Genomic DNA, 72,089 nt, shown 5'->3' with positions numbered 1-72,089 from the left:
ATAGTTATGAAAACAGTTAGTGCAGCATTGTGAGAGCTTTTTGGAATACATAAAAGTCTGAGCTCAAAGCTCAGTGAATCAAAAGTAACTTGCTGGAGAAAAATGGGCCATTCCAATGTCATTGAGGTCAGGAATATCCACTGGTCACTGCCTTAAAGAGGAATGATCCAAGCTGGCACAAGAAACGACAAATAGTTAAAAAAATGAGACTGGGAGAAAGCAAAGAAAAGGTGGGGCTTATTCCAGAGGTCTAAAAAAAATTATAGTTGCTATTCCATCTTCAAAAATATTTTAAATAGGGTCTTTTATTTTCTATGCTGATTTTAAGAATTTTGATTTGAATAATAGCTTGTGAATGGAACATTCTCAGTATTTCAGTCATGTTCAGGAACTTGAAGTAGTTCTAAAATGCTTCCTTCACATTCTGTTACGATGTATACGATGTAAAATCAATCATGCATTAAAAAAAAAAAAAAAAAAAAAGGAAGAGAAGATAAAGTCATACATTTTCTTTAACAATAAGTAAAATTAATCCAATTTCTGTGAGATTTAGTTTATTACAGAAGTGCAAAAGGCACCATTTTGTAAAGATGTCAGCCTGCACTATTGGTTTTCACTCTAGACTTACACGTACATTAAGCTAATGGTATTTATAATTTGACTGAAGGCACAAGCATTTTTTAAAGCATTACTTCTTGCAGCAATTTTATTCTTGTTAATTCCAAGCTGTATTGTACAATGCTTGTTCCTGGGAGCAGGCTACTAAAAGCATACATATTCCATAACTCCTACACTGCATGCTATAAAAAGCTGCAGAACAGCATCCATGTGATGCTATCCATCGGAATACTACAAATGCTTGCTGAAATCTTGCATTCCATTTTTATTTTAAAATGTCCAGCAGGCAAGATTTTTACATCATATTTTCTACATTTTTGGTATAAATTCTGTTGACTTTGCGTTAACAACAATAAAAAAAATGCACCTCTTGTACATGAGAAAGGAAACAGAAAGAGACGGTTGCATAATGAGACCATATTTCTTCTGATTAAGTCTGCCTCATCTGAGACGGGTGACTCCATCTGTTGCGTGATTAGGGATCTATGCGTGATAAATGCCTGTGGTTATACATGGAAGGATGGGCATTTCAAGCTATTAATTAAAACAACTAGTGCTTTGAACAGGTAACTGTTTCAAGTGAACAGTACACTTCCATAAGTTAAAATGCACATTATTATGAAAAGACATGGAAATTATTTAAACACTTTAGCTGTCAGGATGACCATAGATAAAGTTTAGAAATAGTTAAAGTAGAACTCAGAAAAATCTATCAGATGAACAAGATACATATTGCTGAAGCAATCTAATTAGTAAGTAAATGTTTGCAAAGTTACTAAGTTCTGTAAGAGGTACTATTTTAGTCCTTTAAGTCCATTTACAAGCAAAAACAATTACTTAAAAGGTTGGCCACCTTCCATGTTTCAGGTAAATCTGTGCTTTGTTGCAGCTGTGTGGCACACCCAGCCAGCTTATTTGAAGGTTCTCAAATAGTATAGGTTTTCTAATCACCTACAACTTTATTTTTAAAAGCTTGGTAGAAAATAAGTACATGCAAACAAGAAGTTTAAGCAATTCCTATGCCATGGATTGTATAAACCCAGCTGAATCAAAATGATCTTCTATGACAGCATTATGTGGTTTTTCATTATAAGCTGACAGCCAGGATTGTGTATGATGATTGTTTCGGCTGTTTGTTAAGTTTACCCAATACTCTTCTGTTTGGGGATTTTTGATGTCCCTGACTTGTCAGCTATTATGTGCACATATCTGAATGCCATTTATGAGTAGATGAATAGTTCAAAATATGAATTGTATTTTTACACAGATAATATTTAATTTATTCCTGTTCAGACATAGTAATTTCCTAGAACAAATTCCTCCACCTAACTCCTGTCACTACCATCCTACAGACTCAGATAATAGAATCAAGAGGGTCAGTGGAGACCTCCTTCAACAGTCAGCTCATGATTTAAAAGCAGTGTGATTCACACCACTTTGTCACCCTAATAAATTCATCAAGGGACCAAAAAGATGCTTATTAGTTCAATAGCTTTTCAGGCTAGAAAAATAAATAAATAAATAAATAAATAAATAGGGAAATAAACAATAAAACTTTAAAAACTTCAAGCTTTGGCATAAAAGAAATATTGTCTTAATTCTGGAAAACATTTCAGGGAGAGTTTGTGGAGAATATAAAGGCAGCCTACATTTGGAAAGCTCAGTAAGCAACACACAGATGGTCAGAAATTAGTTTTAATCCAACACTCTTGACCTGTGTACATGAGATGAATGGTCTCCTTCTACAGAGTTCCTTTCTAAAGTCAAGCTCAGATCTTTATCTTCTCTTGGGGCACAAAATAGATATCTTAATGACTATTGGGCCAGATAGACAGAAAGCACAACAGGGAGTTGTGGTCACAGCCACCTACAGTGAAGGTCTGATGTTCCTGGGGTTGTACCAGGCTTGATCCAGGATATCAGCAGAGTCAGTGCCTTCGGAGGACGTTGGTGAACATAGAGCATGGCGAGTGTCAGCCCTCAGATGCAAGATGAACAAACGGACACTTCAAAGTTCAGCCAGGAATAGCAAAATAAAAGCATATGCCCAGAGTTGTGCATGACCCCATCCATCAGGGCCAGGCTGGTTGAGGTCCTGGGAAGGCCTGCTCACATCAGGGAGTTTCGAAGTTTCCAACCTAAGCTATTTTGTTATTTCTTCTGTCAATGCAGTGGGTGCAGAATAGGTATGTTTTGGGATGTCACTTTAAATGAGAGTTAATATGAAGTTACCAGAGTGAACATGGAGTGTCTGCAAGTGTGTATGTTGGGGAGCGTTTAAATAGGACACACTTTACCATGTGATGCGTTTGTACCAGGGGAAAAGGTGAAATTTTCATAGACAAGCTGTTGTTCTTGTTTTCTAATTTTTTTAGTCTTGGCTATGCAACTGAAACGCTTTTTTAATTCAGCTTTTGATGGATTAGCAGGTGGTTTGTTAACCTACTTGTATATGCTTAGGTCAGCACTAGCAAGCAACTTTTAAGAATATTGATTTAATATACCTATTCTTTAGAGTGCACTTATATTACTTCTGATCTTTAAAAATAAAGTATTTCTGTATGTATCAATTACAGGAAAAGCAGAGGCTCTATGTTTCTATTTGGACATCACATGACCACATGAAAGATATGATAATGTTCTCTACTCGCAGAATTAACTAGAAATGGTTCTGAGTCACACAGCTCTGGCACCTGCACAAATGTTCCCCAAATTAGGAAATATTCATACTCTGAGTTTTTGTTCAGCTTGTTACAGAGCTGAAAGCTGGCTGTGAATCTCAACTGTGAATCCAAAATTTTACCAAGTTCCAGGAATACTCAGCTTCAAGATGTAGGGGTTCTGTTCAGGTTCACGTCTATAATTATTAAGCATCTAATCTGCTTATCTAAGGAAATAAAGCCTACGTGAACACACTACTTGTCAGTCCATACCTGTTCTGAATGAATTGGCCAATTGAAACGAACCTAGAAAGAGAAATAGACATGTCAGAAATAAGCATGTGTGAATGTACCAGGGTTATGAATGTGTAGCACATTTCTTACACTATTTGGGAATTTAGATGAAATAGGTACCCAAAAAGCACCAAGAGTTCTGGATGTCTAGTCACAAACATTAAGCAATCTGGAAAATTCAGATGCCTGGAGAACTTCTCTACTAAAACTTTACAGGATTAGTGATATGAGCACATCCAGAGTGAGGTAGGGGTGCAGTAAGAGCTAAAAGTAGCTATGTTTTTAATTCAGATTGCTGTCAGGTGTTGTACAGACAGACTTTCTTCAGTCACAGAATTATCATTATTGCACTTGAGAGTGCAACAGCTTGTTCCAGGGAAATAAAAAAAATGGATAAATGGAGACATGGGAAGGGGAGAAGTTCTATCAGTAGTAACACAGGAGGAGCTATAGGAAGGGAAGAGTGAATAAGGGGTGTTGGTGGACAAAGATTCACTTGTCAAAGTAACAGAAGATTATTGTTTAGAACAATTGTCAGTGTGGGAACATTTTATCATAGTAGTGAATTTACTAAAGCTCCATCTTCCCTTCCAAAGTTCATAGCACAAATGGCTAATCTATTGTCTGTAAACTGGTTTCCATCTGCCGAAACAACTAATTCGGTCTTTAAGCAGTCATCCAGTTATTGGAATGGACAGGTTAAGGACTGGCCTAGTAGACTATGTAGCCATTCCCTTTCTCAGGAGTCCCTTATCTTTACACCTGTTCTGTGCCTGGATATGTTCTCATGAAAGAACAAATTAGCTTGACATGTATCTGTTGTCACCTGTTAGGTAATTCAGACTCTGGGAAAATACACAGGTAGAAATTGTTTACCTGGCAAGAATTACCTCTTCATATACTCAAGACCTTTGCATCAAGCTGATCAATTTTCAGAGGGACTTCTGAATCAATCTTTTCAAATTTATCTGATTTTGGATGCAGCACCAGTACCAATATTATATTCTGTAATTGCCTTCTCTGGAGCACTCAGTAATATCAGTGTTACAGCAGATCAGTAAAGCAGATATTTAAACAATTGTCTGTGAGGTGCCTGTGCTACAGGAAACGATCAGCAACACAAGTCTTTTCCAAAACATATCAAAACCACTCTCATTCATGAGTTAAGCAAATCTTTGGCCCAACCTTTTGAAAGCCCAGCAAAACATGAACATTGTTTTCTTGTCACTTTCGAAGGAGGCATAGGAGTGGCATAAAAAGCTGTTACCTCACACAGATGTGTTTCTATTTGGGTGTACTTGCTGACTGACAGAAAAGCCTTGAGGCAGGCAAACATTATGAGCTGACTAATGTGTTTGAGATGCAGAAGTTAGGTTTCAATTGCCAAAACACAGGTACGTTGTGCCATTTTTGACATCTGAGGACATCCAAGACAGCTGCATGGTGCTAGAAGATATGATACAGGGTATGGGGAAAATTCACACCCTTCACAAGCAGCATATTAAGATAACAGTAGCACTTAGAGCAATTAAGCTTCACTCTGATTTTACCTTTGCTACTATAATAACATTTCTATCAGACATCTGCACTGCATATAGGTAGCCATGTACAGTTAAATGCATGTAGACAAACACAAGAGCCTGAATTTGGTACTGAATCTTAGTTGTGTAGACCTACTGTAGATATTTATGATGTAGCAATCCAGTGGTCCTTCATTTTAATTTAAACATCTGCCTACTGGAATCTTGTCTGGGTTCCTGATTGCTTTTCTTATAGTCACAAGACTCCTTTGCCTTTTGTCATACTTGCAGCCCCATATAAGTATTTTGCATACTGTAGCGCATTTCCCGTCATACTGAACTTCAGTGTTCATCTGACTGGAAAGTCTTCCTAAAGCTAGATAGGAAGAATCCCAACTACAATGTCATATTTGAAATTCATTATTACATAGCATGAATGTACATTTTTTCTCTGAGGTGGATGATACCTATGTATCTTTGTGTTGAAGACCCTTTATCTTCTGGGGCAGCTACAGCTCTTTTTTTTTTTTTTTTTTTTTTTTTAGTGCTAGCTTGTTAAATATAAACTGCAACAATTAACAGAGAGCTCAGTTTTGCAATGATGATCTCTTAACCACCAGTATTTCTATCACACTACCTAACCTTACAGTGTACTGAGCATTGCCAAGAGAAGTCTTCTGATTACGGTAGCATGAGAAGCCACAATCAAGTTCTACAGACCCATGAAGTGGGATTCCACACAACTTTTTAGATGGTGAATACTGCCAACAGTTAACTTGCAAATACAAACCTGCAGTAATTTCTGCATCTTATTTTTCTAAGTGGCCAATGATGGGTAGTTTTGAGTACAACAGTGGCACTTGACTAGTAGAAGCCATAGAAGTCTGGGCCATAGAGTCTTACTGAATGTACTTTTGAAACTGAAAGAGTCTAATTATACTTTCCAAGTAGTTAGTGTTTTATGAGGATTTATCAAGATTAATTATTGTGAATGTAAACAATTTGTCTTTGAATAATGTGAATGTAAAGTGACTTTTTGAAATTCACACACTCTAATAAATAGAGGGGGTTCAATGCCAGTTTTTGTTTGTATATTTGGAGCATTCATCAGTCACATTACTGACATGTAGTCAGTCCTCTGAAACACAACACAGCAAGTTCAGTTAAATTCAGATTGACAGCGTGAAAAGAAAGTTGGCAGAACACAGGGTCCCGTTGCTAAGCAATACTTGGCAATACAACACATGCACATTATGGTGCTTTTGATGACACCATGAGGAGAAGAGATGTTTTTAATATACTGAAAATCCATCATTGCAGAGAAGATGAGGAGGAACAGTAGCAAATAGGGTGAAGGGGTGGGAGAAATGTCCATAGGGAATCACATTTTGCTATTAGTTTCAACAGTATGAAAACATTAAATTTACAAAAAAAAAAAAAAAAAAACCAAAAAAAACCCAAAAACCTTGGAATTAACTGAAGAATCACTGTAAAATATTTCAGATGCTATGCTGAACCTACCTTTAAGATTCTGTGAAAAAAGATATCCATATCTCTCAAAATGCTTTCAGTTTGCTACTATGTCACCTCAAGTCAGTGTGAAAATTACAGATAATTAGAATTGAAAGTGGATTTCACCATTGCCATCGTGTGCCCCTAGGTGTTCAAAGCCCCCTGTGTGTCCCATTCTTCAGCTGGGTCCCAAACTCTGGGTTTTCTCATCTCCCTCCAGATTTCAAGCAGATATTGCCCTTTGGGACCTGAAGGGAAGCTGCCCGCAGAGGTTGTCCTTTGTCTGAGAAGGCAAAAAAGAACCTCCTCTCTGAAGAAGAGTCCCCACTGCAATATGAGTCTTTTTAAATGACTTCTACCTGTCATGTCCTTCATCCTCCTCTTATGCTTGATCTTTGGTCAGGTATCTTCCAGGTATTTCCAAGTCCATCTGTGTTAACATATTTCTTGATAACAGCACTGAATATCTTTATAGCATCTTGAGGCTTTGCTTTCTTTCCCTCTCTTCTCTATCCTGCTATTCCAGTTAGGTGTTTTTGTTCAGTCTCCCTCTCTTTTATTTATTTATTTTTCTTTTAAGTATCATTACCACTCTGAGTCTACTAATTATTTCATGTTTCATAACAGGCAATCAAATTTACTTTTTAGCTCTGCAGCTGTCAGAATTTTCTGTGACAAGTATCTATATAGTCAAATATAAAAGAAATGGAGAGAAATCTCAACTTTCATTTAATCAGTGACAAAGTTACATTGACTTTATGTCTACTGAAACCAGGAGTCCTTTCTAGTTCTGAAGTCTTGTACTACTTCTGGCTATATCCTGGCAGAAATTTCTACTTTGTTGTCTTCAGCCTTTCTTTGCTTTTGTTTACACTGGGAACAAATACAGGCACACGGACAAGAAAGGATCAGCAGTTTGCATAGTAGGGGTCTGCTCTACTGTTAAACAGTGACAACAAAGGCCAGGTTTTCACAGGTATTACTTGCATTATAGAATTAAAAAGTGGGCAGGACGATATTCATGAGAATACAATCTGCTACTCATAAAATCTATGTCTCCAAATGGTAGGTTGCATGTCTATTGTGAAACTGTTGCTTGAAATATAGTCAGATTAGTGTTTCAAAACCAGCTACTGCTCTGTGTTCTAATGGCTTTAAGAGGAGTCATTTTAAGTTCACCCCAGGTTTGCTCTTGTAGGTGCTGAAATTCTGGCACCAAGCAAACAGGTAGCGAAGACTGTAACTTAAATTTAAAAAGAAAACTCAGGGCTCAATAATGTTTTAACTCACATTTATTTCCATGAAAAAAACATAGATGTTCAGGCTGTGAGCTGGTGGGGTGCACTGTTAATTTTGTTTGCAGATTGAGAGTTGTTCTCTCATAGAGTTGATGTTATTTGCATAGATGAATGCACACACTCACACACACACAAAATTCACTCCCTTTTAACTCATGCCTCTTGCTTGCTTGCCGCAGGGTAATCAAGAGAATTTAAAGGCCTTCTATTGAATTTTTAGAGAACTAAAAAATGCCAAATAGGATGAACAGATAAATATTCTTCCCAGGGAACACATATATTTTAAAATGTAGCATTTAGCTAAATAATTCGAAGAGCAACAAAGCCTGATGTCCTTCTTTTAATACCAGATGTCTTATTATAAAGAGTAATGGTAGGGATTTTTCAAACCAAGCTAAGCAAGCACTTTATTTCTTACCTGGGTTTATATTTTAACTCATCATATAAATAAACTATTTTTGCCTGCTTTTTTTTTTTTTTTTTTTTTTTTTTTTTTTTGGTGGGGAAACATACCTCAGAATTATAACTTCTATTCAAATTCATCTTCAAATAAGTCAACAAGGAAATTTTCCTATTATTTTGACAGCAGAATAAAGTATGCAGGAAAATTAACCTGATTTTCCTGCACTTTTTATGCCTATTTATCTTGCCATAAAATAGAGGACAGATGTTTGACTTGTATGTTTTAGAATTAATTTTCTTGTTATTACTATCTTTCAAGCGCATCTCATGAGAATAATGGAAAACTTCTGTGTTTATACATTGTACAATAAGATCTCATTTAGTTTATCCAACAAGTTATGATTAAACGACAGTAAGTTCCAACCTGAATTGTCAAATGCTGTTGTAAGGTTCAAATTTTATTTCTTTTCAATGTGCTAAAAGGGGCCTTGATGGCCCTGCTGCCTTGAGATGTGCTGGCAATGCTGCAGCACGTATACTATGATGATGAGGTAGTGGCTGCTGGGCAATAGGAGAAGCCAATAGGGAAAATAATAAGAAATATTTAAAAGGAATTAAGGAGTTAACTTCAGGATGATGACAAGACCAGTTGCCCAGCCCAGCTTCTACACCAGTGCACACAGCTTGGGAAACAAACTGGAGGAGCTGGAAGCTACTGTGCTCCTGTAAAACCACAATATAGTTGCTGTCACCAAAACCTGGTGGGATGATTATCTTGACTGGAGTGAGGCTATTGATGGCTACAAGCTGTTCAGAAGGGACAGGCAAGGAAGGAGGGATGGGGGTATTACTATCTACACCAGGAAAGGAATAGAATGTGAACAGCTGTCCCTAAGATGAGTCAGGAGCAAGTTGAAAGCCTACTGGGTGACAGTTTGAGACTGAAGCAGCAAAGGGAGCATCTGTGGTTGGTGTCAGCTGCAGGCCACCCAATCAAGAGGAGCTTGTCAATGAGGCCTTCTACTTCCAGATACAGGAGGCATCGTGATCACAAGAGCTTATCCTGCTGGAGGACTTCAACCACCCAGACTAAAACGGAAAAATAGCATAGAGAGCTATAGACAGGACAAGAGATTACTGGAATACATTAAGGATGACTTCCTGAGTCAAGAAATTGAAGGCCCCACGGGGGGTATGCAATCCTGGACTTGTTATTCACCAGTGTAAATGAACTCGGTGACATCAGGATTGGAGGATGCCCGGGCTGTAGTGACCATGCTATGGTTCAGTTTGGAGTAAAAATAGTGCACTAAATTTTAGGAAAGATAACTTCCTGCTCTTCAGGGAATTAGTCAACAAAGCTGGAAACTGTCCACATGGCTAAGGGGGCATAGTAGAGCTGGCATCTGCGTGTGCCTGTTAACAATATAGGGTATCCCTAGGGATACATTAGAAGTTACCTGAGTTGAACAAACCTGAACTATCTTGTTGAGGAAAGTATCATGAGCCTCTTTAAATGCAGTTCGGAGTGATAAAGCATCACAGTCAGGGAGCTGAATGATGTTCTCTTTGCAGGACACAGATATGCTCCATTTCATGAAGAAGTTGTTCTGAAATTATGATTATTTTTCATCTACATGACCTCTGTCCTCTACTCAGGAAGGAAGGAAGGAAGGAAGGAAGGAAGGAAGGAAGGAAGGAAGGAAGGAAGGAAGGAAGGAAGGAAGGAAGGAAGGAAGGAAGGAAATGATCTTCACTGCTACCTAGTCTGAACTTTCTCATCCCTGGAAAAAGCTGGTTTTCACTAGTCATTTTATATCCTTCTCTACTGCTGCAAATTGCATCTGAATTGCCAGTTTAGAAAACAAAACCCACGAACAAACAGCACAACTGGAACAATAAATAGATACTGAGCAAGCTACAGGGTTGCCTGAAAAAACAAAACCAAAAAAAAAAAAAAAAGACACATTATAGCTATATGAAATGAAACTATTATCAAAATAGGACACTGACATTTGACAAAAGGAGCAGAAAGAAAACCAAAATCAATAAATTCAGGCCTAATTCCACTTAGAGTCAGCAAAACCCTTAACAAATCAACAAACTAAATAGGAAAAAAAAAAATCACAAAAAACAAGTGAAATAGGTCAGAAACATGGTAACCCATTCCACATTTCTATATCAAACCATAATTTTGTGCTAAAAGAGGACATTACTAAGCCATGGAGAACAAAAGCAAAGATACACTGAAATAGAAGGAACAGCCAGTCTCATACCCCAGTTGGAGTTTTTCGTCTTTACACATTACTTATGAAATTCCAAATCAGTTTTAGGTAGAATCTGATTTTTAGAACAAGGTAAAGTCATAAAGCTTCAGGGCTCTCTAAGACTGCCATCTTAGGAAATCCTTCTTATCATATATTGAGTAAGGAGGATACATGTTCTCCAGTCAGTCGATTCTGTTGGTTAATGAGTTTGACCTGAGGCATATAAACAGTGAACCAGAACATTGTCTGAAGAAACCAGTGAGTCTTTCAGGCTTACTGCAACAGAAATTAATCTTAATAAAATACAGGCAAAACAACCTCCTGCCCCTGCTCTTTGAAATTTTAGGTAGGATTACCAAAAGGTTATGTAAATGCCATAGCTTTTGTAAGGTTTCCTTCACCTCTAAAGTAAAAGTGAAAAAAAACAACTGTTCTATACTCTTATTGTAAAAAGGAGCCCCATTTGTCCTTTGTCATAATCTGTTCCTAATCGATGCAAAGATATAGTCAGTTTCTACATATTTTTTCACTTCTTGGATGAAAAGGTTTATATTATAATCAAGGCACCTTTTCTATCAGAATATTATACTTAATTGTGAATCTAAAGAGGAGTGAATTTTGCTAACACATTAAGTTTCCAGGAGTACAAGCAATGTCTGTTGACACTGCTCAAAAAAAATGGAGTTTCCTGTTTTAAAATGCAGACACTTCCACCTCACTTTTTCTCTGTAAGAAAAGGTGACAGGAATCATGTTCCCTGAGTGTTTCTGGTGGTGAGGAATGTGAACTTTCCAGAACACTTTAGGAGAATGGCCAGGATCACTAGTGAGAAAACATCTAAACATCTCTCCAGATCGATAACACACAAGTAGACCTAAGTCCATTTGAGGGGTAAAAGGTAAGATAGATAGTAATGAGTCTCAGTAAATAGATTTTTGTCAAATATGTGCAATGCCTTAGTTAAATTAGCAGCTAAAAAACCTACCTCATGCAAACTGTAACACCTAGAACACCTTGGCACCTTTTTGGATATTTATAGCCACTTTCCTTGCTGTCACCTAGATTTGAATCAATCCAATCAATTTGTCAATTGAAACACCTGAGTACAAGCTTTATACCTCTAAGAATATTAAACCACAGAGTAATTCAAGATGTGAAACTTTTGCAGCTCTCTATTACAACAGGAGAACACACCAGGGTCTCCTATTCCACTAATGATATTGACTTTTGTCCATTATTCTCTTGCTTCCTTGCACTGAACTAGTAGGAAGTTGTGATCAAATCAAAACTGAACAGTCTGATCTACTGGTTGGAAACCCTGCTGAGAGCAGGGGTTCTGAAACCAGATGATCTTTGAGGTTCTTTCCAACCCAAGCCATTCTATGATTCTTTGAAGATGAGTGAGACTGACAAATAACTATACTGAAGTTCAATAGTAAGTATATTTTACATGTTCTGTGATTAAGAACCTAAATTTATCAATATGGCCAGATTTTCCATCTGATAATTTTAGTGTCTTGTACTTTTACCATTATTTTGGGGGGCAAGGAGAGGTCAAACGTCTATGTGTTATAATAATAACAATACAGTGAAACATCTGAGTAACACTTGTTTCATCATCAAACAGGGTAAATGCATGAGAGGCACCAGGTAAGGCCAGGTGAAAAATCAAACCCCATTGTAATTGGGTTTTATGGGAGATGAAGTGGAAAGCCACATAGAAGCAGTAACTGGGTCAGCCTGTAGCAGCTTGCCTCCTGAAAACATTAGGTGATGGACAAAACATCTGACCAGACCTTCTTTCCTTGATTCCTGCTGGCAGCTCAAAAATACTTCAAGATGGTGGTTCTTGAGTTTTCTCAATGCTTTCCTGTGCGCCTCAGGGCAGACAGGGTTAATGGGAATGTTGCAGCCAAAGAAGCCCTCAAGAGAAGATCTTTGCCACACATGGCATAGCACCCTCAGCTATAGCATGGTTTAATCCCAGAGCTCAAGGCACATTTTTAGTTTTTCATCATTTGCGCAAAATGTCATGTTCATTTCTTTGTGCAAGTACCTCGTAATAGTTGTGTTTGCTTACAGAAGGGCTTGGCACTATTTTGCCTAGAGGTAATCCAAGTCATAAGCTAGCATAAACAAGGGAGGGAGTGGAAGGCACAGACTGCCTGAGTACTTACACACTGTGAACACATCATGAATAAACTGGTTTGAATGCTAACCTGACATACATTTACTAAACAACAAAGACCTGATTGCAAAAAGTTAAAAACAACCCACCCATGAGTTCATGTTAACACAAAAAGCTGCACTGCAAATCTTGACTTCTTATGCTCTGGAACTGACCTGTGTGAAGGGATAATGGACACATACACTCCTTTACTCTCTCTAGGCTTGAGGTTCCAGGGACACAGAACTACATCATTTTTGGTCAGCTTGGAATGAATTTCAAAGGTGGTGTTTCCTCAGACTACTGGCACAGACCAAGAATTTGGAGAGCAGAATGAAGAAAAGTTTCTTTAGTACATTTCTCCAGTATTGTAACAAAATCCCTCGCCGCCAGCAGGAAGGGATTAAAATTCTGTGTTAGTGCGGGTGGAATGGAATTTGGAAGGAATAAACAAAAATAATCCTGGGCATGTTTCCAAGGGAGTTCATAAGAAGAATGCCACAGGAATATTGTCTGTCAAAAGACAAGAGTCTAAAAACAAATTGATTCAGATTTTGGTGCCAAGAAGATTTGAATACAGAGAAGAGTCTTCATATCCTTGAGTGAAGCTATGAACACAGTTTGTAAGTAGTGAACGAGATATTCAAAGAGCCTATCTGATAGTGAGAGAAGTGAGAATATATCTACAGATAGCAGAACACAGTATATTTCAGGCTACATAAAAATAAAAACTATTAAACTACCTTATCCATGACATTCTGCAGCCTCAAAAGACAAAACCTTTGCTGTGTGGAAGCTGACCCCACTAGGTAAATGTACTACAAAAAGTAAAACCAAAAAATGAGATAGATAGCATGACATCAATCCCAGGGGAGCTGACATGGTAAAGCTGACCAAAAGCTGGAGGAAATAATTATGAATTAAGATTTCAAGGTTTAAAATGCTTAATTGGTTGTAAGTGTTCAAGCAACTCAGTGCTAGGACAATTTTTGGTCTTCTAGAGAGAGTAATTTCAGTTAGATATGAATAAATAGTTTAATTGATAAATAAACCCAAACAACCAACATTCCCAAATAAAAACAACAAAATTGTCAATATTTAAACCAATAATAGCTGAATATAAATAAATATATAAATAAATAAGTAAATAAATGTGTGCTTTATTTTACTGGAAGTTCAACAACTACGCCAATAAATTTTACAGACAGCCAGATGTGGGAACAATTAACAGATAAGAGCTTTCTCTGAGAATTCACAAAACTGTGGATTGGGGTGTGATTCAGCTGAGTTGGATAAGGCCCCAACTCTCTGCAAGGATAATGTGAGAATTTTCTTCAAGGCCTCAGCAGTATTAAATGCTCAGAAGATCCTCCAGCAAAATGAGTGCTACTGAAAATAATAGCAAAATAACACTGAAGACAAGGAAGATCAGCTCTCCATAAAATCGTTCTTTAGTGGATATAAGATACTAAGGACACCTGATGTGGTCTACAGCCCTAGATGTCACACTCTGTCTGAAAAAAAACATAATAAAAATATGGAAAAGCAGCTCTGTTCACTGCTGAATTATTGCATATGATGTTCTTTTGTGGAGGTGTTCTTGCATGTCTAAGTAAAACAGTGATGCATCTTAAAGTTAAAACAGGCTTTAAAAGACACACTTGTTTCAGTGTTACAAAATGGAGAATTCTAGAGAATTATATAAGTGGAGAGATGGTCCATCGTGTCAGTCAAAGAGTTGGATTTGTCATCTTTCTATATGATATAATTATTATATTATAATTTTTAATCTTGTTAACATCCTCATTCCCTAGGTAGGTATATCAGATGGCTTTATAGTATGATAATGGAATTATTTTAGGGATGAAAATCAGGAATTATTGTGAGCCAGTTCAATACTGCAGCAGTGGACTATACAGAAACACTGTACTAAATTGTTCGATATACATGAAATTCAAAAGACAAAGAGTAAAAGAGTCATCGGTTGTCCAGTTCTAGACAATGGAAATGATGAGAGTTGTAGCTAAAACGGTGCAGTCACAAGTGACCCTTTTGTCACCTAAAAGTAACACTGCAGGAAAAAATAATGAACTCCAGTGGTTTAAATGCCAATTCTTAGAAGGCAACAAAGTGATAAAATGCAGAATACAAGCAATCATACCACATCAGAGAAGCAGAAAGCACAGATTACTTTTTAAACAAAACCTTGGGACAATGTCAAGATATTAGCCATTAGTCCAAAACTTAATGCAGGGGTAGGAGATCCTGTGATGGCAGCACAGTGCTTCCATCAGCGTGTCCTTTTATTTTAGCATTAGAGTATAAATGTTCATAGATTAAAATCCAAAAATCTTCTTATGGCTCTTCAGTTTTCATACCTCCTGCTGAAATGCTGATATATTTAGGATACACGTTTCATGACAAAAGACTAGAATTGCAGAGTGCTGCTGTATCATCTACAGCATAAAAAAGAAAAGATGAAGAATAGCGTGTGTTAGATCTCCAAGCATGTTTACGATCATTCACCATACACTGCCTGGTTAAAATCATAACAATTCTTTGTGGCAGTAGTATAGTCTCTTTTCACAGGATATCTTGAGGATTAAAGCAGAAGTTACATGCAGATTGTTCTTTCCACTTGCCCCCAAACCATCTCAGCATAGGCTGCTTCTTGGCAGTGTACGGAGCCTGGGGAAGATTTCTTCTCTTTCTCAGTATTCACAACCACCCCCACTTGCAGCACCCACGTTTCTGCTTTGCCACCGGTGCTACGTGGGCAGGCAATTAGTATGTGGCTTGCAATCCCCATCTATGGAGTGGGTTTTTAAGCTTTGTGTGTCTCATCTACTTCATTCTGGAGTCCACCTCAAACCTCCCACCAGACAAAAAATCAAACAGCTTTAGTTAATTCTTTCCACACATACCTCCTTCAGGCAGACTAATGATCTGGGGCTGCTTATTTCTTGATAGTGGGAGGGTGCAGCTCCTCCAACACAGGAACCATTTGATGATATTCAGAGTAGTGCCTTTCAGAGCCCAAACTTTTCTGTACTCCATCGGCAACTCCCTGTGAATTCCTTCCTCTCCATTGCTGGTAACCAAACATATCAACGTAAAATCTAAAAAACAAACAGACCCAAGCCTTCATTTTTCTCCAGGTCTGTTTGTGTTAGATCTCCTTCCCTTTCAGTGAGAAGAGCATTTTGTTTTACAAAGGGTCTTAGGGTCAAAAATTTTAGGGTATAAGCAGATAAGATATATTACAAGTGCCTCTCTGAGATTATAGGTGCTTTGTATATCAAGTCTGATCAAAAGATGTTTTGAAATGTCTGGGACATTGCATTCTCTACACAGTGATTGTAAGTGGAAACTTTGAGCAACTTGCAATAATAATAGTCTGCTGAGCACCATTATATACCAGTATGTTTTCAAAAGCAAACTCTTACACGTGTATTTTTATCATTATTCCTTTTTTTTTTTTTTTTTTTTTTTTTTTTTTTTTTTCAGGAACTTACAATTTCTGATATGACAATATGAAACCAATGCAAACATTATTTTATGAGGAGTTGTTTCCAAGGGCAACCATAAACACTTTTAGCCACTCTGGGATTACTCCTGGTGTAAAACTGGAATGCTACCAAAAACAGTACATCTATATGGGCAAAGGCCACTTCTTTGCAGGTGTCTACTACAGGCACCTGACCACCATATATGTTATCCTCATAACCTTCGAGCATCTGTTTTGCACATGAACCCACACATATGGTTGTATCAGTGCTCAGATGAAATCCTGAAATGTTGTGGGAAGGATCACTGCATCAAAATAAGCAAGGAATTGTGGAGGAGTAGTTAAAATCAGCCCAGCACAGAGGACACCCACATTGAGAATGGAGGACGAAAGTGACTGAGTGGGACGTAACAGTGCAGGGCAGTGGGCACAACCCTGACACAGAAACATCTCCTTACTGCTTGTAAATACACACAAAAGCATATGTAAAACAAATGTAGGCAGAAAGCTTCACAAATAAAATAATAGTTGTAATATTCTAAGATGTAAAACATTTTTAGATACAGTTTGTGATGATCCACAGAAAACCATATTGGACTTACTCCTGATTAAATCCTTGGTCATCATTTTATGGAAAGAAACTTCTTTCCAGCAATACATTTATTAGCAGTGCATACAGGTCTGAACAAGATCTGTTGGTTTTATTGCTAGCTATTTAAATATATATTCACCAGTATATTCTGTCCATAAGGCTCCTGAAAATTATTCAGGAATTTAAAAATATAGATAGTATGAAATACGGTGAATTACTACTGTGCAGTAGCTTTTTAAACTAAATATTGTTGTCTTATGATCTACAAGGCAGATAATTACGTAAAACAGATGATGACTGTTCTGTTAATGGCAGGTAAGATTAACTCACTCATAGGCTTTGCATGTCTGGGCACTGATGTGTTTGTGGGCTGCTTAACTGGGAAGATTCCTTCTCCACACAACAGATATAGATGTCAAAGGATCAGAGCGTGAAAATCCTGCCCACACCCAAGAACAATTTTTCACCTAAAATCACCACTGCTACGGTCCTATTCTGAGTAGTCTAAGTGATTATTTAGTAATAGGATTACTAGGGTGAACAATTGTTCAGTGATTACAGTAAAGAATTCACTACTGGCCTTGGGAGATTGATTGACCCACTCCTCCCCCAGCTAAACAAAAGCTGAAGTCTTCTTTAGGAGGCAAATTTGAATACAATCATTTATTTAATTTGTTCCACTACACAAGCAGTACTCTTTGGGAATTAAGATGTCTATCCTCATTAAAAAGAAAATATTTGCTTATTTTAACAGGTTCTTTTGCACCTAAAGAAATCTATTTGGATGACTGCTTTATTGAAGATTCAGAAGAGATGAGTAGTGGGTTGGTGTGAGTAGAATTCAAACACAATAAAAAGTGCTATTGTCAATATCAGATAGCTGCTGTGAAACTGAGAGTTTTGCTGCATGGTGCACTCATGGTTTTGCAGAAGTAGAACCTGTCACTTATGGCCAAATCACAGGTTGGAATTATTCAAATGAAGCGTTATTTATTGCTACTTCAAATGTTGTCTGCAGTTTTAACTTGATATACATACATCCATAAATACAGTTTTTTACTTCCTGGACTCAACTTTTAGAAAGAGTTGCTGAGTACTCTTCTGCTGCTACTGGCTTTCAACTCTGCAAGAGATTAGTTTGAGTCTGGGCCAATAATTGTAAGGATGAGCATGTGGCCAAACTCCAAGGCTCTTACGTAGCTGTTTATAGACTTTCCTTCTCAAACAAAAATACAGGCAAGCCTCATAGTGCCATCTTGTCCTGTATGGGTCAATGAAAATGCTCTCCTTTATCCAATAGTTCACATAAAGCTCTAGGTGATAAAACACATCATCACAGCACAAAGAGAAGACCTAGACAAGGACAGACAAAGTACTTGAAGTCACTGTCAGAGTCAGAACAAGACTCAGAGCCCCAGGCTGCAGCATACCCTGGAAAGACAGCTGAAAAGAAGCACATACATGAGCCCAACCCAGGGGGAAATGTTTTTGCAAATCTGTTGCAGTCTTACTGTGTGGTGGTCCCCTTGGACAGTGTAGATCACCTTCTGGTGGCGTTCTGGGCATACTGTCTAAAGTTGGTACTATTCTACTCTAAAAGTGATCATTCCTAAAAGACTGAGCGCAGGACTAGAAACAAAGAATGCCTAAATTCTTATGTTGTTTTGGCCACCTCTGGGATCTAGCAAATGCCAAATCACATCTTAATTTTACCACCAAAGAGTATGGGAAAGGATAATCAAAATTATTAATAAAAGTTCTTAATGGGTCCTTTGTAGGCTTCTAGTAGTTGTAAAGCATACAGTTTGTATTTTTACAAGCAAGCAGCTAAATCCCTATGACTTGAGACTCCAAAGCAAAAGCTGCTTCCTGTTTCCAGAGGTAAGAGAGTTTCCACCTTCTCTTCTGACCAACAGGAGATACAGTTGCTGACACCGTATCTCCTGGGTTTTTTTTGTTGTTTTTTTTTTGTGGTTTTTTTTTTTGTTGTTTTTTGTTTTTTGTTTTGTTTTTTTTTTTGCTGGTATTTGAAAACAGTTCAATTCCAATAATAATAGACTATACTCAGGACTGAGTGAGGACAAAATGTTCTTTACCAGTCATCTCAGGACAAGCCCATATCATTTCTATGCCTGTATTCTTCCTGGCATATGAACAGGAAACTTAGGTTGATTACAGAGATCATCATATCCCTATAGTATATTTTACCCTAATCATAAACTAAGTTAAAATATTAGGCATTCATCAGCTTGAAGAAGAGTAATGGTGGAGGTAAAGTTATGAAAGAGTCATTTGTATTTCTCTAATAATCTTACAGGTAAATAAAGTTTCTTTAAGAGAAAAAAGAAAAAAAGAAAGAGGTGAGAGTGAAGCTTTGCATTCCTGGAGTTGTTCCCAGGACACTCTACCAAAGCGCATGCTGCTATTAGTTAAATTCAATAGACATATAGATCATGTCCATATGCTCATTTCATGGAACAGAAAAAAGGTGCCTTTCCACCTCCTCTCCCCTCACCACCACACCAAAAAAATTGAGAAGGAAGCTATTAAAATTATAGCCTTCAAATGCACACACAAAAAAAGATCTATGCAAGTAGCAAACTGAAGTGCATATTTTAACCAAAGAAAAAATAAATCTGTACATAATATTTAGATACAGCTATCTACTTAACATGATTTGTTTGTGGTGGTGGTGGTGGTGGTTAGTTTAGATTTGGATATAGCATGGAGTCTTATGTGGTAGACTTCCACCAATTAGTAATTTCTGCTGAACTTCAAGCAAATAAAGCTTGACAGCCAGCTGCATGGCTGTAGAGTTAGGAATTATTGTTATTGTTATTATTTTATACCAAAAAGTTAGATGCATCCTGATTCAGTTTTGCACGGCAGTTGTGCTAAAGTTAGAAATGAAATACAATGTCAGCTTTCATTGTGCTCCTCTTAGCTTCTCAAAAATCACATGAATTCTATTGCCTTCAGTGTGCACAACCTCATCTGTAGTTGGTGTTAATTTGATAGTCAGCTTGTTTGTTGGAAAGTAAAGAAATCCATACTGTCACAGTCATTGTATGGCCTTTTAAATGGCTGCAGCTTTATGATGCACATTTTAGCCCAAGTGGTGTTTTAGCCACAAAGCCTTAACAACTGTAATCATTTTAAAATCAAATGCAGCAACAGAATGTCAGAGTGTTCTAACAAAAATATAGGTGAATGATGGCAAGGAAACTCACAAAGGGAGTATGAGATTAAACCCAGCTGTAACAGCTTAACTGCAGAAGGTAACAAATGTATTCCATCATAACATTTAGTGTGAAGATTGTATAGAATTTATGGGCTTTTTAAAGTGCTTTGAAGATCACGGTTAACTTAACAGTGGAGTGATACATTTACCCTAGGGCATCCATTACATAACCACTGTGTTTGTCTAGCCTGGGATGTGAAAAGTAGCAGAAGAAAAAAGCTAATTAATAAAAAAGCTCAAAGAAAATAAAAGCACTCTGTGGTATTAACCAATCAACTTACTTTTGATTTTTTCATGACAGGTAACAGCTTTCCAGACAGAACAATCCTCAGCTGGGATTTAACTGGGACTGGGTGGAAGTAGCCGGTCAACATACTTAAATCTCTTGGCCCCTTCATTATTTCTGTGAGAACAAGCCAACTTCACATCTTGCAGTTGCAATAGTTTTAGCACTTACCATGACAAGAGAAGTCTGCTTTATGACGACTAGGTTTCTACTGATTTCCTCTGCAACCTGTTATGACTCTGGCTTCAATTATTTTATGCCCTTCTTGATCCTCACCTGTATTTCACAGAGAAGCTGAGGTGCTGAGGGACTGTGTTGACAATTGTGATTCATTCACAACCTAAACTGCCACAATTTTATTTTTCCCTCACATTCCTTGTATATTTTAGACCATGGGTGTCCAACATTTTGGCTTGCTTGGGTCACACTGAGTGAAGAGAAATTGTCTTGAGGCACATATAAAACACATAATGTAGTTAGTATATATAAATAACATGCTTCTAGACATTCAAAGGGAGCTAAAGGATGATTCATGTACCATGCATACAAATACAGTCCTCAGTCATCATATGGAAATTCTCATGCTCAGTTTACACATGACCTGTTGTAGAGTAAGAAGAAAGAAAAGTAAAACATCTTTCCATCTTCTTGTATCTTCATTGGTATCAGCTCTGAACTGGGCTCTCCAAGCCTGTCTGCTGTCTCATTTTAATACCTGATTCAGCTTCTATTGAAGCCAATGGAGGCAATCATACTGAGTTTGATGGAATGTAGATCAAGCTCACACACTACCATAAATCAAAAGTGTAAGGCTTATTTATTGCTGTTGTGAGCACCGTGGCAAAAGGCTGTGTCAGCAGACCTGCTAAAACCTAACACATTACATGGCTTATAAATTTACCATCGTGCTTGACTGGAGGCTAAAACTTGGCAACAAAGCACACATCTTTGTTGTGCATATTTCCATCTTTCTATGTCTATGAATCTGAACTAGGAGTTTTTATTAGATTTTAACCCAGCAGATCTTTACTACTTTCTATTCTTCAGAAGTCTAAAGAGAAATGAGATGATTGCAAGAAAAATTGTCTGCTTAAAGGATCCATTTTGGATCTTCAATAAAAGCTTGTGAGACCAGTTGTCATGAAGTTATGGAAAAAAAAATAATAAATCCTCCCGTGTTCTCAGCACTGCTCACATGTTTGTGTATGTGAATTGGTTCACCACACTTTACATTCAGGTCTAGTGTGTTTTCCACCAAAATGTGATTACGACCTGGCAAGCTGTGCCTAAGATGCTTCAACTGTGGAAAAGACTATAATTATCCATGAGCACACACTCTGATCAGACATTCAGAAACACAAATAGCAATCTGGCGGTGAATTGTTTTAATACTCAATATCATTTTTAGAGAAGGCGCTTTACGCCTTTCTCTCCTAACATTTCAGTATATCTCAGACTGAGATGAAATGTTGACAATATTTAGTTATTTTTCTGTTTGAGAACCTCTGTGTAAGATGTCATCATTTTTGTTTTGTTTCTTCAACAGAGACTTGTGTCTCTTACAGTAAATTATTAGGCAACAGGTGGAGAAAGGTAAAACAAGCCTTCAACACAGGCTTATATAAAATAAGCTTGGTTTTATGTATTTTTTCCATTGAATATTTTATGCATTTACCACTTCACAACGAACTCAGCTGCCTTTCAGGCAGATGCCACCTGATTAGGAGGTTCCATGTCCTTGAAGCAACAAAGGGAAATGCTGCTCACAAGGGAGGCGCAAGGCCCCATCAGATTTCTTATATGTGCTACGTGTCTCCTTATGAATGTGGCATGTTCTCCTCTTTTCGGCAAACCAGGCATGGAGCCTGCCAAATGGCAGGAGAAAAAGAGCAATTGCTTTTCCTAGTGCTCTCCCTCCCCACACCATTTTTTTCTGATGAGGCACTCCACAGGGGAAACAGTCTTTCCTCTCTCCAAGACAAAGACTGTTCTCATTATCCTATTTTATTCTGACCATGTAATAGGATGAAGAAGGGGCTGTTTAGTTCTTCCCTCTTTGCATGCCCAGGGTACTGGCCCTCAACCTATTTCTGCTTAAAGTTATTTTCACTTAAATTGAAATGTAGTTGATCATCCATCTAAACACAAGCCAGACTTGCTGAAGGCCATAAGAGGTCAGTTTTTTCCTGGCAGCTAAAACTAAAACAATAGTAAAAGCTCAGCTAGCACTGAATCTCTTCTCTGGTCACTATAAATACTATGGGAAAGAACACTTGCACCAGCAAAAACAAATGCTAAAAAATGCAGCCTGCTGCATAACAGTAATATCTGCTTTCAGTTTTCACCACTCACTCACCGGAAAACACAGGCATACAAGGTAGATAGAAGAGGTGTCCTTTACCATTGCAAAACATGCAGTGTATTTCAGAGGATGTCAGTTTCCCTCTGAATGTCCCTAAGAATGCTTTTCATGGCAACACATTCTCTGTCTTATCCATTTCCAAAGGTCTTTGTTCCCTTTCCTTCCCCCTTTATTTTCTTTTCTTGCCCTTTACCTTGAATGAAATTCAGTTCATTTCTTTTGCTTATTCTTTTTCCTGAAGATAGTTGGATGCACTTGTTTCCTTTTGACATTTAGAATCAAATGGTGAATGCTGACATTATTATTACCAAAAATAATGGAGTGAGGAGCTCTCCACTTGCACTCTACCTTTTGTGTTTCTGTCTCTTCTCGTGCTATTCAATTAAAATTTACCATTATGAATATGAATGCCATTATTCCTTTATAAAACGTTGATTGTTGTATCTATTTTTCATCTGTATTGACCTTGTCCGTTCTATGTGACAGTGATTTCATTCATATACAATTCCACTGATATACAAAAGTGGCCCATGAAATTAGGTCCTAGAAAAAATGAAAAAGTGCTGTGACCTAGATGTTTACATAAAGCAGTTCAGTATGAAGGTTTTCTTGAGATTTTGTTTGCTTGCTTTTAATTACTATGACATAATGATCACAGACAAAATTATCACAAAATTATCACTCCCTCCTGAAAATCTGGGGGAAAAAAAACTTGCTAAAAACATGGTATTTGAAGCAGTGGCTCAGACTTCCTCACTGTTCACAATTTCTTCTGATCTTTAGACTGCAAAAATCTACTTGCCACCTTTAAGCCTGCACTATGTGCACTCAGTCTTCATATCAACAGAAAACTCACCTATAAGAATGGAGAGTCTTTTTTTCCTCAGTCATTTCTATTTTACAACTTCTGCAGTTTCTCCAATGATTTGTTTTTCTTTTCTCTCCTACATCTCTGACTTGCTATGAACAATGTAAAGAGGCAACAGAATAAAAATTGTAACAAGCCAGAATTTTGCTTGCTACTTTTTAATAGCTTGAAGTCCAGAATAACCAAGGAAGATCCTTCTGGGACTTTGAATTTATATATTCATTCACAAATTTACAGTGAAAGATTTTCTCAGCTGTTCTCATTATCACTGAACTGTGCAGATGTAAGTCCACCTACTAATCTATAACCTAGATTTGCCAGCTAGTCAAAGCATGAACCAAACTTACTGCAATTTTAACAAGCCTGAAAAGAGGGCAAGGTTTTCTCCAAGCTGTTTTTATTTTGAGATTGAACTGCTTTACTGTATGTAGAAGGCTTTAAATAGTAATCTAATATCAACTCATCTTTCAAAATGGATGAGAAAATAATTTTAGTTAGTGGAGATTGCAATTAACATAGTAATCTACATAATATAATCCAAGCTCATTTTATGTTTGCATAGGCAAGAGCAGAAGCTGAGTCTGGAAGAGAATAAAATATGGCCTTTCTGCACTTGTGACTCTCATGACTCATCAGTCATCTGCTATTGGTTATTTTAAATGTTATCTTTACAGATTCCCAGGGAAAATTTAGAAAGAAGGATAAAAAGAAAGAATGAAAACAAAATTCAAAACTATAAATGCCTAGAGAGATGTTTAGTCCTTTTTGATTGGGTGTTCTCCATTTCACAAGTCATCCAGCAGCTTTTCATGCAAGAAACGACACAAATGCCACTATTCCACTCTGGGATGGATAGGATAGTGTGCTGAACTTCTTCCATTCACCAAATGACATAGTTACATGTCATTAAAATATTTTTAAACTGAATATGTGTTTGCATTCATAATGGAGCAGAGAATTAACGCACTAATCTGTAATGCAGATATTAGTCCTTCCTGGAATCTCAAGAAGGCTCTGCTAGATGGGTGGAAGAACTGTACTTATGTGTAGTTACAAGTCAGGAAATATCAAAGAAATGCTTCTGGTACAACTATAACTGAGTGAGAAGACATCCAGAGCCTACTACAGATGCCAGGTATGTCATTTTCAAAATCTTCTTGATCAATGTTTTGTAACATTCAAAGAAAACTATTCAGTAAATGCCTTCAATATGAAAAATCTGAGCTCAAAATGCTCCACAGCCTTTTACTGTCTGGATCTGCTTGATGTTATCTATTTATTTGTCTGTTTGTTTGTTTGTTTAGGATAGCCTAGATTTCTCTTTTACTTGTTCAATATGCAAGCTCTTTTTCAAAATATAAACAAAAGTGAAATGATCTTCAAAGAGACAACAGGCCTGAAAGATACAGATTTCAAAAGACAGAACTACTGAACTAATATACATGGTTTATAATGGGAGATTCGAAATCAAGTATTTATGTAAACCTATATACAATGCAAGCATAGATGTTTATTTAACATTATGGAATGTAGGCAGGTAGCAGGCGGCTCCACAGTAAACATTAAATACATGAACTAATGGTGTGCCAATAGAAATTGTATACAATTGGGTATTAGGAGTACACTGACAGCTAGCATTGTTCACCCACCAGGTGTAGCGGGTTTAAGAAGTTCTGTGTTCATATGTACCCTTTAGTTAATATGAAAGCTTTATGAACTTTAAAAGCCTATTTAACACTTTTAATTTAGTGTGTAAATGTGATACAACTGCATATCACTCATCCATTTTTACCATGACTGTGTCTATACCGAGAAATTAAACAGCCCCAGTGAATTTGGCTAGGCAATGAAATTCAATCCTATGTACTGTTTCCTTGAACAGCCCTTGGCACTGTGTTTGTGTGAGCCAAGTAATACTTCTCCAAAAAGATTTTGGGAACAACTGATTGTTAATGTCAGCCTGGAACAATTACCAGGAGGCAGTCTGGTTGTTGTTAGGTGTGCTGAATATACTAGTAGAAAAGTAAGCCATGGGGATGCTCTGCTGTGCAGTGTTAGGAACTCAGAGCTGACTATTCAGAAAACATTCCTTCCTTAAATGTAAAAGCAAAAATAGTCACTGATGCTGACAGAAATAAAATTCAGCTATTGGTGACATTTGCATATCCAAAAATAATCATTAAGAACAATTGAAGCTATCCATTCAACACATTACAGTAGAAAGGAATTTGTTTTCTTTAGGCTACAGAGTGAAGGATAACTCAAAAAATACCACTGTTAAAAAAGCACACAAATACTAAAGTAATTCTGATAGCTAAAATCTCTATGTTTTAATCTATTATTGTAAATTTAAATCAAGAGTTTATTTGCAGAGAACAAGGTTACTCATCTGTGAAAGACACATGTGAGGATTTAGATTGTTTTGTGGCTACATTATTTGTTAGGTAAAAGACTCCTACAAGTCAGCACAAGTATTCAACCACTGATCTTCTGCACTATTTATTTGATGTCTCTGCTCTCAATGGCTCAAACCAGCTCTTCACAACAAGGACTGGGCATGGATGTCAGTTGCACTGAGTTCTAATACTGTGCCTGGAAATGACTATGGTCAAGGTGCCTCAGGTTCCTTTCCTGATACCATCTTCTAGCACTGCTGGGCCTTGTGTCATCTTAGGTGCTCCCATATGTTCTGAATCTGGATCACTCACTTACTCTTGGTTTCACGCTTATAAAATCACTGTTCCAATGGGGTGTTGAATAACTCTCTGTAAGAGGCCATGCTTTTTACACTATTGTCTCAAAAGTTTGCTGAAATGGACAAGTTCAGGCAAGTCCTGACCAAGATTCCAGAAATCCCTTTGTCTAAGGCAAGCCTTAGTCAAGGTTCCAGAAATCCCTATGTTTGAGGGTGACAGGTGGACATGTCCAGGAGCTATGAAAGGGAGATAAGATGCTGATGAATGACCCTAAAGTAGTCTTTTTGTGTGGGCTTATCTCAAGGAAGATGTCAATCTCCGAGGTACTCACGTGACTCAGTCTGAAGTTTCCAGGAATGTCTCGAAGGCTGGATAGATGTAGGATAAAAAAAGCATGGACAAACCATGAAGTTAGGTTTTCTGACATCAGATGCATCACTGCAGAAACAAGGAGGTTTTCTGTCATCAGAGACCTCACTACGTGAATGCCTGCATGCTGAAGAAGATGCCTGCATGCTGAAGAACTTTTAAGGTTTTCTGACCTCAGATTCCTCGGTTGTCCTCCTACTGCCACCAATGGACTCTCCTGGGCCAACTGATCGAGAATGCTTTGTGAGACCTTGCTACTCCTTGAGACCCCTCTGCTCCTTTCCACCGATCTGCTGCTTGCGGCCTGCCACTCTGCTGCTGCTCTCCCCTACGCCTATTTTTGCCCCGGATTAATGAAACAACGTGCAACAGGACGCTGCTGCATCCAGGTGGTGACTATTCCCTGCTTTCATTCAATTCTTGCACTTTTTCCTACCTTTTCTATCGCCCAATTTTCTGTCCCCATCACCCTAATTTTGGTATTCGCTGTTCTCACTTCCCCATCCCCTCAGCTGTCTATTATTTCTAATAAACTGGTCGGATCAACATTTGAATGTTTTTCTTCTTAATCTCACGCCAGGCATAACATATCAAAAGAACCCTGCCTCACTCCTAAATTGGAGCGAGACACCCTCACATTATTTTAGTGCATTTGAATAAAACCTCATCCTTAACAAAGGATGATAACTGTATCTCATGTCAAAATGGGAGAAGGAAATGAAGGAGTGAGACACGCATTGAAGATGTGACCATTCTCTGTGTGTGGAATATCCCCAAGCATCAGGACAGTGCATCCATCCATGGGCCTATGGACTGGAGCTCTGTAACTCTGTGACTTGGACGGTTCAGTCAGAAGAACCCTTAATATACGCACAGGGGCATGTGAAATATGCCTTCTGACATAGAACAAGAGAGATTAGGAACAGATAGGGTTTTTTTTTTTAAAAAAAAAAAGGTTAATGGGAGCGATACATAGAGGAGGGGTACTTTTTACATCAGTTATGGTGGAAGGAAACATTGCAAAGTGGAGACAGATAAAAATCATGATTAAGAAAAGGAGTCATGGAAAGGAAATGGGGTTATGAATTCCTGAATTGGAGAAGATTTTACTAAATTTGTTTTTAAGAATTCTGATGAGATCAAGATAAGGATGTATGCATATATTTCACTGTATTGCTCAGATTGACAAAAGACTCAGTTAAAGTTAGAATTTAGGATCTCTGCATGCCTTGTAACTGCAACTGCTGCCACATGATCCTTGACCTTACAGGTATGGGAATCGGTGGATTTAAGCAACTTGCAAACCACTCACTCAGAACTATTGTGATGATCTAGGGCAACTGTGCTGTGGAATCCCATTTATGTGAAAAGCTAAAAAAAAAAAAACAAACAAAACAGAGTACCAGAACATGTGCCAGAGAGACTAATGGACCAGAGAGAGCTGCAGCCAAAGGAGGCTTCAAAGTACATGATTCAAAAGCAATAGAGGCAGAGAATTAGCATGAGTGTATCCCGTGAATGGAACTCCTATTAAGATTTTTAGAAAGAAAAGCTAAATGTTTGTTATTAAGTCCTATTATTCATTGTAATAGCTTTGAAAGATTGCAAATACTTACTATAGCTTACAGATAAAGCAGTGTGCAAAGAAGGTATTAATATTCTTTTTAATTTAATGAACAAATGAAGCTAGAAGCTAGAATAATTTTAGATTAATAGCTTTGTGCAGTGAAGTTCTCGAGACTCAGAGATAACTTTCAGTTTCTGTGTAGATCAAATACCAGTTTCAACAGAAATAAACTCCTGAAAATTTTGTAAGACATCTTCATACATCCTTGAGAATGCAAATACCTTGAAAGTTTGATGCCTGTTAAACATAAAAAGTCCAGCACCAACAAAAGTATGTACAAGTCACTGTTTCTCATCTTCATCAGAGGGATGTCAATAAATTCAGACTTAAATAAGCAATTCAAAGGGCTCGTATGTTTCTGTACAGATGTCTCTGAGTAGAAACCATTGCAAAAGACACCTTTTCAATGCCTTTAAAAGTTACCTTTGCCTACATACAATCAGAAATTACCAGAAAACACCAGAATATTTCCCACTGATTATTGCCAGCTATACTAATGCAATTACAATAGCTCGAATACTTTGGTACTTTCCAAGGGCCTATTTATATAACAGTCTATTACTGAACTCTGACAACAGCAGCCCAAATTATGATGCACTTACTCTGGAGAGTACTTTGTACCATGAACAGTCTCACTTTGAATAAAGCATTCACAATCTGGCCCATCACCCTTTAATTATAGATGTTTCAGAGAAGAGTGAGCATCAGGGTTTAGTGCACTATTTATAAAACAAGCTCACAGCCAAACATTGCAGGGCTTCTACTACTTCAAGAATAAACCTGCTTTCCTTCCTTTCAGGAGATCTTCCAGTGCACGCTTTCAGTTCATCTGAATGCATCAAGAACGTCACTGAAGTGAAAGAGGTATCCACAGATCAGGAATTTTCTTACTCCTGGAAAAAATATAATTTATTCAAACAACTGATTCACATGTCTGTTTTGGAAATTAAATAACATGTATTTATTAATATTAGCTAGTAAGCATACCGCAATCTCAGCATATCATACTAATGGAAAGCATTTTAAGCGAACACTACAATAACTGTCCTTTTGTGAGCTGAAACACAAAGAAGTCTGTCTGCATTGTCCCCTATACCAATATGACAGTTCCAAAATGTTCATCTGCATAGAACAGCCTCTATCTGGAAAAGCACAGGAATAAGCACTTTATCCCTGTCCTTCCACAGATGCCATGTAAGGGCTTTCCTTTGAAGTCTCTACCACTACACACTGCCTGAAGTGGGATAGCAGCCTGAAAGAAGCTGTGTCTGGGTTCACTAACGTGGGTGATATTTCCTCCCATAAGAACTATTTTCAGCTTTTGCCTGCCAAACATTCTTCACCATGAAAGTTCTTGCTCTCTAGATGGCCCTTTTCACTGTGGCTTATGAGTGTTTCATTATCTAAAATGTACCCCTTATCTTGCTTTAGCTTTAAAATAGTCTATCAGGCTGAAAATGATTACCTCCTGCCTAGCAGGGAAGACGCAGTGTGCTTGTCAGTCCATCCTATGGTTTGCGTGACACACCTCTCTTAGCCATCACCTTTCTCCCCCACTCCCAGCGGAGGTCACTCACAGAAGCAAAAACCACCTCTGCTGCAGCACAGCCTTAGCAGTTATCTCCAAATAGAATAACTTATCTTTGCTAGAGGAATTTTTGCTGGTGCAATTGCTTTTATACAAGAGTATTTGACACTACAGCCACATCAGTAAGAAGACTTTTTTCCCATGCTTCTAACCAATAGAGTTAAGCTGTCAAAACTTCTAAGCACATGAACAACAATGTCAGAGAGACTTGTCCATGGATGTAAAGAAAGGGCATGACAAAACAGAGGACTGTTTCTTTGGGTACAAAAGATGCTTTCTTTGTGTGGCAAAGCAAAGCTCTGGATCAGCTCAGTGGTTTCTGTCAGCCTTTATCAGATGCTGCTGACAGCTTCTTGAGAGATGTGAGGGTTTCTTGGAGAAACTGCTGGGAGGGCAGGAGAGAATCACACTTGAATGCAATATGTTCCCAGTACCTATAAGGACAGGTGCATGGAAAAAACCTCTTTCTGTTGTGCCAAGGTTTCACCTTAAATGGAAGCAATTCTTTTGCTCTAGGTACTCACTGCTCTACAAGGTCACAATATAGGGATAAGAGACCCTGCAATTAATGGTTAATATCTGTTTGCTTCAAAGATGAATGTCCTAGACTGAGTGCAATGCTTTCTGTCCTCTATACATAAGAACACACTGCACTGTAGTATGAACTGGAGTTCAAAAGCCTAAGTAAGGTGCTGAATGAGTAACAGCCTTGTGTCATCTAAACAAAATATTACGCACAGGGGCTTAGAGGAATGTAGGTCATCTGACTCAGACGCTCAGTTCACTGCATCCATCATAAATGCTGCCTTTTAAACCTACCCTGTTTTGGAGAACAGTTTAAAGTGTGTAATAGAAATGACTCGATTTCTAATAATAGTCAATTAGAAGTCCTCCTCTGTAATTGTATTTGGAAATACAATGTAAGTGCTTCTGCTGGAAAAAGTTAATTTGTCTTAATTTTCCTATGATTTATAAAAATAGATTAGAATTAAATGTCATGTACCTTTGGAATGTGTATGTTTGGTAACTAACAAACTCACTTTGTCACTGTTTATGATCTCAGAATTCTTTCCATGGAAACTATTATAAGGTCACTATTATCATCAGGCAGCAATGAATGCTGTTCATATTTTAGAGAGTTATTAGGGAAAGGACAATCCTAAGGCCTTAAAATTCATTTGTTCATCAGGAAAAGAATGTATGATACTTGTTTTGTGAATATGTGGGTATGTGTGTATGTAGACAGGCATTTTTGATTTGAAGATTCAAAATCATATATGCTATCACTTGTGGGAAGCTCCCTGTCAGTCAGATAAAGCTTTTTAGGTTCCTAAACTATATCTGCATGGATGGCACACATTTAAATGAAGATAAAATCCATCAGGTACTATATGGTCTCCGTTTCCATTAGCACCTCTTAGGAGCATCTATCACTTTGCAGAACAGCAAAGTGTTCACTGTTGGTTGAAAGCCAGATACCAAACTGTCCCATCTCAGACTACGCAAATATCTTAAAGTGAATACAGCTGCACTTTACTCCCACTGAATAATTTTATTCCACTGCCAGACTGGCATATAGGAGTCCTCAAATAAAAATGCAATTCAGGACTCATTTACTAATGTAAGCTATGATAGGGAAAAAAAAATAAAAATAAAAAATGAATAAAAGACCTCTGATATTTACCCAGAATCAAATAGGAGAAAATATACTTTTTCTTTTTCTTTTTTATTTTCAGTATTTCAGTGCAGAAAAGACTCTGTTTCTTATTTTAACATATCTCATAGCATTTATAGTACCATTACAGGAGACTGGATGGCATAAGACTTCACCAATGTACTGGAAATGATTAAGCTTGTGAGAATGATTTAAAAAGCCTTACTGCATATGCATGATTATATGTATAATTCAGCTAATGAGTATTACTTAGACTGTCTCTGAAGAACTGCCATTGATTGATAGGAGCAGATTTGGACTTAAGTGAAGGAGAGAACATTGTCAATAGAGAACTCTATTGACATATATGCACACAGATATATATCATAGTCGGCAGAAGAAGACAGCTTTATTCAGTAAAGGCATTTGTTCAGTCTTCTACCATTAATCTGCTAGCAGGTTTTCACATTAGTTCAAACTCTTCCATAGCATTTTAGATGTAATTAAAATCAGGAAGCAAACTGTGAATTTCAAGATTGGTATTAAAATGTAAAAGTATAAACACAGGGACTGATTTGTGATCACAAGATAAATGTGGACATTTAAAATTATTTTATTTCAAGTAGAAATAGAAAATAACGGAACAACAAAAGTGCCTAAAACTTTGATTTGTTAATCTAATAGATAAAGATATAGACATAAGTACCTGCAGCTGCTAGCTGATAGACTCCAGGCAATATTAGTTGGCAAAGTAAATGGTTTGTAAGTAGATATGCAATAACATTCACCCTAGGGTGCCAGAGTACTTCAGCAAATTATAAAGAAGAATATGCATAATCTCTCGTTTTTTCTTTCTGCCCTTCCCTTTTTCTTTACCCAAGTAGATTTTTCTAGTCTGAACAAACTTATCTGTGTGAGTTTTCTGATGGCTACCTTCTAAATAACTCTCCTTTCACTAATTTCATTTGCTAAGCTTCAGGGGCATATTGATGCTCACTATGAAGCATTTCGTATTAAAAATCTTTTCTTTGAGGTACATTTTTGTGGGTTTTTTTTTGCCCAAGATTAACTTTTCTCAGTACAATTTGTCCCATTTAGATTAATTTGTATATCTTTTGGGGAGAAAAAAAACAACAAAACAAAACAAAAAAAAAGCCAAACAAAAAAAACTGGCATTTTATGAAGTGTCTCCATTTTCCACAAACACGTACTGACAAAATGATTTAAGGGAAACACTTTTACATATCTCTTATGGTAGCAAAGAAGGCTCGCAGGCACCATCATGGCCATAGTTAATGTGTCCTTAAGAAAGTAATTTTTACCTTTACATTACTCAGAGATGGTCTCCAGTTACACCTGTTTCCAAACTGTTGAATGAAGTAAGAAATCACCTTATTCTCACTGCATTAATTTCAGAATCCATTGCCTGCCTTCTACCAGGTTTGGTGCAGGGATTAAAATCTGAAAGATAAATGTGTTTCTAGAAATCACATTGGAAAATAAGAAGAGGCAATTTGAAGAGAGTTGTCCTCAATGTGAGTTCAGCTTCATTTCAGACACCTGCATTTAGAAGCTTGAAATAAATACTGTACGCTTGTCCACCAGCCACTGTCTCAACACTATAGTCAATGACAAGCTGAAGTGGTAGTCACTTGTTTAAATATAGGCATCTAGTGCCATGTGAGATGCCTTAATATATTTCTACCCGTCTCCAGCTGCCACTTCAGAGGACCATGCAGTTGGTCCTTATCATACCACGAGGATGGCTCAAATACCTTATGAATTACAAAGGGCAACTAAATCAGGCCCTGGATCTCCACAGAATGTAGCGGGCACCCAGATAGCTAAGCTTTCATGTCTGAATTTATTTGTTAAGACTCAGTCTAAGAAGGGGATGTAGCTGCCACACAGTGCCACTGTAGCCACTGTAGCCACTGTCTCCTCACTGATGATCTAGAAGAGTGTGGATTATATAAATCCCATTCTCTGGTCCTCTTCCCTTTCATTCAGCTTACTCCCTGAAGGAAAGCTACGTAATTTCACAAGTATAGGAATTAATGAGTGAAAGAAGAATTACAAATGTCCCAACACTGACGAAAGTGCCCATAAAAGTTTTCAACCAACACCAAGACCCCACCACAGAGGGTGCTGGCATTTTCCAATCCCATATTTCACCAAGCAACTACTCTCATGATAGCTGAGATTCTGTAACAAAGGCAAAACTACAGCAGAAAGCCATCAGCAAGTACTATCCTCTGTCTTTTCCAAGAGGTTTAGGAAGGTTTTCTTCCAATAAGCACCAACCCACTTCTGCCTGCATTCACTTCAGCCTACCCCTTTTCCTCTGCAGGAACCTTCTGAACCTCACTCAGGCCTTGAAATGAAAGCCCTGGAAGCACTACTGTGCTGTGCGGGTGATGGAGCACTGGCAGAGGCTGCCAGAGGCTGTGGGGTTTTCTCCCTAGATACGTTCAGCAGCTGCCTGGCCATGGCCCTGGGTGGCCCTGCTGGAGCAGGGGTGGGCCAGAGGGACCCAGAGGGCCCTGCCAGCCTCAGCCGTCCTGTGGTTCTGTGACTCTGTGAAATATCTGTTTGGGCACCTTGGTTCCCTTTACAAATCTATAAATGGTTGTCAGTTCTATTTGTGGGAAACTGCCCAAGAAAAACTAGTGCACAATGCAATTTTCACTAATATAATTTAAATAAATGAGTAGCAAAAAAATGTGATGTTGTGGGCCAGTTTTTCATTATTTCTCTTCTGAAAAAACACAGAGCAGCTGAAAAGGTCAAGCATTCTGATTTTACCATATTTCAGTGAATTAGTACTTCTGAGTGACCTTGATTGGCACTTCATGAACATTAACAGCCTTGGCAGTCTTTACTAATTGCCATTCTTCTTAACTCCGGGAATACAGAAGACCCATTTTTGCTTTATTAATTTGTATATTTATTACAGTGTTGTTTCTGACACTACAATGTAGAAAACTGTCCTGTGGGATCATCCTTTAAGAATAGTTTTTCTCTCATTGCAGATAGGCTGTTCTGTACCACACACTGGATTTTCTGGCTTCAGTGAGAAAACAGAGCCAAAGAAGTGGTGGTGAGGAGAGATGGGGCACTCTGTATTCATCTCAGGAAAAGAAAACCCCAAACCAATGACCACTGAAGGTGTTTTGTTTTAATTTTTATGTGAGTAAGGTTATTTCAGTATGTAATGACAGCCTGTCTTGACAACAAAGGCTGAATCAACACAGAACATGATTGGAATTATGCATGTCAATTATAATGAATCCCATTATGCAACATGGAAGTCTAATTCTATTGCAAAGGCCTGCAGTCTGCAGTCTTAAGGCTGATGTCAACACTGAACAATAACTGCCCTCTCCCCCACATCATAGCCATAAAGAATAAACATAAACCTCATTTTTGCAGCTTTTTAATATGCAAATTTCCTTGCAGTAGAGGAAAGAAGAGATTCCTTTTTTTTTTTAATTAAAAACAAATAACTGCCCTCATCTTAAAGCACTTCATCATGCCTATGGCTTTTTTAGATTTAACATTTTGCTTTCCATGTGAAAAAAAAATGAAGTGGGGTTATCAAGTTCTTTCTTGTATCAGAACAAAATCCAAGAATGACATTTCCCTGTACTGTACGAACCTTGCACTGTATTTATCAAAATAAAATAAAATATACAGTGCATACAATTGTAGAAATTAGGCTGTAATTCCTAGCAAGAAAGTTACGCTAATAAATGTGGTAGGAACACCTTTGTGTCATACAATAGGAGTCTGTGATGTATGTATTTTGTTAAAAATGCACTATTTTTCTCCATTATTTATTGAAAATTTTTTGACATTTTGAATTGAAATGTCTAATTCTTGGGTTCTCTAAGTATAAAGAGAAAGGTGGTTTCTCTCATGTGAACATGTGATTTGAATGCAGTTTGATCTCTTAAGTATTATTCCATAATTTACTGTTAAATGGTTGATATTTGCAGCTGCAAGTAGGCATGCAGCCAGCATCTTTATTTGCTGAAAGCAAATACCGTTGTGAAACTATATGACTCCAGTAGGTGGAGGAATGTTAGTAAGAATGGTAGTCAAATACAACTGAAGATTTAGCATCTTCAAATTGCCACATAACAGGAATAGGTGAGCACATGGCAGGAGTGAAGCAACATCTGCAGCTATTGCACTGAAACTGGCCCATGGCCATCAGCCAGCACTTTGCAGAATGCAGTGGGGCTAGTCAGTGACCTCTGGTATTACTGGTTACTTTCAACTGACATTAGGAAGTGGTACTGCAGTTGACAACAAAACACTTATAGACAGGAATACCTCTACTCCAGCAGACAGGAGTTTTGAATGGAAAACAGTTACAAGGTCTGCACTGAGGTTCTTTATGAGAATTCATGGCTCAGGGCTAATTTACAAATAAACGTTCTAAAATATCCACTTATAGCTGCTGCAAATGATGTTTCTTAAACTGCCATTTAAGACAAAATTGAAACAAGACACTCATTTCAAAGCAATTGACTCAGAACTGCTCTGAACTACCACCACACAGATCATGGTTATTTACTTTTCCAATCAAAAGACAGATGAAAAACAAATCTGCACGATCCTTAAAGAAAGCTGTAGTTATTAGATCTAGGACAGTTATTCAATATGCAATTAGAAGAGCACTCTGAATTTTCCCCATTTAGAATTTCCAGCAGCTTTCATGGGAAAACTCAGACAGGTTATTTAGCAGCCTGAGAGAAAGAAGCTTCTAAAGCTGTTAATGAAATCTGTTGTCCTTTCAGGCTAGTTCTGGAAGCCAACTTTACATTTCTACAAGTAGAATGTTGCTGTAACTACGCCTGCAAAAGTAGGATCAACTGGAGGAAGAACTAAAGATAGTAATTCAACAAATCTACAAAGGATACTTTCTGTCAAGAAAAACAGAGGTTATTCTATTTATTATTGTTGCTCTTGTTATCGTCATTCTCATTGGTGCATTTTTCCTGAGATAGAAGAAGAAAAAAGCAGCATTGAGACCATTTCCTCAAAGGCTGTGATTCCCTTACGACTACTTGCACAGATCTATGCGATTTTTGCCTACTACCAAGTTTCTGAATTTATCTTTGTGTTGTTTTCTCCAAGAAGAAGGGGATAGGGCAGGAAATGGCAGGAAAAAAAAGGACTAGATGCTTTGCAGGGCCAGGCAGCAGATCTTCCAATCACAGACATAAATTGAATTGGGAGGTCTTCCAGTGCCAGAAGCACAAAAGGAAAGTAGGCAGTACTCACTCTACTCAACACTAATATGAAGTGAGGGTGCTTGGACTTTCTGTGAAGGGGATAAGGAATTGAAGAGATCTGTAGTGTAGCCTTCTTTAGGTCCCTGTTGCACTGCATCCTCACAACCATGCTGTGCAAAGAGTACACCAAAACTCAGGTTTGTTGCAAAGCTTGCACAGTCTATTGGTCAGTTGGACACTCACAATAGTAATGTTTGGAGGCCAGCATTGAGAGCAGTATTCCAACGGTCAATACAGTGTCCAGTTCTATTTAACATCAATGTTAATGTTAATGATCTTTGTTAATGATCAAGATGGCAGGGCAGAGTGAACTCTCAGAAAGTTTGTTGTTAACACAAAACAGGGAGAGCTTCACCAGAGGGCTGTGCTGCCATCCAGAGGGACCTTGACAGGCTGGAAAAATGGGCTGAAAGGAACCTCATGAAGTTCAACAAGTACCAATTCCTCCTTCTGCAGAGGAACAAACCCAGGAATGAGGCCATGTTGGGGGTCACCCATCTGGAAAACAGCTTTCTACAAAAAGACCTGTGGAAATCATCCTTTTGGACACCAAGACAAACATGAGCTACAAGTGTGCCCTTGCTGCACAGAAGGTCAACAGCCTCCTGGGACACATTAGGAGGAGTGCTGCAGTCAGATCGAAGAGGGTGATCCTTCCACTCTACTCAGCACTGGTGAAGCCAAATGTGGAGCACTGGGTCCAGCCTGAGGCTCCTCAGTACAAGAGAGACCTGGAATAGTTCAATTGCAAAAGACTTTCAAGCATCATCAAGTGCAACTGTCTGACTATTTCAGGGCTAACCAAAAGTTAAAGGATATTATTAAGAGCATTATCCAAATGCCTGTGGCGTGAATCACCTCTGAAGGCTAGTTCCTATGTCTGATGACCATCACAGTAAATAAATCTCATATCTAGCCTAAATCTCCCCTGGCACAGCATTGCACTGTTCCTATGCATCTTGTCACCAGGAATAAGAGACCAGCACCTCTCTCTCCATTCCCCCTTCTCAGGAAACTCCTCTCTTGTGAGGAGAGGCTGAGAGATGGGACTGCTCAGCCTGGAAAAGTCTCAGGGGGAACTCACCAATGTATGTAACTATCTGAAGAGAGAATGCAAAAGTGGAAGGAGCCAGGATCAAGCCCAGTGCCAGGACAAGAGACAGTGGGCACAAACTGAAAAACAAGAACTTCCATCTGAACATCAAAAAACCTACCAAGCACTGGCATAGGTTGCACAAGGGTTGTGGTCTCTCCTTGATTTTCAGAAGCCATCTGGATACAATTTGGGTCAATCTCTATTAGGTGCCCCTGCTTGAGAAGGGAGGTTGTATCACATGGCCTCTAAAGGTTCCTGCCAGTCTCATTCTGTGATTCTCTGATGTGATCCTGCCAAAGAGCTCTTCTGAACTCAACTTACTCCATTGTTGTTCTCTGTGACAATGAATGTCATGGGTAGAATCCCTTGAATGATGGTCTTCATGAAATTCAGAACTTAAAAGGATCTCTAACAGATTTAGTAGCAGAAGAGGAGACAGAAGTGGGTAACTACATCTTTTTTTCTGGTGATACTGCCACCTTTTTTTTTTTTTTTTTTTTTTTTTTCTCAGACATCACCTGTGTAGATAGTAGTGCACTTGCTTAATTTTCTAAACTCAACTTTATTTTTCCATTCTCTTCCCATGGGATGCTGTTGGGCTACATGCTGCCTGAAGTTCACTCTCTGCACACCACATCACTCTCACTGAATACAGACATGGAAAAAATGATCTCAGTTTACTGGTAATCTTGTTAGTAGGTTTGTGGCACAGTGTGAGTGAGGACATCACCTCACAGCTGGCAGGAGAGTGTGACGCAGTCTATTGCAGACCATAGTGAGAGTCAGCAGTCAGTGGGGAGACGTAGTCAAGAACAGCAGCAATTACTTCAATTTTTCCGATGCTTCTCTCTATATATAATATGGAAAATAGAAATATCAGGGATAGTTAGTTACCTTGTCACTTACACTTATAGATAACAGGCTAAAGGGTTAGAAAACCAACTCAAATTCAGTACATTCCCATATGCAGTGCCACAGGCCTACATTGCCCAACGGACTCTGAAATCATGATACTTTCAAAAAACAAAAGGAGGAGCACAGAAGAATACTAGGGAAGCACTGAAAGATCCGGCTAATCCATACACCAAGTATGTTCATACTTAAAGGCGGCAAAGACCACATAATCCCTGGCTGGCATTATCTGAATCCTGCCTCAAGACTTGTTGGAGTTTGTCACCAAACACCACCACTTGACAACAAGTTGGGGTTCACACCTCTATGTCAAATGCAAATGACAATCTAATCAGAGTACAGAGGATGGATTTGAATCTAAGAAGGGTGGGCTTGTAATTCTACTCTATTTTATTTTATTTCAATTTGGGGTACTGAAAAACAGTTAAAATAGTTACATCTGCAGTTCAGTGGGATTATTCTACTCTAATATCTAGCTTTGGAATCTGGAAAGCTATTGTAAGTATGCGAAACTTTAAGCAATACTGATGGGTACCTGTAGACATAAGTGCTCTCCTAGAAAGGGTAGCTAACACCTAAAAAAGTCAGTATTATCTTTTGTCAAATACAAAAGTAAATAGATACAAAAAATGATATTTTCAGCCTAGGGATGCTTGCTTGTATTGTCAGCAGCAGGTGTCAGATACAATCCATTGAAATCTTTGGGTGCTTTCCCATGGCCCTCAGTGCCAAATCCACATATTTCTTGAAAACCACCAGGCATGGAGTTGTTAAAAAAAAGTCAAAGGCATAACAAAATCTGCAGTGACAAAAAATGAAGAAAGGACAGAGTGCAATGATGCGCCACTGCAGATAGCTATCCTTGGTGCTAACTGTCATAAGATTTTTGGGTGCAATGAACTTATGCCTACCTATGCAGGACTCTCTAGTGATGAGGTCTTGCTACTCTTTGAAGCTTTGTATGTCTATGCTTGTTCTGCCACAGACTGTCTGTGACCTCTGGCATGTCATTTAAGGCCAAGATCTCATAGTTTTTTTATACACTGCCCTCAGTGAACTCCATTCTGGCTAGCCTGTTATGTAAACAGAGTAGATATATTTGCAGCTTTTCTTAGCCGTAACAAAAGATCTTGGCAAGTCAGTAGGGAAGCAGGGAGTGTCTCATCAACTGAAGAGGCAGCATTTTAATGGAGAGTTGGGTGCAGCCTTGAACAACAGAGACTGTTGTGAAAGGACTCCCTTCCTTTCAAGAGGGAGGAAGGGGAATGGGACACAGGACAATCACTCCATTCTCCAGAAACGCCTAGCCCAATTTAATGACCTTTAAAATACTGTTCATATGAAAATGAGAAATATGTTTTCCTTCCTAACTGTGCTTTTCTAGTGAACTGACTAGGTTTACTGGCCTCAGTTTTCTGTCAGAAGTGCAGTGCTTTATATTGCTATTCAGTGAAACCTGTTACTTCTGATTTTGTATCTACGTACATACACACCTGTTGACCCTTCAGTGTACAGTGATCTTTTTCAGTTTAGTAAATAGTGACACAAAAATTATCTGCTCTTTGGATTTTGATCTGTGAAGTTCAGACTGGCAGAAGGGCTTAGCACAGGATTTCTTTTTAGTTTTATAGAGGTCTGATTATAGGCAGATGAAGACTGTGTAGTACATTAAGGATATATGTACGACAATTATAGAGATTAAAGATTTTAATTCAAGGAAAATAACTTTCTTTGGTTACAAAACCCTGTGACTTTAACATGCTGATTAAGCAAAACAGCCATGTGATGAAGCTTTTAGAGTCCATTTAACATAGATTGAAAAAAGTGCAGGCGCTAAACAAATAATAACTATGAAAACTGAACTTAGACATCTGGCTCCAGCCTTGTGAAAGCAAACAAACAAACAAACAAACAAAGAAAAACAACCAGAGAGTTTAGGGCATGTTCTGTGTTAACCACTTTTTGGGCAAACTGCAAACTTCTAACCTACCTCTGGATCTTGCTTTCCAGAAACTAGGCTATATATTTTGATGATTAATTTTAAGGAACAAGCTTCTTATAAAGGAAAATTATTAAAGTAGCTGTGGCCACAACATAGCTGTAAACATGATGACGAGAATATTCCTGAAGAAAAGGAACACTGAATAAATAAAATGCACTTCTATATAGGTAAAACATCAATGCATTAATTCAGCATATGAATAATCACTATTTCCAATAGCTCTGATTTTCATAATTTCTTAAAGCTGTTTCTTAAGACAATTATTTTCAAGCAAAGTATTTGATTCTGGTCTCGCAACTGTAGTGCTTGATTATGATTTGCAAGTACAGAGTAATACATGGAAGCAAAAAAAAAAATCTGTACAGATCTGGTCTGTTAACATAAAAATATTGAAGATGATTTACGCCTGGAATAATGGCTGCCACAAACCTATTTGGACTGTGCAGCTGGAATTAGAATTCCTGGAGAGGAATCCTAAGTGAAGGGCTGCAGCAACGTCTTCCCACCCCCACCCCCCCTTTTTTTTTTTGCTTCTAGAGAACAAAACACCTTGTCTCTCCCTGTCTGGAGAGAATGGTACTGTCCCAGACAGAAAGGTCCCCATAGGCCAAGCTATTCATGTAGCACAAGGCTGCAGGGAGTACCAAGCTGTGGCAGGAACGGGGAGAAAATCAAAGAAATGACTGCTGTGCCCACGTGGTAATGAGGAAGCTACAGATTGGATTTACTTTTCCTGATGAAGGAGGGCAAAGGGAGGAAGAGAGAGAAACAAAGTGAGAGAAAGAGAGAGAGAGAGAGAGAGAGAAGAAAGAAGAAAGAAAGAGAGAGAGGGAAATGAGAAAAGGGAAGAGGGAGGAGGCGAGAGGGAGGGAGGGAGGGGCGAGAGGGAGGGAGAGGGAAGGAAGGAAGGAAGGAAGGAAGGAAGGAAGGAAAGGAAGAGAAGGAAGGAAGCGAAGGAAGGAAGGAAGAAGGGAAAGGAAGGAAGGAAGGAGGAAGGGAGGAAGGAGGAAGGGAGAGGAAGGAGGAGAGGGAGGAAGGGAGGAAGGGAGGAAGGGAGGAAGGGAGGAGGGAGGCAGGGAGAGACGGAAGGAAGAGGGGATGGAGAGGGAAGAGGAAAGGGAGGAAGGCGGGGAAGGGAGGGAAGGGGAAGGAAGGGAAGGAAAGAGGAAGGGAAGGAGAGGAAGGGAGGGAAGGGAGGAGAGGGAGGGAGGGAGGGGAGGGAGGAGGATGGGAGAGAAGGTAGAGAGAGGGAGGGAGAAGAAAAGAACAAGGAAAGAAAGTAAGACAAAAAAGGATTAAGGCATAGGTTAAGAGTCCAAAATGAATAATGAGGGGAAAAAAAAAAAATCAGTCTTTTTTTTTGTTTGTAAAGTAATAAAAATGATGTTTAATATTTTGCTTCAAAGAATATTCAAAACCATGTGCTAAATAAATGTGCAAATAGATGCACTAAGTAAGTGTATGCAACATTCCCAGACTGACTGTGTTTTTTTTCTTTTCTCTAATTTTGGGACTTTTTTTTTTTCTTTCTTTCTTTTTTCTTTTTTCATTTCTTTTTTCCTATTTATCTAGACTGCTATGAAAACTACAATTACACAATTGTTTCTCATTGACCAAAGGATTCATATTAACAGATTATAAAATCCCTAAAATGAAAGCAACACCAAAGAGACCAGGTGTAAGCAAATTCACTGAATATTCTCCAGTGTGCCAGTAATAAAAACATTTTTCAGGGTAGCATTGGAAAGTGACGTATGGGTTTTTAGGCACATAACTGCTAGCAGGAATAATCAGTGTTTATAACTGCGTGCTGAAAGGGAACTGGAATGCTTACAAACCACTCTCCTATCATGCCCCCCCAAAAAAAGCACATGATTTTTTTTTCAGCAAGGGTTCTTTATCATCAAGGAAAATCATATGTGTAAGAAGCAGATCCTTAATTCTCATTTGGATTATTTCATGATATTTAAATCTAGAAAACCATCATCCTTGCTCTGTTTCTCCCCACCCCCTCACACTCTGCTGTTCGTGATTTTCCTGTCATGCAGACATCCCAACCACGTTCACTCTTTTATAATTTTCTTCTACATTTTATAGAGCAATATATTTTCACTTTTGGTTAATCTAAATAAAGAGACTGGCTTAAATTTCCCATGATCAACAGTAATGGGTTATGTTGGATTTTTTCAACATTAAAAGCTTTCTCTTGTTATAATCTTTAAGAATCCCTAATCACTATTATCCCACATACACAACCACAATTAAAGCTTTACAGGTAGAATACCAAAATACAAACCAAACTAACGCAAGAAAATTCATTCACTAAATAATGTATATGATAAATACATGCATACATATTCATATGCATTCATATATAGATGTGTCTATATGTGCTTATACAGAAGTTTATAAAGACATTTATGTATAAATGTTTTTCATTTCTGTGATTGATATTTTAAACTGCTGTTGGTTTCTTTAGATATCAGAAGGGATGACAAGGTGGAGCAGAGAGCTTCTAAAATGTATCTTGAGGGAAGAAAAGCACATCTGTAACTACAGCGCTGTGATCCATCTACACAAATCTGTAGCAGGAAGATCATGAAACACAGGTACACTTTGCTTAGGAAAAATCTATTACTCCATTATGCCAAACAGGTATCACCTGCAGATACAGTTCTCCCTATAGTAGGACTAGGAATAATGACTGGATGTTTTCTTGGAGCCCTTTCTAACTTTATGAATATAAATATGAAGAAGAGGGAAGCTCTTAGCTTTTGTTCTGTTTTCTGTATCCATCTCATAAGCAGTCCAGGTTGTTCTATACTTGCAAACTGTTGTAAGTTAGTATTAAATCAAACATTATTCCACCTGCATTTTTTTTCCTGAAAGTTGCAATTCTATATTTAATCATTTGTATATTTCTTTAAAAGAGAATCAGTGCTTCAAGTTGACCATGGAGAGAGAACCAATTCTTCTCATTAGAGTTCTCTCTCTATCTTTTCTCATCTCAGCTATATACTTACATCATAAAGTGCTATTTTTTTAATCAGAGTATTGTGTAATACTAAGTTGAACTCTCAAGAAACTAGAAAAATTGTATTATTCAGTTATTTGTACCAGCTAGACCATAAATTCTGTCCAAGAATCACATTTTGTCAATATGAGGTATATCACATGGTGATTAATATCATGCATACTGATTTTGACTTTTAAGGTTGCAGTATTTCCCTCAAACTTTTAGAGACATTTATTCTGGGTACCTGAAGTCCTGTAAAGGTGATGGATGGCTACCTCAACTAAAGATCTAAATGGAGTTTTTTGAGCTGTGGTGTTGCCACACCAGATTTCCGCCTCTTCTTCTCCCAGTAAGTACTTCTGCACAAAAATATTTTCCTATATCTTAACATCTTTTAAGAAATTAAGTCAATTAGATTAGCACAAATAGATGGGTTAGATGTTAAGGATGTGGAGAAAATATTTTGATGTGCTTCCACTCTTCCAAATTACCTCTCATCTTCCTCTTTTCTTTTCATCCTCCTCCAAGCAATATGATACACAATAGATTAAATAGATGAGTAGGTTCTTTGTGACTCAGAACCTGCCTAAGAGGAAAGAGAAAATGTCTGCTTTAATTTGCTGTGGGAATATACTGATTCAGCACAAGCTTATACCATTTCTCCTGACCTGCTTGTGTTCCTTACGCAGCCACTCATACACTCCTTTCTTCTGGACTGAGTTAGAAGTTATTAGCACTGCACTTCCTAGTTATGGGCTTTGTTGCACAGCCTACAGTGACAGAAACTGGCTAATATTTACTCATGCTATACGTAACATTCCTGCGAAAGAATATGAGAGACAGTTTGTCATCACTAGACTGACTGAACATGGCCATTTTCTGAGCAGACTCATCCACCTTCCATGGAGACTTGATGGTCATAAAACACACTAAGAAATGTGGAATACAATATGTACATAGCTTTCCATTAAACCAAATCATATTCCTTTAGCTGAAAACAGAGATTTTGATATTTACCTCTTAGCCTAAAGTTCACATGCATATTTTTCCATTTAACATTTGGAAGCATCTCCAATAGAAAATGGCAGAGTGTGGATCAGACTCAGTACTTGACAGGCCATTCTCTCTGATGATGAAGATGAGGGTAAATAAAAATCTCTTTTTTTAAATTTTGACAAAATGTTATTTATTTGCTTTCCACTGCCCAGCTTGGAACATCGGGGGATAGGATCAACATTTACCACCACTCTATCAATCACCAGAGGCAACACTAGCCAGTAAGACAACTTCAGAAAACTAATTATGTCTGATGTGATATGACTTAATCCCCTAGCAACTTGTACACCTTCTTTAGAACATAATAATTTAATACTAAAGCAGACTACTCCGTATCAATAGTCTTGAATCTGTGTACAACTAGCATGGTCTGTGATTCCTGAAAAGCCATATTCACTATTTTTTCTTACAGATGCTGATAACAGGTTGACCTGAAGACTGCTATCCCATGCCTGTGCAATGAACTTCCTCACTGTTGTAGTCCCAGCCTCTCCAGCATTTAAAAACTGTAGAATATGCAATCCAGATGCTTTTAGATTTGAGTAACATTGATCACTTGAAAAAATTCTGCTCTGAAGAGAGCTATCATCACAGAAACCACTGTAGTTTAGTCATAGTTTTATTTGAAAAATAAGAATACATATTCACTTTGATATTTTTTGTCGCTAAAGGCCTTACCCTGTACCCACCAGTGTTCATGGCAAAACTCCTATTAACTTCAGTGGCAACAAAAGCAGTCACTTCATTTTCATTATCTGCAGAAAGTAAATATTTTAACACTTGTTATCTGTGTTACTTAAGTAGCTAATCAAACTGTGCGTGTAAAAACTGGTTCATTTTTATCTAAACAACTGCTAAAAAATGACTTTCAAAATGGACAGAATAAAGGCAAAAAATATTACATAAATGAAGACTCATTAATGAAGGCTGATTTTTTTCCTCTCTCTTTCCCTCATTCCAAAGCATTTATTTTTATATAATATGACAGAAATACAGCTGTGAGCACTGAAAACAAAGAAAATGTACATACAATGAACATAAGAAGTGCATAATGACTTCAGGTCCTGAAATCTTTCACTACAACACATACACATGGAACACATATACATATGGAAAAGGTGAACTGGCATGCTATTCTACTTGAGCTTAGTTCTGCGGAAACCACCTCAGCTCAGTTACAAATATGCTATTTATCCATTAAAGAATGTTGCTATAGTAACAATATCTATTGCAAAAATAGTCTGGTAATATGAGAGAGTAGATGAAGAATGCAGGACAAACAAGCTTTCATATTTCTAGTGCTTTTATTTTTATACTTGTACATGAAAGTCAAAAACCCCTTTAATACTGCTTCTGTTTTGAATTAAAGTTTTAGAACAGTACCTTTGCATTCAGTGGACCTATTTTCATGTACTGCTGGTGTTACAGAACCTAACTTCCACAGTTCAAATAGAGACTCTATGTTCTGTAAGAGTTGAACAAAAAAACCAAAACGTTCACTGTAGAAAGTTTATGGGTGATTACATAGAAATATCAAAACATCAAGGTCTCATTTGAAAAACCAGGAGGTGGGAATGACATTTTTTACTGATAAACTGAGCAAACAGGTGGTTCCACAATGTCAATTTTACAATGTCAAATTTCAGCTACGCTGGGGTCTGTTTCACATGAAGGCATGCTAAAACTGTTTGATCTCCCCACTCTAAATTAACTTTGGTGAAATCTTTTCACTATAGAGGAAAGTACCTACACCACAACCTAACTGCTTTGTCTTGTAGAAATTCTACACCAGAAGTAGAATGCCTACTTTATTTTTGTCCAAGAAATGTGTAGTTAGGTGGAGTGAATTGCCAAAGTCCTGCTAACCTTTAATCCATCCAAACAAAAGGGAAATTAATTTTTATTAAATAAAATAATCCAAAAGTAATAGGTCCTACCTAAGAAATTGTATAATTGGACTAAGTTCCTTTTACAACTTCTGACATAGAACCTGTAGAGACAACACCATTTTGAGTAAGAGCTGAACAAGGCTCTTCTTCCATGTAAAACACTCATGATGTGTTACTGGGCTTAAGGTACAAGGTGCTTGGACTAGTATGAAACTCTGGACTGATTCCAGAAAACTCAGTGTAGTTAGATCAGTCTTAAACCAGTTACTATCAAAGGCATTCTTTTTCTATACAGAAATTTTTTTGCAATCAGTCTGTTTATCGGTCAAAAAGCAGTTCTTGAGACCATGCTGTTCTCAAAGTTAGCTAAAGTACTTTGCCTCTTTCCGTCTGAAGACAGAAACTAGAAGGCAAGAAGGCAACTTTTCTCTTCTGGATACTCTCAATGAAATCTAATCAAGAAAGGGCTATGACATTTTCTATTGGAATGTCACCAGTATATGCATTGAGAATTCCGATTTTTAAATGCTATAGATTATAAACCTGACATAACAGAAAAAAACAAACAAACAAACAAACAAAAAAAAGCTCTAAATTGAGTCTGTGTCTATACTGTCAGATAATTTAGCTTCTTAGTTCATCTTCTGGTCCCTGCCAGTCACACTGCATATATATCAATCCTGCTGTGGTCTCTGTCTTGGAGAGATCCAAATTAGTTCCCTCACAAGTGAAGTCCAAGCTGGTATTACTTCTGCTAGATATTAAGGACAAAAGTGCACAGGAGATGACTTTTGGTAAGCAATAAGAGGTGAGAATCCAGCAATCTCCTATTAAAAACAAACAAACAAACAAACAAACAAGCTTGCAATAGTGGGAATACATACCTTTTTGCGGCCCTCAGTTTGGAGGTCTGACACTTGCCAGATATAAATGAACAGTAGTAAGCTGCTGCTGCTCAGTCAGAATTTACTTTCTCAAGGCTCAGACTTTTGCAGACTACTACCTTAGCCCCAGACAGTTCATAAGCACCTCCTTTATTTGCCAGTAGTTTTTTTCTGCATTTAGCAGTTGTGACTACCCAAAAATATTAGTTCAGCTGGACAGACTTTTGCTTAGATCATACTAAAGCCTGGCTGAAATTCACAGGCCCCCATCTGTATCATCAGAGAGGCCCAATTCATAATGGCAGTGCCAAGTGCAATGGCGTTTGCAGAAAGAACAACAGCTGCTTATTAGGGAGCTCAGCTGATTGTGTCTGTCTCTTACAGCTATGTGTCCAGAGCAATTGAACGTAAAGAAAGGGATCTTAAGTCTTTGGTTTCTTATGGAGGTGTCCTGACCACATATGAAAAACAAGATTGAGATACGGAACTACTCTGCTGAGGCTCTGTCTGTCATGCCCTGGAGAACAGGATAGAGCAAACTGGAAGGAGCATAGTAAGATCTCAATATGCTCACTTGATAGACATACACAGCTTTACACATTTTAGAAGTATATTGCATAATGTAAAATGCATTGGCTGTCTTGAGGGCAAGGTCAACAAGAAAAATAAAAAGCATTGGATGCATTTTGTGTAGGAGAAAGCTGCAGAAGGAAGTCTTCTCCTCACTAGTAAAAACATTAGAAGAATAGCATTTTATAGGATGGTGAGCCATTAGCCAAATGCTCAGTTCTTAAGTAAGTCTAAGATTGGATTTGATTCTAGAGACTGGAAAAGTCTGCTTCTGTTTTCTGTGAAGAAGTCAGCATAGTATAAAGCTTTAATCAACCCTACTGCATTCATAGTTCATGGAGTGCTCTATGGAGATCCAACAACCTGTATTAGTATTACTGAAAAAGAGTTGGTTTATCTAGAACATAGTACTCTGTCAATACATCTGCACAGCTTTTGGGAACTTTGCAGCTGTCTCTGCATGATACCACATGGCCCTCCTCCCAAGGCTAGTTTCTCCGTGGTGTGTTCATTTCTGTATTTTGATGTTGCTGGATGGGAGAAGAAAACCGTGAGTTAAAGTGAAACCAGCTCTGAATGCTCTTAAACATTTGCTACTTGTGCCTGCTGTTAGACTGGGAATGTGATATGTAGATCTGTCCTCAGGTAAAACAATCTGTCTGATCTGTCCTTAAAGTCCAAATTCATCAAAGTCAAATCACCAGCAGGTCTGAACAATGGAACGCCTTACCAAGCTGCGCAGACTAAACTTCAAGGCTCCTGTAAGGCTTTGTCCCCAGTGTGACATCAACTAAATTTAAGCAAATATTCCTGTACCACCCACCTGCTGGGTTCCTCACCTCCTACTAATCCAGAAACTACCTAAAGGACATGTTATTCCATCTTGATATATTTGTCATTTAGTATTATTTTAACTTACCCTTACAACATTTCAGCCTATCTACAATCCATATGGTAGAACTGCTAAGCCATTTCAAACTACTTTTTTCTAATACAAGCTATGTTAGACAAAGTATTAAGAATTCTGTCAATTTCATTTGCCATGTGCTCCTGCATTTACTGGTTGCTTAATCTGAATAAAGAAATAAATGTCAATAAAGCAGTTCTTCTCTTAACTGTATGAGTTCAGTATTCAGTACCTGTTGATCTGGGATGCAGCTACTGAGAAACATCACTCTGAGAGTTTATTAAGTCTGATTACTGGACGTTAGATATGTCTGGCCACCAGTCAGCTCTGAATGATCTTTCCATGCTTAGTACTTCTGACATCTCTTTCACATAAAAATGCCATCCACCCCGCTATTATCTGACAAATGGAAATCTACAAAACCCACTTAGGAGTGATGTGGCTTTAGCTTCCTCCTTCATCTGCAGAGGTCTGCTTGGGAGAAGCAAAATGGCTTCCTATCTACCACAGCAGATTTCCAGACTACAGTGTTTCACCCTTATCTAATAAACACCATATTCTGATGATAATCATGGCTGAAAAAAGATACAGGAAATGACCCAAGCAGAGATACTTAGTGGGGATCTGTGTGGTGGCAAGAAGATACATACAGACGACTCAGAAGGTGAATATACATTGGGCACCTTTTATGTAGCAGTTTATAGACAAAGAGCCACAAGGTCAAAGAAAGTGAAGAAAAATTCACAGGAAACATAACAGGAATTTATGGGCTTGGCAGGAGATGGAAAGCCTGGCTTTCACTCCAAGCAGTGTATCATGTCAAAATGCACACTGCAGAGAGTGCTGCAACCCATTCTTGTATCTGAGATGATCATCCTTCCCAGAATGTCAGTGAAAGACAACCTGTGCCTGCTGTGCCAGGCACAGGTTCTTGCTTCTTTCTTGAAGATATGTCTTGAAAGTAACAGAGGGGCAGCTGTGCCAGCTGACTCATATTCCCTGCTCCTTGGAGGAAGACAGACAACAGTGGCAGCTAGTGCTGACACTGCTGGATTACTGTGTCACCCAGCTCATGTTCAGCCCCTTTCCTTCAGCCGTCAGCTGAAGTGGCAATGGATGGTTGGGGAGTTGGTGCTTTCTCTTGCTTTCAAATATTTCCAAAACTCCAGTGTTAGAGCATGTAAGTTTTGGTTCTTAGCCCTACAGTGATGCTGGTAAACTGTTAGTAGTATCAGAAAGTAGACTCATAGTCCACTCTTCTCTTCAGCTCAAGGAACATTTAATTATTCTGCTCAAAAAGCTTGAATAAAATTATTTAAGACCAGTCAAAAAAATTAAGATTATGTTCTAGAAAACATTCCAAAATAAAAATGAAATGCTAACAGATGAATTCTCAGCTGGATGCTTGAAAGTTTTCTAAAATCAGGACAGGTTATCTGTGCCTTTTGCTTTCATTTTTACAAAGAAGAAAATAGAAAAAAAAAAAAAATGTTTTCCAATCCCTGAAAAAAAAAGAAAAGTTGCCTTCCAATAATTGAGGGGAGCACATAAACTGGAGTGGGAATGGCTGTTTGTGAGGTTGGGTAGTGATAAGACAAGGGGGAACAGAACTAATATCTAACCTAAACTGAGACAGGGGAGGTTTAGGTTAGATATTAGGAGGAAGTTTTTCACACAGAGGTTGGTGACGCACTGCAACAGGTTGCCCAAGAAGGTTGTGGATGCCCCATCCCTGGAGGCATTCAAGGCCAGGCTGGATGTGGCTCTGGGCAGCCTGGTCTGGTTGCTGGCGACCCTGCACATAGCAGGGGGGTGAAACCAGATGCTCATTGTGGTCCTTTTCAACTTAGGCCATTCTATGAAAAAGTAGTTTTCCCTTCAAATGTAGAACATCAATAAAGCCTTTTCTTTGTTTACATGAGCTAAATAAATTTAACATTATTTGCACATTGGCATAAGAAGAGACTCTTATCTCTTCAGACAAGTGATTATGCTAGCCCCCTGCCTGATGACTACTTGGTATCAAAAATATTTCCAAAGAATTCTGTTATTTAAAAACAGAACGATTCATCCTCTTTGTGGTCAAATCCTTCAGGAACCTGTTATCTTTCCTTTATAGCAAGACAGTCTTTCTGGCATTCATTTTGCATTATAGAGATAATGCAAGCTGTCCCTTCCAAGAGCCAGAGACTGCTGCAGAGCTATGAAGGTTTACCCCTATCCACAAGCAATCACTTACAGGACTGTTTTCTTTCCACTCAGAAAGTGGAACCAACTCATGGGCATCTGTTTCTACTTCAACCTCATTGTGAACTGTCACTTGTATCCAAAACACTTCCATACATAGTATTATTGCTAAACTTTACCTGTGGGTTGGGTAATGAGGCTTTGCTGCACTGCAGTTCTCTTAATTTGGATACTGAAGAGTGCAGAAAGTGGGTTTCTGCTTCTAAGTCAGATGAAAGGCTAAAGGAGATTTTCCTATCCATCCCTTCTTGGCTTTGTGGGCTATTCACAGACCTATTGTCATACCAGTCTCTCTGATTATTCTAGCAAATATTTCTGATGAGGTTGAAATGGTCGTTGGTTTTCAAGTCATTGTGTTACAACAACACTGCTGTTTAGCAAGACTTTGTTATTGCCATAAAAGTGTGGGAACATCAGGAAGATCAGAACAAAGGCGGATTTAGAACAGACTGCGGATATAAAAATCTATTAAAGACCTTCTCTCTCTTTCTTCTTCAGAGTGAAAAATCAATAAAGTGGTATAAGCCAGATAGCATGAAATGTACAACTTCTAGACCACCGATTTATGCACAGAGTGACCTTGACCTGTATACATCTATTTAGCAATTTCCTATCATTAATTTATTATGTACCTCTCCTAACCACATAGAAAAACAAAATTTCAGGGCTGGATATGCTTCCTTTCTTTTAAAGAAGCAGTCTGAGCATCAAGTAGAAGAATGTGAGTTATTACTCACAACAAAGGGGGAAATCATTTTGTTCACAATTCATAGTCTCACTAAATAATGATTTACTATCTAGGAGCAAGCTGCAGAATACATTTAGGAATCACATGAGTCTGAACTTTCCGAAAATGTTATTACAGTCTGTACTTTTCTACCTTTAGCCTCACATCATTTTTTTGTGATTTTTTTCATGCACATTTGATCATAATAAGAACAGGAAAAAGAAAATATGAAGACAGCTTGACAACCTCATTTAGTTCTTCTGAGAGAAGTAAATACATCACAGTCTCAGTTTGTCTATATATGAAGCACAATCAGAAGAAGATACAGACTTTCTTTTACATCACTCAGGTAAGAGACAAAAAGTTAACCTTGTAACTTAGGTCACACAATGGAGACACATCTGAGTCTGAAGTAAACACTGATAAGGGTTTCAATGTTGGTTATAGTGAGCAAGCTTTTAATAAATGTATGAGGGGGAAAAAAAAAACAAAAAAAAAACCAAGACAAATTCTGTTTTCCTAATTCTAGTCAGGTCTTAACTATGGCTTTAATGACAAGGGCAAGATCCAGTTTGCACAAATGCTGTCTAAAACTCACTCAGTGCCCAGGCACTAGTCTAGTCCATTTCTTTATAGGGCTTATCTAGTCCTGTGAGTTCCTCATTTTGTCAGAATCTACCTTTACTTTGTCTGTTTGGGGTAGGCGAGATCTGTCCTCTCAGCAGTATATCTGTTGTGGGCCAGTTTTAGTCAGTAATAAAACCATTTTTTCCTTGAAGAGCACTCCAGGTGACTGAAATCATTTGGAGGTATCAGCTTTTGTACACTTTGCTTGAACACGGGACAAAAAAATTAATGGACACAAGGTTATAAATCCATTATTCCTGTCACAGACAAGTCCTCTAACCACTCTAGGCCTTCAATCTTTTTCCTTTTTAATTTGCATTCTGGACACAATAGTGGCTGAGTGTCAAGAGAAGAGTTACAAATAATGCTCATTCATTACAAGTTCTGGCCTGTAATTTAGGACATATACTGGACTTTTGGGAAATGATACTTCAATCCCAACCATTGCCTAAAGTCCAGAACTTCCTACTTCCAGAATGAACGTACTCACCAAAAGACAGAGATGTCAGTGTTGATAGATGTTGAAAGGTATTACCCTGTCAAACAACCACGTAGGCGAGCTTACAAGTTTTCACTCTCCCATTTGACAGACTGTAGAATCTGGGAAATTCAGTTCTCACAGATTAAATGCTTCCTCACCCTTCCCTACAACATCCACCCTCTCCCAGGGACACCTGCCTGAGATAAGGCAAAGTTCAAATGAGGTTGCTTGGCATACTGCCCTGTTCAGGCTACTCTGCTAAATACGGTTAGCTCTGGTTAAATCTGAATATCAAAAACATCTTGATATTGTTGTGTCTAAGGGTGACATAAACTGGAATTTATCAAAATCAATTATATTTCAAGTGTGAACACTAAAAGTAACTGCTTGGGCTTTATCATAGAATCATAGAATTGCTCAGGTTGGAAAAGAGCCTAAAGATCATCAAGACCAACCACATTTAAAAATTTTCAGTGAACTGACCAAGTAGGCAGTGTAAAACACAGTGAAAGGCACTCTTATATTAAGTGCAATTACTTCCCAGAACAAGGTTTAAAAAGTGTTTCAAAATCCTTAGTAATAAGCATCTCCAAAAATAGTTGCCTGCTATTGACCCTCCATGTTCTAATTGGGAAAGATTCCCCCTGCACAGGTGCTACAGAGTCACAGATACTTGAGTGCAGAGTGTTGCAAATTACAGCTAGCTTCAAGTATCTATCCCTTCCTAAAATCCCCAGATCTGCTTGGAAGTTTGCCCTCAGTTTCAAGAGGAGAGGGATCCGGCTCCCTGAGGCCTCCTGAGAGCTGCCCTGATCCTTGTGTACAATGTGAGTGCATTCATACAGAGCCCTGTCACTCCTATTCAGCGCCCTGCACCAAACCCCAGGGAAGTTGTTTCTGGGTCAGTGTTATGTGCAGTTGTTCCAAAGTCCTGGCCAGGAGTACGGAGGGGACAGACTCAAGACTTTCCAAATATTTTCAGATTCCTCTCCTTCTTCATGCATGTTAAAATCTGGAGAGTTTTCTACCCCTCAAGTTGCCACAGCTTCTGCTGCCACTGATCAGCACTCCACTGGCTGAGAGGGATCTAAAATCCTGCACACCTTCCACTTTTTCTATTCAAATACAAGCAGCATGTAAAAAAGATGATGCTTCTTTCTGCCTGACCCAAATGCAGCTTTGCAGGAAGAGCAGCATCAGGCTCACACTGCTTACATTTTCATGCCTGCACAATGAATGCCATAAACTAGCTCTCTTCAAAGCTAACCACATGCAAAAAGCCAGTGCCTGCTTTGGCTGACTGGTGACAACAGGTATAAATAACCTCCCATGCCCTAGAAAGCAAGAGCCAGGAAAGGCTTCTTGGGTTGTTTTCTGCACATCAGCCTATGAGCTGAGGGTGTTTTAATGCTCTGTTGATGCCACAGGAGCTGATAGAAGTGGGGACAGATTACACTGAGAAGGAGGTAAACAAGTTGTTTACAGCTCAGCGGGGCTGCAGTGTATCCTCCTTACATCAGCTGAAAGACAGCGAGAGCATTGGACACTGGGCTGCTGATGGGAAAGGATCCCTGGAGCTGCCAAGCTCTGGCTCCAGAAATGTCTGTGGGGCTTCAATAACAGGAAATCACGTGTGCTGTCATTATCAGCTGCCGAGGGAGACAGATGCATCCAGATCAATATCAGTGTCCAATATCAAAGAGCTATTGTGGCGGTACCGAGTGGTTTGAACTAAGGAGAACAACAAAACTATTTTAAATGATTAGGGCTGGCAAAACTCCCCAGACTTTCTCCTTTCTGTTTTGTTTTGTTTTTCCTTTCAGAGGCAGTGGATTCATCACCATTAAAGGAACTGAAAGTCCTCTCTGCCCAAAGTAGCTTTGATCATTATTGATCTAATGAAACTGTTTGCTTAAGGTTGCAGTGGGAAAGAGCTGCAAATCAGCAATCTTCCTGATCTCCCCTAATGCAAAGGAGTATCTGTTCGCTCAGCTTGGGAATCGGCATGTCCTTCAGCACAGCTGAAATGAGACTAAGCTTCTCCTATTATGCTGTCTAAAAATACAATTTAGGAACAAAGCAAAACATCTTCAGGGCTTTTCTTCAAAGCAAAGCTTGGTGAGCTGAGAAATTCTGTACATGGACACATGTGCTCCCTATGCTGACATCCCTGTGCTTCCTCTAGGCTGTGGGGGTCTCGGTTGCACGAGCATTACGTGACACTGCTGACTTCTGCAGGGGGCTTTCTGTTTCTTGTCATTTGCGTTGTCAAAGAAAATACGTCTGTAAACAAGCATGCCATTTTAGCTCTGTGCAAATTAAATACCAAGAGATGAATTCTGGCTTGAATGGAGATATCTGGATATTTCAAACAGTTTGCTGCTGTTGTTGTTGTTTTGTTTTTTTGCTTAACAGCTAGCAGGTTAGGATATTTCTGAAGGATCATTTTCTCCTGTGCCTTTAAAAACATCACAAACTGCTGCAGAGATTTGCAGGCCAGGGAAATCCACAGGTAGAAGCAGGGAGCCTATTTTGAAGCCCAAACAGAGACACTTCTGTTATGCAAAGACAGCCTGGCGGAAGGACTCCTAGGATATTTTGGCCCCTCTTATTTCAGATAGGGAAGAATCTGTGACACACGAGAAATGCACTGAGGTGAATCACACACTTCTTTCCATTGCTTCAGCTGAGTGACTACTGGTACTTCAGAAACGAGCCAACATTTTAAACAGATATTTGTCTTCTGCCAGTTCTGCGGGTGGCTCATCTGTTTGCATTACACACTCTGGCTTGTAGTTGCGCTGCTGTACGTTTGCATGCATGTGTAAGCTGCTCACATAATCCTGCATATCCTGATAAAACCACTGTATAAGGATGAGATGCGTGCTAGCCCATCCATACATTTCTCTTAAGTGCAAGTCAGGTACTTGAAGAGAGATAAGCAGATTTGCATCAGGAAAAGGCACGGCTTTAGCTTTATTCTGGGCTGGAGAGAGGCACTGGGGGCAGCTTGTAGGCGTCAGTCCCTTCAGCTTTGTGGCAGCAAGGCATGCAGGAAAAGACACCTCCAGGACTGGGAGGGGGCCCGGGGTGCCAGCAGGCCCTACAAAGCTTCTCCAATGTTTGTTAGGATTGTGCCCTTAGCAGCCACCTTGGTTCACCTGCCTGTGGAGCAGCCATGCCCGGTTTTCAAACAGTGGGCAGGAGCAGCTCTTTCCTCTCAGTGGAAAGAGTTAAGCGAGCTGTATTCCTGATGCCTGCTCCTGTTCCTGCGGCTGATAGGGTACGGGCCTGCTCCCGGAGAGCCCCCGAGAACGGGGCCCGGCTCTTCTCCTTGGAGAAGAAGAGCCCTTCATGCAGTTCCTCTCTTCCCCTGGGGAAACACTGTGGAAGAAACCAACGGAGCGAAAAGGCAGGAAGGCAGCGAAGCGGGGCCGCGCCTCCGCCCGTAGTAAACAAGCGCACATGGGGCCAGCCCCCCCGCAGCCCGACGGCCGGGCTGGGCTGCACTGGGCTATTTTTACAGCCGTCTGAGAGCCCCGGCTTCCTCTGGCAGATCCGCCGCTAATGCTATTACCCGGCAGAGGAGAAGAGAAATGAAGCTGCTAAAATAACTGCGCAAGGCAGAAATAGATGGAAAAGGCATTTTGGGTCATGCAAGCCGTGCCCTGGCCAGCTAAGGTTGCTCCCCGCAGAATAATTCCGCGTGCTGTGTAGATCGGCTTTGTATTGATGTCCCGTGCTCCCTGCGGGAGGATGGTCCTTTTTCAGCACAAGTTCCGGCTCTTCTTTTTGGCCTCAAAGAACCTTGACCTAAAGTCATTGTGGTATAAACTGGCACAGCTTCACTGTACCGTAGTAACTGCTTACCCCAGGCAAAATGTAGGCCCTTCTCCTTTTCTGACTGCTTTTATGACATGAAATCTTAACACTCCACTGTAGAGAGGTGTGCTACAAGGGCACTGGAACAAAATGTAATAAAACAGGCTTATTGTTTCCCAGACAAGTTTCTCCTTTTCTATTTAAAGTACCATCTTCAGTGTGTTCACTTTGGCAGGGTTCGACTGTGAAAGTCACACTTGAGTCTGGCTGCCATCTCATGATATTGGGTTTCAGGTCGTTCATGTCTCAGAGCTTCCCAAATGCTGTCATAACTGATGGCCACAGAATGACCCTCTCATTCCCCGAATGCTTACATAGTCAAGTATGCCCAGGGTGACCTTCGGCATGTGTCCTGCTCTGCTTCCCATTTATTTTCTTATGTCTTCATCTGGGAGGTCAGGGATGAGAACAGAGACAACCAACTTGGCCTCCATGCAGAGCAGCATAGCTGGGATGCCCTGAACTGACCAGAGAGTTGGAAGGAGAGGTGGAAAATAACAGCTGAAATCCTAGAGTTGCTGAGAGTCCCTGTGCCTCAGCTGAGGCAAAATCATAACTGTAGCTACACCTGTGTTACCAGATCTGAGAGCATTTCCACGTTTCTGATCCAGGGTGTTCGGTCATATCTTAACTCCTAACTGCACCTAAGCCAAGTCAGCACACCAGCTCTCTGCAGCCTGCACCTGTGTGTCCACAGAAATGAAACCTTGTGGTTGAGGGCTGGCTGGGAAAGATGGGACAGTCCCGGTAGCACTCATCTACCAGAAAGTCTTGGTAGGAGTTTTTTATTTTATCCCTCCTGTGGAAAGGCAAACAGATTAGCTTAGAATTGGCTGCTTAAGGCTGTGAGACTTCAGCATGAAATAGAGAAAGAGCACATGCAAACTCAGGAGAAGGTGGGAGATATTTTTAAGAAGCTGCTTCTTATTAGCTTTTAGTTAATGGTTTCTGCCTCCCAGCTGAGGCAGTGCCTGACTCTGTTCTAATTTTGATATGGTAAGACTGGGCCAAATGTGTAATCCAAACTTGTTGAATTCACTGAAGGAGAAGTGTGCAAAACTTTCTTCTTACAGGTTTTAAACCTGTATCTTCAGCAAAGGAGGCAATTTTGAGCAGATTTTAAGAACACTTCTGCTATTTGAGGTACAGAGAAAATACTTTGTTGTTTACGCATTAAGGTTATAGTACCTATGACAGACAGCAGAACTTTTCTGGTTTATTCTAAGAGTGCTACAGCAAATATATTCTGTAGGTATACGCTAGAGTATTTTACTCATGGGATAGGTTTTGCAGCTCTGAAATAAAAATAATAATTATTATTTAATCTAATCAGGTTTGCAAATGAGATAACCACGCTGGGAATATTTTACCATGGAGATGAAATATGAATTAAACAATTAGCAGTGGCCAACAGAGTATATTTGAATCACGCTTCACAGTATGAAATCTATGAAGTACACAGAAAAGGTGGAGAGGAGGAAGAACATTTCCAGTGGGTAAAGAGGAGAAATAGGTTTTGATGAAGCAGTTATGGATAGCATCAAAATGCTTGAATGAAGGAGAACTAGAAAACAGGTAGAAGATAGGGTGGCCTGAACCCTTTTTGGGAATGAAGAGAAGAAAGGAGAAGTCATCAGAGCATACAGAGCATCAGGAGATTTAGAAAAGGATCTGAAGGGCATGTAAAGAAGATGGGAGCACTGAGATCAGATCTTTGCAGAACTTATCAATGAGAAGATACCAAGGTGCAAACAGAGAGGGAGAGCAAAGAATGAGGAAGCTGGAGGCAAAGAAATGTATGGAGATTGGAACAAGGCAATGGATATCAGTTGCTGATGCTGTAGGTGAATTGATGAGATTTTATAAATACAGCAGAAGTTACAAAGGCAATTCTATTGGAGGAAACCATTGCTGATCTTTTCCAATATACTTCTAGTGGCTCAGCATGTAGCAGAGGAAAAAATGCATATTGCTGATATTTCCTATAAGTCTTGTTCAAGATATCAATTTAACTGAAATGAAAGAATCAGACAAATACACGTATTTCTGTTTTTTTTACAGCCATTTTGTCTGTTAAAACAGAGACTTTAGCCCTTTAGCAGCTCTCTAAATAGCTACTATGTCATGGTTCTTACAGGCATCTGCTAAACTGTATCTAGTTAAAAAAAAAAATAAGTCTAGGAAAAAACTCCTCCCAGTTTCAGCTGGCTGAAAGGTATGAATTCTGCTTTCAGAAATGCCGTATTGCTCCCCTCAGTTCTGTTTACAGCCATGAGGTCAAGAAAACTGTATAGTGTAACTTTTAAGACATATTATAGCTTTCATATTTATCTAACCTTGTTATCTGCAAATAGAATTACAACAACGATGTCAAGCAGCAAATAGAACAAGAAAAAACCACACAGCTCAGAAACCTAAAATATGGTAATGGACTTCGTTTAAGTGTGTTGCATTTAATTGGTTTGGGGGATAAATCTTGTTGATTTCTGATATGCTATTTTTGGTAAGCACAGGACAAATATAAAGTCTCTGCTCACAGTAATGTTTCCCACCCCATGAGATCTTGAAGAAGCCTTCCAAACCTCTGTCATTTACAAGCCATTCAGCACAAGCACTGTTAGTATCAGTACAGGACAGCAGAATGTGTGGAGGTCCAATAATGGAGTTATGGTGGCATTTTCACTATTGGACAATCCACTCAGAAATGTGTTGCAGCTCATTTTAATCTTCCAATCTCACAGCACTTTGCAGGGGCAAACACCACAGGATGAGCAGCAGTATGGTGCGGGAATGCTGAGATTTACTCCTGTGTGCTTCATGGATTCCTGCCAAGGAACGAGGCCAGAACCCACCCCAGGGTGGCTGCGAGAGGCCTGGGCAGAGGGAGCGTTTCTGGCTCCTGCTGCAGTATACAACCTTATACAGCAGCAAGGCTGGCACTCAGCGACTATGCATCTCTAAACACTGCGCTTTCTTAAAAAGGTTAGCCAGAAAAAAATAGACCTGCTTGGAAAAGAGATGCGTTTGAAATAGAGGCCCTGTACCAGGGTTTTAGGTAATGTGACTCACAGTGTCAGGCCAGATACATTTACTGCTACTGTCAAATAATCTCCAGTTTTGTGTCTACTCCCCATTTGCCCAAGGGGGTTGTGCCTGCTGCCACATTCACTGGGGCAGAGGAGCAGGGAAGAATGGAAGTGTTGCAGGAAGGAGAATGGAGGCCTTCCTGTGGGTGCTGCAGATGCCGTAGCACCCACCGCTCTGCAACCCTTTCACTAGTTGAGCCACAAGCACATTAGAGTTTGTCTTTCCTCTTGGAAATCACAAGACAAACCTTAAAAAGTTATGTAGGAAGGTTCTTCCTTAACTGTCCTTCTCTTTTTGCAGTTCTCAGGTGCATAGGTAAGTAAATGAATGTATACAAGAATGGATACATTTGTATTTTTTGTACTGTTAAGCATGATACAAATGGATAGTTGGTGTAACATTTTTCAAACACAGTATTTTGTCAGGTTTTATCTGCTGGTGGCTTTCCTTCTGTTTTTTACATGCTTTCCCACTAACTTTTACCCATAGCAATATGGGTAAAGTGCTCGCCGGTTTCCCTTTGAAAATGTGCAAGCCTGGCTTCCTGTTAATGACTACACATTTATAATATAAATACATAATAATATATATTTTTATTTATTTATTATTTATTACTGCATTCATAGAGTTGTTCACATAATTTGCTTCCTCCATCCATCAGTGCCAAGTAAGCATAATACTGATTAGTGTTTCGGTATCAGAATTAAAAAACTCTGGTTAGCTGCACTTTATTTGATGGGCTGTACCTTAGTGCTTCTGATAAGCTGTAGACTGGAAGTCATATAACACAAGAATGAAAAGGGCAGAAGAACAATTATTTTAGGCACTTCTTTGCAGGACTGAACAGCTGAGAACACCCTTAAATCTAGCACTTTTGCATTAAAAAGGACTAGGATAGGATCAGATGCAACCAAGCCTCCATGAGGGATATGACTATGAATACACGTACTCAGATCCAGGGCATATAAATCCTGCTGTGAGGAATTCTTTGTCACTTGAACTGCTGCATGCTATGGACACCATATTGGGGCAAGATATGTGTCTATTTATATACTAATTAGATAACAGACCACTGGGAAGTGAAGCGTAGTAACTCCTGTAATTAGCAAACCATTTTTTGGCAAAACCTGTCCCACTCCTGGCCTACTCTGGCCACCTCCTTCCCTGTGGACAGTGGCAACGAGACTGAATGCAGCACTGCTGAGCCAAGCCCCATGCATTGCCAGATGGGGCTGGAATGCTGCAGGAATTTAGGGCCAGGAGTGAGCTGGTAAGGGAAGGATCAGCTGCTTTGTGTGATAGGTCATCCCCAGGGCTCCTCAGTGCCCCAGGAACAAGAGAGACCTCTGAGGTCTTAAGAGATTTCCTGGGCCACTTGCTCCATCCTTGGCACAGTAGTGGATGCCACCTGGCCACCAGCAGTGCAATATTGGCATGCTTTGCCCTCACCATGGCATGAGAAACGGCAGTTCTGAAGGGCTATGTCCTCTATTCCTCCTCCATATGCAGCAATTGTGAGACCCCCACCCAGGCTTTCATTCACATGTTCATGGCTAAGTCAGTCATCAAGATAGAGCTGGCTTCTAGTGTCCAAGCTGTGCTCAGAGGCTGCTCACACAGAGGAAGCTCCCAGCTGGGGCCTGTGCACATCTTTTTGCTAATTTTCATCAAGATGTAGGAACCAAAAATAGCTTTCTCGCTGGGACAAGGTAGGAAGCCAGACCATAAATCAAGTTAATACTTTCACCCTCTTTGCAGCTTTATCTCATTTTAAGATATCCTGTACTGCAGAGACTTCCTTAAATTGATCAGTGGGAACATCACATTCCTCTGGGACAGGAGCAAGTGTCTCATTGTTCCTTCACTACCGGTCCACATGATTTTGTGAGAGTGCAGTCTTGACTCTCAGCTTCCTGAAACTCTATCATGTACTGTTCATCATGTGCTCAAAGTAGAAGCTGTGTGCCTGCAAACTGACCCCAAAAGCAACAGAATTTTCTATGCTAAGGGAAAACACAAGGAAACCTATGAGGAAGAGATCTGGTTAAACCACAGCCAGCAGCCATCCTCTTTTTACTGAATATATATTGTGCATGAAAACAGACCTATTTCTCAGGACTCCCTAAGTACCATGTAACTCTTTAAATAGCTGCTGATCTTCGTATCATTAGTTTCCCGTTCTGAAATCTGAAATGCCCTTTAATTATCCAGCTGTAGGAGCATATAGGATGGCACTAAATTTTGTTTAAGTACCAACCATTGCCAAAAAGGAAGTCAAAATACATAATTAGGTTGGCATTAGCATTCTATAGCTGTTCAGTATCAAACCTCAGAGTGGCTGGGACATTCTGTGAAGGGCAAAGCTGTCTGGGTAATGTAGCAGAAACACTTATCTAATAGCATGCCCTCCTGTGCCCTCTGTCAGGGCGCCAGCACATTAGTCCTATTATCAGCCAGCAAATAGCGTCGGCTTCCACATTGTGGCTGCTGCCAAAAGAAACAGTCTTCCCTGTTACAGGAGCAAATGTCTGTGCACATAAATGAAACTGAAGAGTAATTAGATTACAGTGTTTCCATCTGACCCCTTTGCAACAAAATATTTGGGCTTGCTAATTTACATTAATAAAGATCCCAATATTTTTGAAGAATGTTTAGTTTATTTCACAGGTCAGGCATTTTCCCTAACAATCTAAACAGACTATTTCAGTCAAATAGAGAAACAATATTGAAGCAATCTCTCCTAAAATTATCTTTAAAAGTCCTGCTTGTCTTTTCCTTCCCCCATTATGTGTTTGTTATGGGGTTATTACTTCATAGATCATGGGGTTTTGTTTGTTTCATTTTTGTTTTACTCAACAGTTTGAAAGGATTGGGGAAAACAAAAGATTAAAAAAAAAAAGAAGACATACTTATCCAATCATCAAAAATACCTAAACCAAAGCAAAACACAACAACGCAATCAAACCAACTGCAAGGAAGTATTTCATGTATTTAGCTCCTTTATTAGAAGCATATCACAGTGGTCTTTCACCATGGAAGGAACAAGATTTTCATATGGAATCTAAAAAAAGTAACTAGATTTCTTGCTTTAATTGTTTTTTAGTAAAGCAAATGCCAGAATGCTCTTTTCAGGAATAAATCCATCCATTTATTGATGAGCATTCTCATCAACATTGCAGATTAAAAACATCTGTTCACTGGAACCAGTGTAGCTGAATTTATATTAGCTTATGTAAACAATCTAGGAACTATTAAGCCTGTCACGGTAAAAATAAATCAATCACCGATCAAGGAAGATAAAAGCTAAGGGGGGTGAAATTTGTACATATTTTAGATTTTGAGTTTATAAAATGCCAAAATACTTTCCCAAAACATAAAATAGTATTTATCTCGTCGTTCTTTTGCCTTGAGATAAATGACTCTATATTACTTGTAGAATTTGCACATGAGGAAAGATTGCATGAAATCTTAATATTTTTCTCTTTTGAATTAAGCGCTGCCCATGGTTTTTTCTTTCCTGTGAGCAGTTCTGGGAACTGTTTGTGTGAAAAGAGGATCATCCCGTGAGTGAAAACTGCCACATATCAGTCTGCAATTCTTACTTATCAGAAATTCATTCTGAAGTTCTACATCTGTCGCGAGAAAACTTTCTGGTTCTTTTGATGGGTTTATTATAAAAGAACTGGAGACAAATTACACATTTATTTACAATGGTGAATTCTTTTCCTGTATTTTTTTATGAAGAGAATGGATTTTAAAATAGTTTGATACAGTATTTCAGCTTTGTACACAAATAGGTTTGTTGTGACTTTAACAGTATTTCTTTTATATGGTACTGAGTGTGTCATTACTGACACTACGGTTTACCGCTATTGCCTTGCATACATGTGGCTTCAAACCTGTTCTCACTTAAATAGCTGAGAAACATATTTTGACTTTTTGCTCTAATTTGCCTCTCTAATATGAGCAAGATGTGGGTATTGGGGGAAAAAAAATCCTTCATTTGAAAGTACTTTCATTTCTTTAGACATAGAGATGAGTTGTAAAATGTCACTGACTGTCAAACTTTGCTAACATCTGGTGTTTCGAAGAATAAAAAATAAATAGAAAATGCAGTGAATTACTGGGTAAGGGTAAATTCACCTGAATGGAAATCTTGGGATGTCTTGCTTCCCTTGCAATGCATACAACAACCTCCAATATTTTCTATGCAAACCACACTGTCTGTATTTTCCCAAATGTTCCTTTATTGCCTGGTAAAATAACGAGCTTGGTGCCTCTGAAGGAAGACTGCTCATCAGAAATCTGTAGAGGTTGATAACTTCAGCTTTGTTAGGATAACAGGCTAAAAACATACTTTGTTTTTCCTTGGCAGAATAAAGTGTTAGGAAGAAATCTGGGGTCTTGTAAAATAATATCCCATATTCACTGAGAAATCAGTGGAGATGTCACTGAGAGGGTCAGTGTGAGGTCTGAGTTAAACCTTTTTTCTGTGCCAGACATTCAGAACATCCGTGGGCAGGCTATTTAATGCCAGTTTCCTGTATGAAATATGAGCACAAGAACAATTTTATGCATGCCATACTGCCAGTATAGCATGACATAATGTGCCTATGTGATGGGCAACACACCAGTGGAAATGCAGAGAGAATGTGAGATAATCAGGTTTGTATTTGAGTAGAGGGGAAAAATGAAAGCGATGAATGATTTTATATTTTGAAGAGGAATTGAGTTAATATTTAGGAAAATCTATTTGCAAACAAGTTCATACAGTCCTGTTATGTACAGGATGATGATTTTTTCTCACCTATGAATATTCATGCAATCAACTTTAATGCACCTGGAGAGGTGCTTTTATCAGAGCAGAGATCAAAAAACATGTGTGGCAGAAGGATTTCTAGGCAAAGAAATGAAAGCCACACTCAGAGCATCCCCACCTGGATACTGTGTACTGGATGGCTGCTGTGTCAAGGATGCAAATGTCCTGTCACTGGGAGAGGAGAAAGAGCAAAGTTCGAATGCCCATGGCTTTCAAAGCACCTCAGGCACATCACCCAGCCCAGGCAGCTGGTGCAAGGAGGGGTCATGTAACATAAGGACGATGCTGATGGAGTAGTAAAGTCCTTGTCCTAGTGACACATTTACTCTGTTTCAGACTCAAAAGGCAGTGTGGGCTTCCTGTGGTTTGGGACAAAACATCAAGAGAGGGATCAGCTCCTGAGCACAGCTGAGAGGGGACATTGTGTCCCGAGGTCTTGACTGATCGTTACACTTTTGTGTCTCTCTGCCTGCGGGGTGAGATTGCAGCTAGAGCTGCATTATTGAAAGGCACAAGGTTCTGAATTCATCTTGTGTAATTATGGGATTATAGAGGATGCCTAAATTAGGAATGTAGCCACTTCACAATCCCTCCATGGGCTTCTTTTTGAGATGTTGGCATTGTCTGTGGGCAGTCTGTATACGTACCTTTCTTTGCTGTATATCATGTAGCATTTTTTATGGGCAGGCTCTTTTAATCTCACTCTCATGCAGTCCACACTGAGGATGTCAGCTTCCATACTATCACTTCATGGCTGTTTCGAAAATTATTTCTACGCTTTCTCCCATACTCTGAAGGTCACTGTGTCTTCTTTAAGCCAACCCAAAAAATACTGTTTTCAGTCTTTGAAAACCTGCCTATCAGTAACTCAAATCCTGAAACAGCCTTGTGTTCTGCATATTTGCTTTAATTTACCTACAGAAACAATCAAAAATCTTGTGGCCTGTATGGCACTGGTGTTTTTTGTGGTCTATTGCTTTGTCATGCCCCATGCTTACTTGCCTGTCAGAGACTCATCCATAAGCTCATTGAGGCAGAAATTGCAGCATTTATGCACCTCACATATTTGTTAGAACAGCTAATAATGTGACCAGTCACACACAAGACAAGCAACTGAATAGTGAAGGGACGAAAACACTCTGAGATCAGCAGTTGCACAACATCCAGTTCAAATATGGCCAGAGTTCTCATTTGTTAGGCAAGTACTATAAATCCATAAAAATCAGGATCGAACCTTGCAAATAAACAGTGAAAAGAGGCACGTCTCATATCTTTTCAGAATGAATAGGTTGACCAGCTGCAGTCTCAAGTGTTTAGATTGGAAATCAGGGGTAATGTTGTGACCATATGTAGTGCCTTCAGATTTGTGTTTAGAAGCTGAAATTATGCAAATTTAAATGAGATTTAATGTGCAGGTTATAATGGTGTGGATAATCAATCATGAGCACAACTTTCCAATGGATTGAGTTATTTCTCCACCACTTGTTTTCAAATTGGCCAGAGACCTCTTTTTTGAGCAGTATATTCAAAAGTTCAATCAGAAGTTATGATTTAGATAATTATGGATCATCCAATCTGTTTTATGCAGATGGTCAGACTAAATTATCCTAATACTTATTTGCAATCTGAAAATCCAGCTTTGGACACTTCTTTTTCCCTTTTATTTTTTATTCTTGTTGTTCTTTTTATTTATTTGTTTTTTGTTTGTTCCCAAAGGGCTGTTATTTCTTGTCAAATACATGAGCCTATCAGAAATTAGGAGATATAATGAGGAGATTCACATTCTCATTACTTAGTGATGCTCCATTATAAAGATATATCCTATGTGCACTTCATGAATAAAAAGATAAAAACGTATTTTCAGCAAAATAAGTGCAAAAGCTGACAAAACAGCTTGGAGTTCAAGTTTAGAGTAGCTACCCCTATACTATGTTGTTATTCTGTTCTTGCTACCCTAAAATGACAAAATCCAGGCAAACAATAATATTTGGAATATCTGCTTTTTATGTTCACTACAGAGTATCTCTTTCCAGGAAACGTATTTTAGAAACCCATGACTTCAGTGGGCCAATGACCAGGAAAATTTGCCAAACCAGTGAATACATGTTTGCTTTTCCTTTCATATGAAGAAGCTGAGAGGTGTATATAACTTATGGTTGTAGTCAAATCAAACTTCATTATATAATACAGAATCACACACATCTTAAACAGTTTTCTTTTGCCTGAATTCATTTGCCCATTCTAAGTCCATTACAAGTGAGGAAATACACTGTACATAAGTAAGAGTAAGTCCTCCTTGACTGAAAGCAGATAAATATTGCAGAATTGCAGAAATATCAGAACAATACAGCAAGAACATTTATTGTATAACAGTTAGACTTTTTGAATAGGGCATTTCTTTCAGAGCTTATTTGCCTTTTAGCTTGCAAGACATTTCAGGACTTTTGACACAGCAACTGATTTTCTTCTGAAAAGAAGACAGAACAATATATTCCTTCCTTAACATTTTCTCAAGATAAGTTTTAAGATGAAAACTGTATCATTTGTAACCTGGAGAAAAGAATGCTCAAAGGAACCCTCATTGTAACCTTCCAGTACTTAAAGGGAGCTTATAAACAAGAGTCTGTTTACCTGGTCTGATCGTGACAGAAAAGGGGAATTGGTTTTAAACTAAAAGAGGAGATATTTAGGTTAGATATTAATAAGGAATTTTTTCATTCAGAGGGCAGTGAGGGGCTGGAACAGCTGCCACGAGAAGCTGTGGTGCCCCATTCATGGAGGGGCTCAAGGCCAGATTGGATGAGGCCCTAGGCAGCCTGAGTTGGTGGGGGGCAGCCCTGCCTGTGGCAGGGGTTAGGGCTGTGTGGATTTTAAGATCCCTTCCAAGCCTTTCTATGATTCTCTGATTCTATGAACTAAAGTAACATGTATCTATTTTAAGTAGTGGATTACTTATGTCACTTACTCAAAGCAGTAAGCTATAGGTCTGGTGAGAAATGCCTGCAAAAGCATGGCCTAATGTCATGTATTTTCCTCCTTTGTACAGGTAAATAGTTCTTATTAGTCACTCTGAAAGTAGTGGTCTAAGCCCTGAGGCTTTTGCTCTGCGTTTAATCAGTTGTCTGTCAGGCAAGTCCCCTGGGAAGTCGATGGGAGTTTGCCCGGGAAATGACAGGGCAGGAATATATTAAAGCTCTTGAAATTGAAATATATTCATAAGATTTGCAGGATCAGGCTTGCAATTTAGCATGAACTGAAATTGTTGGTGTAAAGTTGGCCATTCAAAAAAACTGCTGAAAAGCTGTGCAGGGGCAGCCACAAATGCAGGCGCTGTGCACCATGTCCTTGTGTGTTCTGGGAGCAGCATAACGAGAAGTGACTGATGCAGCTTGACAGAACGCCTCGAAATGAAGCAGTGAGCTGGATTCAGTGAAAGGGTAATGGACAGATGGCTTTCACTTCCAGAAATTTAATGGTGATCTGACATTCTTGGTCACTAGATATCTTGTTTAAAACTTTATTGAATGGTGATATTTTCTCTTTTGTGTACTTTAACAGAACAATAGCCCTGCTATACTGCAGCCAGCAGAGCATGCCTAGGAAAAACTTCTGGTTTTCAGCTGAATGACTGAAAGAATGAATGCTTTCATACCAAATACACTTTTTTTCAACAAAGGAGTTGCATGAGGGGAGGATTGTTCTTTTTTTAAATTTTATTTTACTTTTATAAATATAAAATAAAGTACATCTTGAAACCCATATCTAATGATATGTCTACTCGCCTTTTACAATGGTAAATTTCAACAGATATCCAAACCGCCACTATAAAATTATTTTTCCAAGTGACAAGTAAGTAAATATATTCTATTTTCCCCCGAAGCCTACTATTAGAGTATTTAACATATGAAAAAGAATCTCTTTCTTCAAATAGACTTCTTGAAATGAGATAAAATGTTATAAGATGCATCCAATTCTTTTTCCAGAATGACTCCTCCCTACATACTAATTTCACCATACCTTTTAAACAAAGAGTAATGTTCAAATTTATCCTGTTTCCTGTCTGAAATTTCAATTTTACCACTATTTTCAGGCTACCAGGTGGAAGAAATGCAGATATTTATACACATGTGTTTCTTTGTGATTATTTATTTCAGCTGCTGGATAATCAAATAATAGCATACTTTCAAAGTGCTCCTTATTTATACTTGTTGTCTTTAGATTTCATCTGCAGATTTCTGCTGCACTATGAGAGTGCCAGAATATCAACTGTTTTTCACACAGAGCGATCAGATTCAGAAGTCAGTGGGTAAATGAAATGTCATTCTTTCACAAAAACAGGAAACCCCACTGCTTCTTTCATAAATCATATTCAGAAAGTACTTCTGCGTGTTGCTTGAAGTCTCAAATTACAGTTTTAGTGAGTAACCTGTAGTCCTTTTTCAAAACACAAAAAGACATACTATTTCTGTGGTTTCTAATGAACTGGCGAAAGTCCGGATATGAATTTGTTTTTTATATCACTTTCTGATTTATGCCTTATTTATTATTCTGCAGGATAGCTCATGACTGAAGAAATACTAATATTGAATTTTCTTATTTTCCTCACCAAATCAATGTTGCTTTATTTACTAAAGAAAGATAAGGCTGTTCCAAATACATAAGTTAATATTATGAGATCTACCCACTCTTACAGGCACAAGAATAAAAGTTCATGTCTGTGGCCTATTGACTCTGGTAGTGTCCTTTTAAAGCATTATTTTTCACCAATGGATTCATGCCATCAGGCTCATTGCACTTCCATTACTTATAAATGGTACAAGGCTTATTCCATGACTTATTTATTAAGATCCCATGCTGTTTCTTGAGTTAGTAAGTGTTTGGGTAACGTCTGGAGCACTGCACAAAAGGGCAGATTATCAGCTCCACTTAGCTCCCCAACTTTCCCTGAAGTACATCAAAGCCTCCCTCGGGAATGGGGCTATGGCTGTATGCAGGCAGGAAACCCTTCATGTTATGAAGATTGCTTCTGCCCACCTGCACTGAGCACCCCAAGTTAGGCAAGCCGTCAAGATTAAAATATACCCCAAGAGTAGAGGTCCATCCAGGTTAAAAACAGGCAGTCAGAGCTTGCTTGCTGCTACATGTATTGGAACCAATGGGTCAGTGCAGGAGAAAGATTTCTTAGTATTAGGAAAAAAGCATTAAAAGAGTGGTCACTTCTAATTTTAGAGGGTTTTAAGTACTTCCTTATAATTTCTGGTGATTTTTATTTTCCTTAATGATTTGTTGTGGTTTCAAAGTCACCATCACTACTTACAAAATTTAATTTTATTATATATCTGCAAGCAAATAAAAGCATTAAATCATGATTAGTACATAGTTTAGCTCTTTCATTTTCACAATGAAAGGTAAACTTTTATTTATTTTTCCATGCTTTTGCAAAATTCATATCCTCAGCCCTGACTTGCAGGATTCATTCTGTACACCTCTTCTGTACTGTCTCCTGTGAGGCTGGTAGGAAGGCTGCCAAAGGAACTTCTATTGTTTCCACATAGCAATGACAACCTCTTCAATGGGAATAATTGGCTCAGGCCAAGAACTTGTTTCATGTATATGGCAGAATCACTGACCCAAGCTGGATGTGAACCAGCAGCCATATGATTTAAATAGGAGATGAACATTGATCTCAAAATAACATCAGCAATCTAAGCCAAGGAAGCTACAAAAGGTTGAATGCTTAGCACTGCAGAAAAATAAATATCCCATTTTAGAAAGCAAACCTTCTCCCAGGAACAAAGCTTTTGTATACACTCTAGTGCCTTCAGCTGAAGAATGTGCCTCTGCTAGTAAATACGAGGAAAACAATAAAATGGATCCTTTAAGAAACCTTCATCATAACAATACGACCAGAACTACTGCTGCGAAAGCATAGCCTTCTGTAGCTAGACTGATGCATACTGATTATGACAATGTCAAGGATATCAAGTGACTTACCATGTTACAGAGAAAGGCCAGATGGAAGGGAGTTCTGGAGTAATACAGGTCTGAAATACGTAGCCCTCTCTTTAGCTTGTGTGTGTATATATATGTAGACATACAAGCATGCACACACATAAACACATATATATATTGGAGACCTACATAAATATTTACTTAGATACAGACTTGGGAGATGTGGCACATAGCATGTGTACATTTACAGTATCATGTATGATGTATTACAAACCAGATATCACACATGTAAAGTTTTCTATCTCCCAAGTTTAGCAAGTAGTCAAATCTATCTGGAGCAATAGTTACCTGAAAATCTGAATTGTATGCTTTGTGGAAAGCTAGAACCTTGAGCAAAATGTACTTCGTAGTAGCTGGATTAAATTCAGTCTGATGAATAGTTCCACATTCCAGTAGGCAAATAGACTTGGGGGCGGGGGGGGGGGGGGGGGGGCGGGAAAAGCCAGCCTGCAGCTTTCCTGTTTCCATGCACTGGGGTGTAATGCTGGAAAAGGAATGTCAGAAAAAGGTGTTGCAAAAGTTTGTTGCTGAAAATTTCAGGGTGAAGGTATTTTTCTCACAGCCAGGGTTGAAAAGGCCTTTGAATACTGGTAACATGGAATGGTTGGGATTGGAGGGGACCTTTAAGATCACCTAGTTCCAATCCCCTGTTATAGGCAGGGACACCTCCTGCTAGACCAGGATGCTTGCAGCCCCAACCAGCCTGGCCTTGAATGCTTTCAGGGAAGGGGCATCCACAGCCTCTCTGGACAAACTGTTCCAGTGTCTCACCACCTTCACAGTAAAGAACTTCCTCATGTCTAATCTAAATCTACCCTCTTCAAGTTTAAAGCCATTTTCCCTCATCCTGTTGCTACCTGCCTTTATAAAAAGTCCCCCCACTGCTGCAGGATAGGAGTTCCAGAACATCTGCCCATCGTGAGAAGCTTTTTATCTGTTGAAAATAACGTGTTTGGCTCCCAGAATCCACTATATAAATTGCAAAGAAAATAATAACTACAGCTAAATGTGAGCCCAAAGCACTTTCCATTAATCTACTTGTT

At 38.8% G+C, this 72,089-nt stretch overlaps 1 long non-coding RNA gene across 1 annotated transcript; it reads left to right on the top strand.

Annotated features, from left to right (window-relative positions):
• Positions 1–23,394: 23,394 nt before the first annotated feature.
• On the top strand, positions 23,395–45,825 carry LOC107307937. The gene is made up of 5 exons (XR_001552565.2): positions 23,395–24,730; positions 43,322–43,451; positions 44,057–44,207; positions 45,067–45,135; positions 45,327–45,825. It is a non-coding gene; the product is annotated as an uncharacterized LOC107307937 (long non-coding RNA).
• The last annotated feature ends 26,264 nt before the right edge of the window (positions 45,826–72,089 follow it).

Source organism: Coturnix japonica, chromosome 1, assembly GCF_001577835.2.
Source record: "Coturnix japonica isolate 7356 chromosome 1, Coturnix japonica 2.1, whole genome shotgun sequence".
Classification (NCBI taxonomy): Eukaryota; Metazoa; Chordata; class Aves; order Galliformes; family Phasianidae; genus Coturnix; species Coturnix japonica.
The sequence above is the reverse complement of the archived record's forward strand: the minus strand, read 5'-3'. Positions and strand labels throughout refer to the sequence as shown.